We start from the raw sequence: 72089 nt of genomic DNA on the forward strand, positions 1-72089 counted from the left end.
GCTACATTGACAAGAGATTTATATGTACTCCTATTCTCTTCAGTAGTAGGAGTATCCCTAATTTTTCTTGGCCTTTGATTAGCAGGGTCTTGGTTGCTACCAAAAACACATGTAACTAGAGCAAATCTTTCACATAAGCTAGGGTATGCCATGCCTTTTAAGATCTATAGACCAAGTCTACTTTATGATTTGACCATTCTTCACGATGTTCCCATGTGTATTGTTTTCACGCACATGACATTCTTGGGCAATGCACAACTATTGAAGAGATCCTTCACATAAGCTAGGGTATGCCACGCCTTTGAATATCTATAGACTAGGTATGCTTTATGATTTGACGAGTCTCCACAATGTCCCCATGTTTCTTGTCCTGTTCATGCACATAGCATTGTTGGATAATGTCCTTCCACTCACCTATATGCAAAATCCTTAATAGGGTGGGAAATTTAAGCATAGGTTGAATGGACCGTCTCCATCCATCACTAAGGATAGGCTAGCTTTCGTCTTCCTCCATCTTGACAAATCAAGCATACCGTTATGGTCACATGCCTTCAACCTCTTCAAAGTTACTGTTTCACCAATTTGTGTATCCTTGATAAGATTGTGAGTGGTCTCATTAAATGAATAGAATGCCCCTAAGACATGGGGTGGATCAATCGGAGAGAACATCCCTGGACTGCTTGGTTTCTCGAAAGCCTCACGATCCTGACTTGATGGGATTGTGTTTGGGAGGTTATTGTTGTCCTCATTACTTGGGGAGGCATAATTCATGTTCGTGTTATTGTAGTCGGTATAATATTCATGTGAATTGCCATCTGAAGATATGAAGTGCCCCTCTTCTTCTTCTTCTTCAATACCCATTAACTCCATAAAACCTACACAACGTATGAAAAATACCATTATGAAGTCAATGTTCAAAGGTCTGCCTAGTGAAAAGATAGTCCTTTTAGTTTACACAAAGTTCCCAAAAAAAAAACATTCATTTCAGTGTTCATATTTACCCAATGATCACACAAAAGCCAAGAATTTAATGGTTTACACTAAGTTTACACAATGTTAACCCTGATCACACAAAAGCCAGGCATTTAATGGTTTACACCAAGTTTACACAATATTCACACTATGTTTACATCAAGTTCACCAATGATCGTAGTTTACACTATGTTCACAACAAAGCCAATGTTAAATTGGTTTGCACCAAGTTTACATGAAGACCACTCCCCTCTAGGAGCTGCATAATTTACAATAAGTTCTCAAAAAATGAATGTATCTACTATAATCTCCATGCTGGAGCTCACAAGGAATTGCTCTCACCACCCATCCAAGTTGAAATTGAATGGAGGGAAAAGAAAAGAATTCCTCATGAATGCTTGATGAACCCCCTTTTAGTTTACTTGAAGTTCACCCATAGCTCACACCAAGTTCACAACTCGAGCCGATTGTCCTCATTGCATCCGCTCGTGACGCCGCTTTACATCCACTGATCCCCTCTAAAAAAGAGGTGTCAATTAGTGACAAATCCTCTATGACCCTAGCAAACTGGCCTGTTGCAGGCACGTGCGCGTGCACACACACACACACACACACACACACACACACACACACACACACACACACACACACACATATATATATATATATATATATATATATATATATATATAGAGAGAGAGAGAGAGAGAGGCTTGAACATCATGGAATGGGTTGTATCACTCACACAATCACACCCCTACAAAGGCCTTACACTGCTTGCTCTCTCTCTCTCTCTCTCTCTCTCTCTCTCTCTCTCTCTCTGCGCTTTAGCTACCACCCTCAAGACTAAGTAACACGGGGTCTTAGATGAAGACCCCGTGATGGTATAATGGCCTAGAGGTAGGGACACGGGATGCGAGGTAGACTTGGCCATCCAATTTTAAAAGGGACATGTTCGAGTTTACTTTTTTGTCTTGGTTTACTTTTGCCAGGTTTCATAATGGGCCCTAGATGGACATGTTTCCTCCTTAAGATTCAAAATAGAAGTTTTGATAAAATTTTCCAAATTTGCAAGATTTTTGAACTATTTCCTTGTATTTTTTTTCCTACCGGCTATAGGCTAAGCTTAGGCAAACTTTCCCGAACACTACATGATGATCATGGGGCCTTCATTAAAGACCCCGTGTTATTTAGTCCGGTTGCATTGCCTACAAAGGCCTTACACTGCTCTCTCTCTCTCTCTCTCTCTCTCTCTCTCTCTCTCTCTACTCTTTCGCTACCACCCTCAAGACTAAGTTACACGGGGTCTTAGATGAAGACCCCGTGATGGTATAACGGCTAAGAGGTAGGTACACGAGATGCGAGGTAGACTCGGCCGTTCAATTTTAAAAGGGACGTGTTCGAGTTTACTTTTTTTGTCCTAGTTTATTTTTGTCAGGTTTCATAATGGGGCCCTAGATGGACATGTTTCCTCCTCAAGATTCAAATAGAAGTTTTTTGATACTATTTCCTTGTATTTTTTTTACTACCGGCTATAGGCTAAGCTTAGGCAAACCTTTCTTGAACACTGCATGATGATCATAGGGCCTTCATTAAAGACCCCATGTTATTTAGTCCGGTTGCGCTGCCATGACTCTAGAAGAAAGTGCGAAGAAGAAGCGGCACGCCAAAAGCACCTGCTGTAGGATATTAAGGTGATCGCACTGCATCAAAGGCCAAGGCAAGAGGAGCATCGGCCAAAGGGAGCCCCTTGCATGGAGGCACAGCACTAGAACATGATATTCGCGCAGCAGTGTGAAGGTGACGGGCGGCAAAAACTGTAGCATCAAGCGGTTCAGTGACGCTGCTAACATGGAATGGGCAGGAGCAACCAACCTTGGTGGCTGGGAGTGCTGCAGCAGTGGCACAAAACTGACAAAACTATTAAGAGGAGTCCTGCTAGAGGCCACACTATCAAGCTTTGTAGGAAATAAAGGTGGAACCGGAGAGTTACAGTTGCGGAACCCATGCATCTATATATCTGTTTATAGCTCATTGTTAACAAATTCTGCTTGAATCAATGGAAAAATGTCATGTTTGCTCTGGACGACCTTTGCTGATTATTACAGATGAGGAGGCACAACGAAAGATGAGGCTCATCCATCTTTCTTGCTTTCTACTGTTCCTTCCTATTACTGCGATGCCACACAAAGGAATGTGACGGCTCATACAAAGGAGCAAGAAAATTACATGACTGATTTTTGAAAACATGATGAACCATTTACCAGCAGTGAGTCGCACTTGACCGCACCTGCCATGAGATAATAGATAATCTAAAAGGTGAAAATAATCTAGCTTTTCTAGCATGTAAAGCTCTAGTGGCAGCCACAGACTTCTTGTACTCACAATCAATGTGGCACGACAATGCATGTGACAAAATCAGGATGTGTAAAATGCTGCTTCTTATACATAATACGATCAAACTGTTACAATTGTTATGGTTCACAAAAAATGAGTTCCAATGATAGTCATTTTCACAATGGAACCTCGAGTATACATTCATTGATGGATTTTCCATTTTCTGCGGTCAAAAAAAAAACCGTCTTGCTTGGAAAAATGCCATTTCAGCAATTCTAAAATTGTAACCAAGGGAATCAAACTGTTGCCCAATAGACTGAACAAAACTCAAGTTTGAAAAGAAGGGACAGTCATGTATGTATCACTCCCGTCCTTCCCTTCAAAAGAGACAATATAGCAGAAACTTGTAACTATGTAATGTGAATCAATTCAAAAAAACCTTTACATGGATGCATAATTTCCAAATAAGATCTGCTCCTTTTATGGCACTCTTCCAAAAAAATAATTTGGCCCAAACATCGTTCCCACACGACCAGTTGGACTAGAGCCTTGAACATCCCCTCCACCTTTGTTGCATGTCTTTGAAACTGTTCATTAACAGTTCCAAAATATTAAGTCACAAGACAGAACCGCAACCTGACAAGATGCAGCCCCAAGGAGAGAATCAGATGTTTCCAGAAATCTCACGAAGTGTCTCTCCTAATGAATGTAAAATCTTGAGTTTGTCTTGTTCAAACTGTCTTGTGGTTTGCAGTATTTCTTTACCTAAAACAACCAGCTCAGAAACCATGGCGTGTAATGACTCAGGGTCCTCTGTAGAACCTTTACACAAAGCAATTCGCTTCAATCGCTTGCGCGGTTTTCTTACAACAGCCTCTTGCCCATCTGCACCTTCATTGCCATCAAAAGCCTCACTTTTAACAGAAACCATTTCATCTTTTACAAGAAGGCCATAACCGCCAGGAGGCTCACTTACACCATCTGTCCTTTCCCCCATGTAGTACTCTAGAAGATCATAAAATCTGCTTCTTTGAGACGCATCACCTGCAGCATGTAACGTCATCTCATCTCGGTATTCCTTGTAAACTCTCCGCCACTTCTTCCTACAAGCTTCAGAGTCCTTGTCAAATCCAGAGCAGGTCCTTGCCATCTGATTCTTGATAACCTGCCACAAGTCTACCCTTTGCTTCTGAGGACCAGAAAAGGATGACTGCATTCTCCCTCTTACATGAATAAGCTGGGCAACCCATACATCCTTCCACCTCATTATGGCTTGTCTTTCATTTGCTACATCTCCTTCATGAACATCTGTGTCATCTGAAGCTGATTTGAGCCGCTTTCTTACTTTACATTTCTCCAAAGGCATATCCATTTGTCCCAAAGCCAATTTTGTGTTCTCCAAATCTGAATGCATGGCACCATTGTTATTAGCATTGGCAAAAGGATAACCATCTGGCTCAAGTTTGGGAACTACTTCTTTAGGTTTGGGGACAATCGGCCACACGATCTGTCCAGATGCTATCTGCATAGCTATCCGTGATGAATCTAAAACCACTATCTGATCACACTTCTCCACCGGAGATTGAGAGGTCAACGGTAAAAGTGCACCAGGCATGTGAGATATTATCTCCTCATGATGTTGCCCCAACTGAGATAATAATGAGCTGGGATCTTGCTCTGGGCATGGGTAGTCACAGACCTCCATAGTTGTATATAATCACCTGCCAAGAGTCTCTCTCTCTCTCTCTCTCTCTCTCTCTCTCTCTCTCTCTCTCATATACCTAGATGAATCCAATATAAGCCCAAATTCACGCGTAAAGGAAATTGCAAGGTATAGACTCATGGTAATCACCCTCTGTCACCCTTAAAGTGAGGTATATAACACAAATCAGCCCTGAATGTGGGACGCCCTTCTTTTTATAAGCCAAAGGATTTGACAATCGAAAAGCCAAAGGTCGCACAAATGAAAAGCCAAAGGTCGGACAAATATAAAGCCAAAGGTCTAATAAATAACAAGCCAAAGGTTAGACAATCGAAAAAGCCAAAGATCGGACAATTGAAAATCCAAGGGTCAAGGGCACCAAAAGGCTAGGCTAGTACCTATATTAAGACCTCTTGGGGCATTTGTACTCGTCATCACTTTTTAGACGATTTCTCTCTTTGAGCATTTGTGAAGACAACAGAGAGTAAAAGTAATATGGATACTAAGTAATATACTCTCTATTGTGTGCCTAAAGCTTCCTTCGTCATCTCCAAGCTGCGTGGATTTTCTTGCAACCCTAATTCCAACAATTGGTATCAAAGCACGTTGCGTCCTCTCAGGCTTAGTCGCCAGCAGCTCCAGCACACACCTGCTCACTTTCTCCGATTTCTATGAGCTTTGGCGAGCGTCAGCAGGTCGACAAATACTTTAGGTCCGCTCATAGAGCTCGGTCTGCTCAAATTTTTTATTTGGGCTCATTTCGGCCTCCGTTTCCACTACAAGCAGTACTACGCAAGCTAATTCGTCATTTTGTGCAAAAATTCTATCAATGTCGTTTTCTGCATAACAAGTCCCTTACAATCGCTATGAAGCACGTGTTGGTCCCGCCTCGTTTCTCTTCTTTTCGGGCAATTTTCACATCAAGTGCAGGCATTCGCCGTGGCTGACAACAACACAGATGTGTTCAAGATGTTTGCTATTGAGGATAGATTGGATGGGGACAATAACCCTATGTGGACTTACATGATGCAACATGTCCTTGTGTCAAAGGATGTCTGGAATATTGTGCGCGGCATTGATGTACGTCCTGATTCTAAGGATGTAGAGGATGTTGAGGATGTTGCAGGTTTTGGTGGCAGGATTACTGCTGCTAGAGCAGTTTTGCCTACGGCTGAGCAAGCTCGTTGGGATGTAAAAGATACGCAGGATCATGCTTTGATTACGTTGTCTGTGAAGCGCACTATTACTCCTCATATTCGTTCAACAAAATCTGCAAAACAGGCTTGGGATATTCTGGCTAGTCTTTATGCAACTCGCAATGAGACAAAAATTGCATTGCTGCGTAAAGAGCTGGAGTCGAAGATTATGCACAAGGAAGATGAGATGGACACTATCCTTGCTAGTGTCAAGAATATCACTGAGCAACTTATTCAAAGTTGTCAAGTTTGATGCATTATGCACATTGTTGTTGCAAGAGTCACTTTCTAGAAAAAAACAGAACTAGACAGCGTGCAATTGAACACGCCGTTATTGTTGCTCAAAGAAAAGGTGGTAACAGCAATGTAGCCTCTTCTCATGGTTCTTCTGCAAATAGCAAATCACCTGTTTCTAATGCTTCTGCTAGCACCAATTCGTGCTAGCAATTCGTCTGGGAATTCTAGCATTGGGGCAAAAAGAAGATGCGTTGCCATTATTGTAAAGATAATGATGTAACAAACTGCTGACCTGTCAAAGCCTATAGAATGAAGTCAGCTTACAAATGTGGCCGAGGGACCTAAACCCTAATTTCTGCTAGAAACCCTAACTGCTGAAACCCTAATTCTGAAAACCCTAACCCTAAAACCTGCAAATAACCCTAATTCTGGAAACCCTAACCCTAAAACTGCAGAAACCCTAACCCTAACCCTAAGGACAGCAGACAGATTTCCAAAAATTGCGTTGGCTGATGACATGGCAAGCTGTATAGATTTCCGTGATTTACGTTGGCAGCTTTTGGCTTTGCTTTTGGACCAGAAGTTATTAGGCCAAGGGCCTTTAAATATGAGGTTAGGGCTCATTCTCTGGCATGCTTCCTGGCGAAGGTGCAGAGTCTCGAGGAGTGCAACTTCTGGTAGAGTGGGGTATCCTGAAATGCTTGCCATGGAAACCCAAGCAGATTATAACTTGAAATTTCTCGACATCTCTCAGTAGATGTCTCTTCACGAGCAGATGACCTTGGAGGTTCGGTGTGATTGTTATCTCTTGGGACTACCATCGCCGCCAAAGAAACACTGTCTGTCCAAGAGTTGATGGACCATGCTGTGCTCGGCTACGACCTTATGGAATGAACCTAACCCTAATTTTGGTGCAGGTTTAAGGATGGAAAGTCAGTCGACTTTTCGAGCTCGACTGATGTCGAGATTGCTTTTTAAGTTTGAAATCTGTTTGAGAACTTGTTTGGTGATCCTGTTTGGAATTTGTTTGAAATGGATGCTATCTGTTTTGAACCTGTTTTTGGTGCCGATTTGAAATGTTTTGACTCTAGTTTTAATACTGGTTTCATTGATTGGTGATTTTACTCCCGAGTGGAGAAGTGAGAAATATTGTTTTGGTATTGTTTGAACCTCGGAACGACGCAGGCCGATGCCTGGGGAGCGTTCCGTTGTATGCTAGAAAACCTCCGAACGACGCAGGCCGATGTCTGGGAGCGTTTGGTTGTATGCTTGTAAAATAATTGTTGTTGTGACTCCCAGCCCGGACCTGGATGGTTATGCGGGAGGAGTATTAAGAAGTCTGAGCAGTGGTTACTCTCAGCACCTCCAAATGACGCAGGCTGCGGTCTAGGGGGTGTTTGGTTGTAAAAGGCCTCTATATCTCTCGGCCTGGACCTTTTTAGGTTATGCGGGAGGAGTGATGAGGGAGTCGTTGAATATCTCCTAGCCCGGACCTTGCTAGGTTATGCGGGAGGAGTGTTCATCGCTGGTGCTATGTTTCTATGTCTTGTAACTGCATATGTGAGCATTTGTGTTGCATTGTGATGTGCCAACCACTGAATATTCCTAATTGGATGAGATTGCCTAGGTATGTAATTTTAGTGCATCAAGACACCCGTGGAAGATCAGTACAGTCTGGCTGTGATGGCTAATTTTACTACGACGGAATATCAAGAGTTCCGATCTGGAGAAAGGAGAAGCTAACTCCTTGATCAAAACAGCCGAAAGGAGAAGCTAACTCCTTGATCAAAAGAGCCGAAAGGAGAAGCTAACTCCTTAATAAAAAGAGCAAACTGATTGTCCCTCGAATGACCCTCGGAAATTTTTGAACTAACTTGAGTTGTTTTGCAGATATGTTGTAATTGCGGACAATTACTCTCTTTCAAGAAGGGGAGATGTAACAAACTGCTGACGTGTCAAAGCCTAAAGAATGGAGTCAACTTACAGATGTGGCCGAGGGGCCTAGACCCTAATTTCTGCCAGAAACCCTAACTGCTGAAACCCTAATTCTGGAAACCCTAACCCTAAAACTTGCAAACCCTAATTTTGGAAACCCTAACCCTAAAACCTGCAAACCCTAATTCTGGAAACCCTAACCCTAAACTGCAAAAACCCTAACCCTAACCGTAAGGGCAACAGACAGATTTTCAAAAATTGCGCTGGTTGATGACGTGGCAGGCTGTACGGATTTCCGTGATTTACGCTGGCAGCTTTTGGCTTTGCTTTTGGACCAGAAGCTTTTGAGTTTTGAAGGCTTTTCACTGTAATTGCTTTTTAGGCCAAGGGCCTTTAAATATGAGGTTAGGGCTCATTCTCTATCATGCTTCCTGGCGAAGGTGCAGAGTCTCGAGTACCGACTTGTACTGTATTGATGCAATATAAAGAAATACCGAAAGGGGCGCCAAGGTTTGGGGCCAATACTCTCTGGGGTGGAATTTCGTCACTCCGTGTCGCGTATCATCTCTCTCTTTCAGTTCAGTTGTTATTGAAGTGCTAAAAGTTTGTTCTTTTCTATTGGCACGTCACGTGGTGCCCGTCTTGTGACAAATGATCACTTGATCAAATAGTGTCCAAAATTGAAGGCAAAAGAGGCTAAGAAGAAAGAGGTTGGATCGACTACAGGGTCCAATATAAGTGCAGCTATTGTGGAGTCTTGTGTGAAAGGAGATTGTGATGCTAATTCAGTCACTCGTGCCAACAACGCCTCTTATCCGGTTCAGGGAGTTCGAGAGATTGTGCTTACTGTTACAAATGGCAGTTCTTTCACACTTGTTGATGCATTGTATGTACATGGATCAAGAAGAATCTTTTGTCAAGCGGCATCGACTCTCCTCTAGCTTGCATCCGTTCTTGTTTGTGGATGATAGATGTACAATACATGATCTCAGTTTTGGTGATGAAATTGTTGCATCTGGCATTTTATGCCGTGGGCTGTATAAGCTCACTTTGTATGAGAAGTATGGGCAAAATCTCGCAAATGTTGTTGTAGATTCAAAGGCTATTTCAAATGCAAAACTTTGGCATGCTCGTTTTGGACATCTTTTGCCAGTTTGCTACGTTTGCAGAAATCTGATATAGTTGCTTCGTTGCCTCTTGAAGCACCTGTCAAACATGTTTGTGAAGGCTGTATTTTGGGTAGGATGCAGCATTCGAAGTTTCCAAAAGATGGTTCAATTAAGGCTACATGCAGATTACAGCTTGTGCATAGTGATGTTTGCAAACTCCGTCCTTGGGCAATAATTTTTACTTCGTGACTTTCATTGATGATTACTCCAGGCATGCATGGATGCGTCTGCTTAAAGCGAAGTCCGAAGTGTTTCTGAGCTTCAAACAATTTTTGGCTATGGCTGAAAATGTCTCAAAATGTACTATGGGCACCCTCCGTTCTGATCGAGGGGGGGAGTATATGTCTCATGAATTTAATGCATTTCTGGCAAGTCCGAATAAAACACAACGTACAATGCCGTATACATAAAAAAATGGTGTTGCTGAGAAGAAAAACAGGTCTCTCACGGAAATGGCACGATGTATGGTCAAAACTCGAGCTTTACCACATTCATTTTGGCTTGAGGCTATTATGTGTGCCACTTATGTACTTAACAAGTGTCCTACAAAAGCTTTACAATCTATGGCTCCTCGTGAAGCATGGCATGATAGAAATCCTTCTATTGAGCACATGCGTGTTTTTGGATGTTTGGCATATGCTTTGGTGCCACAAACGCAGTGCAGAAAATTAAATGATAAGGTTGTCAAATGTATTTTTGTTGGTTATAGTGTTGAAAGCAAAGGTTACAAGTTGTATCATCCGCAAACAAAGCGTATCTTGGTCTCACGGGATTTGTTTGTGGAAGATTCTGATTAGCCCTTGCTGGCATGTACTAGAGACACTAATGTAAGCTCACAGGACATTTATGACACTTTGTTGCCTCTTTTCAATGGTGGAAGTTCGAACGTAAATTCAAATGCTATCGTATGGTCCTCATGCCTCTCCGGTGGCAATTGTGACGATAATGAATCAGAAAAACAGTCATTAAACTCTCGCAAAAATGTTGACCTTTCTTTATCTAACACATAAATTTGACTAAAAATTATCTGAAACATCACGTGCAAAAATCAAGTACACAAAAAGATGATTCTTAATTACAGAAGTGATAGCCGAAGCAGATATAGGGACAGACTCCCTTTTGAGCTTTACATCCAAAACATTTGTTTTGCCCCTATGTTGAAGGGTGATCTTTTTGTCAAAGACATCCAACACGCCATGTGTTCGGAACATCCACGGAATTCCCAACAACGCATCGCACCCTTCTAATGGCATGATACAAAACTCTTTTGTGTCCACATACGATTGAATATGCACACGCAGCTTTCCAATAATGGGAGTAACAAACTCTTGAGTTGCCAGGACATGCCAACCCTACCTCTGCCGTGTACCCCATCTCTTCAGCTCTGATGCCCAGCTTCATAGCTAACTCTGGTGAGATAAAGTTCGCTTTGGCACCTTGATCAAAGAAAATAAATGCCGTCTGGTCTCTGACTTTACCCCATGCTCTGCATAACTCGCTGGCATCCGTGGTTGGTCTGTCACCCCACCATGTCTGGCATTAAACCTGTCGTGGGTTTGGGCTTCTTTCCTTTCTTGTCCTCTTTATCACCAGAGTCAGCTTGTATTTTCCTTTGAGGACAATCTGTAGCAAAGTGACCAAGTTGCTTGCATATAAAGCATTTATTCTCAGTCATCAAGACTTTCTTTTCCTCGAGCGACTTACGAACAAAAGGCTTCTTTTTTTGTTTCTTTGCCTGTGCTCCAAAAGTCCCGGCTGAGTCCTTGTCCTTGTTGACCTTTTTTGACCCTTGTGACGCTTCAAGAGTCATTTTCACAAAGGGCTTCCTTGCTAAATTTTTCTTTTGTTGCCCCCCTTTCACGTTACCTGGAAACCCATTGTCCTCTCCCTTCAACAAGGCAAGACCAGTGTTGGCAACTTCCATAAGCCGAGTGAGGGTAGCCACTCTGTTCTTTGTTTAGTAATCTTGAAGCCCTTTAGGCAGCCCACTACAATACTTCTCAATTTGCTCTGTGAGTGGCACAAACCTGTAGGAGGTTACTGAGAGCAACGCTTTACAAAACCTCCGATTGTACTCCTATAGGCTCTTGCAAGTAGCTGCAATGAGTTGGTGCCAATCCGTCATGACATCGGCTTCAAATTCATTTGACAGCTACACAGATGCAAACATTTTCTTGAAGTATACCCATGTGGAGGGCGTCTATCCTTGCATCAACAATGTCGTCCACCATGTAAGCGCATTGTCTTTCAAGAAAGTGGCAGCTTTCCTGACCTTAGAGGCCTCTGTAAAATTCCCTTTTGCATAAGCTGTATCAAACTGCTGGAGGAAAGTAAGAGCTCCTGCCTTATCCTCAAAGCCGCTGAAAGTGATGAACTTTACAGCAGCACCACCTTCTTTATAAGCTTTTGGCTTTTCCAGCACCCCTAAATTGTTGGGAGAGTCTCCCCATCAGGATTGTTGTAGCCCTCTCTTGTAGAGGTGGTTGTAGCCCTATGGGCAGTTTCATTAACTAATAGAAGGATCGTTTTCTCGGGCGGGAAAAAAAAAAGATCTCTCTAGAGCTGTCTCTGCACTTCTCATCATACCAACTATTCTGGGGCGTGCTCCCAAATGTCGCCTCCGACCCGGTTGAGTGTGTGGGTATGTTTCTGATGTTGCACCATGTAGTGTCTTAGTCAGTAAAGTGGTACACTCCTCCACAGAGAGGCCACGACCAGCTGTGCATAGACGGCTACAGATCTCCTCTATATACACCGAGTTAGTCTATGGTGTAAATGTATAGCGGGTATGTGCCCTGCCTCCTCATTTCTGTGTTGTACTAAACTGAAATGAAACAGACAATGTCTCATCTGGCTCCCACTATGAAATCCTGAATACAAGGAATAAAGCTCGGTTGTGCCATAACATAGTCCACTGTACTGGCCCCATGTCTGTGTGGAAAGCATGTGAAACCGGTTGCTCCAGAAAATCGTTGTAAGCCATTAAGTATGGCTAACCCATGTGTGGTAGTCATCTCCGTGAGGTATCTTCCATACTCCGTCTGCTCTCTATCATGTGAACATCTTTCAAGCCCCAAGTCACCCACATCCAACTCGCTAAGCATCTTATCTGAAGTGTCGTAGAAGACTGTCTAAGAGTTTCCCGTTCGGGCATTAAAGTCCCTAGGAGGATGATATCACCATCCCTAGAAACTCCCCATATATCATCATCTAGTATAGAGAAAGGCGACTGTCCTCTGGGTGCAGCATGTACTGACGTACAGGGGGAAAGTAACATATGGCAATGTATAGAAACCGGCCTGTGTCAGCTCTCAGTCTCTCACCCACATGTATCTAGCATGATCATCTCTCCGTACATATGTAGTAGTGGTTGTAGCTCCTCCCTAAATAGCACTACTACTCCTCTTGAACCTCTACTTCCATGCTCGGATCTCGCGATTGTCCTGTGGGCTGTCTCCCATCTGTATCCCACTACATGTGGCATAAGTTGTCTACGGGCCTGATGAGTCTCAGAGAAGAAAACAGTCCCTGTCTCTGAAACTGTCCTCAAAGGTACCAACATCCAACCTCATAGATCCATTACAATTCCAAGTAGCCATCTTCAATGTGGTCCCATAGGTCTCACACCGTCATGTAGAGTGCCGCTCTACAATTACCACCCGACCATCTCTATAAAAGGCCATCTTTCCCTTCTCCCTTGCCGCCGTAATCTCTGGCATTACCTCTCTCATGTGAGCAAGCTATGAGAGAGTGAGATCATCACCGAGGAAAATACCTGTCTTCTTGAGAGTAGGCCTCTTTTTGAGGAATTTCTTCTTCTCTTCCAAGGAAAGAAGCGTAGTATGAGAGCTCTCTTTTTTGAAGATTCTCCCAAACCATAACACTTCTTGCCCACTCTCCATGCCTTTGTGTGTGAAGGCTTGTCCACCCCCATCATGGATGTGAGGATTGTGACCTCTTTTTCCACATTGTTTATGTCCTTGAGACAAGTTACCCTCACATGTAGAGCCCGCATCCTTCTCCTTTGTTCCTCTTCAAGGGTCATGTTAATAAGAGTGGGTGTATAAGGAGCTTCCTTACCTTTCCCATTTTTCGGCCTCCTCTACTCTCTTTTGTGTTGCCGAGATGAGCGCGGCCCATGACTTCTTCTCCGCATCCTCCTTGATAACCCATATTTGTTCTCTCATGATATTCAATTCTTCCATCATGGATGGCTGAATTTCGCCTTCTTCAAGCCGCCCAATTTTTGCTACAAGAAGTTCACCTTGGAGAGTTCGGATTGTGGCTTCTTGTGAAGCCGCTTCGATGCGAAAAATCCTTTCGCATAGGTTCTTCTTCTCCTCTTTCCATTCCTCAATCTTTTGAAGAAAGGTTGCCTCCATCTCTTTCTTCCACTCCTTCACTTCAACCGCAAGTGTTGATATTCACTTGTCGGTGATCGAGAACTTCATGTTGAGAGGGAGGCGCGGGCTATAGCCACTGGGGAGGCCATGTGAAAGGGAGTCAATGGGTAGCCCAATGGAGGGCCATGTAATGGGCAGCCTAAAGTACCTAAACCATGGCGTGGAAGCCACGCAGGTGGCCTGAAGGGAAGAACTAGCAGCAACACGAAGAGGGGGTGGGGCTGGCAACAATGCAGAGAGAGAGAGAGAGAGAGAGAGAGAGAGAGAGAGAGAGAGATGTAGCGCTCAGTACAGGCAGCGCGCAGGCAGGCAGACAGCGCTCAAGCTACGCAGCATGCAGACAGGCATGGGCCAAGCAGCACACAAGACAACCAAGAGAGAGAGAGAGAGAGAGAGAGAGAGAGAGAGAGAGAGAGAGAGAGAGAGAGAGAGAGATGAGATGAGATGAGATGAGATGAAATGAAATGAAATGGAGAGAGAGAGAGAGAGAGAGAGGCAGTCCCAAGCTGAATTTTGCACCAATTCTTGGCTGAGGTTGCTTGGTTTGACCTTCTGAGGCTTGTGGTGTTGCCAAGTGTCCACTATGCCTCTTTTGAGTTAATTTCCTAGTACCCACCGACTTATAAGTGTAGCGAGGGGACCTAGATGACTTTAAACTGAGTCGACAATCTCGTGGTGACCTGCCCTTCCCGACTGCGAGTGAAACTCTTGGTCGTCAACCATTTCACACTGGCCATACAATGTCCAACCATTTGCAACTTCAAAAAGAGGGTCCCCAAAAATTAAATAAAAATCATCGGAAAGAAACCAACAACTAAGGTTAGTAATTGCCACATCCTCGTGACAGTGAGGGTTGCTTTGTGGTTGTGCCTGGCCAGTGTGAGGTAAGTTTCTCATGTAGGGTTGGTCTAGCCATATTTAGCTCATGTTTTGGCTCTGTTCCATGGCCATTTGTGCTCCTACACGCTGGGAATATTATTCCTCAGTCTTGTGATATTTTTCTTCCAGTGTCCCTTGGGCATCTGATGCCCTTCCCCATTTTCCCACATTTTTCCTCCTATTTCTAGGTCGTGAGAATTGAGGGCTGGGTCGGGTGTCACAAATTGCTGACGTGTCAAGCCCTGAAGAATGGAGCCAACTTGCAGATCACGGCCGAAGGGCCTAAACCCTAAGAAGAACAAGCAACAACAGAAGAAGAAGTCCTACCAACTTATGGGACTCCATCCGATGGGGCCCAAGTGACAAAGGATTAGAATAAAGGAGGACCCACACACACACAAAGAAGAATTTGCGTAGCAATCAATGATGTGGCAGTTTTTTGGATTTTCCGCTGACAATGCTGATGTGGCAAATTTCCGCAAAACGCTCTGACAATGCTGGACGTCGCAATTGTACCGAATTCCGCAAAATGCACTAGCAGTTTTTTGGCATTGCTTTTGGACCAGATGCTTTTGAGTTTGAAAGCTTTTCATGTAAACTGCTTTTGGGACCTAGGGCCTTTAAATATGAGGCCTGGGCTCATTCTCTGGCATGCTTCCTGGAGAGGGGCAGAGTCTGGGGTACTGGCTTGTACTGTGTTGATGCAATGTAAAGAAATACCGAAAGGGGCGCCAAATATTCTCTAGGGTGGAATTTCGCCACTCCGTGTCGCGTGTCATCTCTTTCTCAGTTCAGTTGTTATAGAAGTGCTAAAGGTTTGTTCAATCCATTCTTTTCTATTGGCACGTGAAACCGGCCTGTTAACTTCAAAAACGGCGGTAGACCTTAGACTTGTTCCTTATTTGCTTTCACCCATTTAATTTGTCGCCCACTTTACCTGTACTTTCAAGACACAACAATGGGGAAAGGGATACAGGCTGCTAAAATGCACCTGTATGAGAAGACCGACACTAGATTGGCCCCTAACTTAGGCGCCCCTTTCGGTATTTCTTTATTGTTTAAAAGAGGGAATAAACGTTGTGCTTCCCTACAAGCTGCCCCGCACAAGCTTGGCTGAATTTCAACTGTTCCGGCCCGATTTCAGCAACATAATTGTACTAGGACCCTTCACAGTCAGTATTCCCACGCATTGAATGACTTTCCCGACGCATACGGGCACTTTGCAAAACCTGGCGAGAATCTGCAGCACGCTGAATTCTCTGTTTTCAGCCCCGAAAATGCGCCAGATCACCTGTACAGCGGTCCCCTTGCGTCCCCGAACCGCCTGGGGGTATTAGGGTCCGTTTAGGGCCAAAACCCTAAACCTGCAAAAATACACAGCAGGCTGTAATTTACTGTTTCGGGCTCCGTTTCGCGTGCCGGTCGCATCCGTAGCAAGTCCTCGAGCTCCCGCACCTGTAGGGCTACTTGCCCTTTGAATCGTACGAGATTTCTGGCGTGAAACCTCTCCGAATTCACCTGTACCTGCGGGGGATTAGCCGCTAGCTAATCCAGTACCTATGCGAGAGGCTCTTGCCTCGGCAATCGCGCATGAACCCACACAACTGTACATTGGTCAATTGAAAAGCCCACTAGAGGGGCATAACATACTGCCATAGGGGAGAGAGAGGGCAGTGCGTAGCGTGCAGGGCATCACTCCTGGCACCGCACTGTACATAAGAGGGAAAGGAAGCACTCCATAGCTCTTAACGTGTGACAAGAACTTGCAAAATGAGGCTCCCAGCTATAAATTCAACGCCACTTCTTCTTGCATGAGGAAAGTGCACAGAAATGTGCCACTTGGCACATTTACAAGCTATTTCCCGTTTCGGGGTTGTCGCCTAAAAATCTCCCGACCGGTTGCCCGGTTGACTTCACTGTAGAGTAATAAAATGTTCCCCTTGTCATTCCGGAGGTAATGACGTGGACACATTTTCAGGTCCCAAAATAGCAGTTCCCTAAATTTTAGGAGATGCTGCCATAGTATCTTTCTAGGTCATCTGACCCCCTTTGTACACTGCAACCACACCCAGAATTGAAATGTAGCCTCTATAGCAAAGGATTCCATTTTGGCTAGTCAATGACCCCACTTTGGCTAACCATAGTCCTTGTCCAACCTTAGTGCTCTCTTGCCCTCAGGCCTGGACTCCCTCTGGACAGTTCCACACTAGCTATGCAATGCAGGGCAGTTAGATTTCCCGAGGGGTGTTTCCAAAAAGTAAAAGTAAATAAGAAATCAACAAAAAGGAAGATAGTAGTCACACGCTGGTGACATACCCCCCCTCTTGAAATCTCAAACGTCCTCGTTTGCATCTATGTCGTACATGCTCACAGTCAACATGATGTATTCAACACCTGTCGACACATGTACGACACATACATTCTCATTGTCAACCCTGGTGTATTCAACACCTCGTCGACACATGTATTGCCTGCGTGTGAACCCTGTCCCAATGACATAGTGGTAGCTTCGCACTCTGCCATTACTTTGAGTCACTAACTTTCCAATGACAAAATGGTAGGCACACATTTTGCCACTGTCTTATAGTACACGTTGGGCCCAGTAACACTTTCGAGCATACCCAAACCGACAGTTTAAGAATGCAGTTACACATGTACCCTTTAATAGAAGCAATTACTGTATCCTTGACAAACTGACAAGAAATACTCACTTCTATAGCACTAACCAAACTTTTGGACATTCCATAAGAGCAATTGCCAAACTGACAATCTGTACAGCTCTAACATTCATGTAAGATGTACTTGATTTGAGCTCACTTTAAATACCATGTACATCATTTGTTTCAAAAGCCATTGTCACACTAACAATCCATGTAGCTTTGAAACTCAAGGGGTCAAGGTAGGTTGCGGCTTCAAGGTAAAGTGATAACACAGTTGGTGACTCTGCAAGTTCACCTTCTTCCATTCACTTAGAATCCATTGGTGGATAGTTTCTGAACTTTACCAAGTAACGCCTAGCAACCTTGCCTTTCACTTTTCTTTCTTTATGTGCCAAAATCTGTTCCGGGACCAAGATCTCGTCAAGTTCCTCGACTTCCGGCTGATCTTTAGCTGGCATATCTTCTGGCACATCACCCACACAAGGTCTGAGAAGACTCACATGAAACGCATTGTGAATCTTCCAACTCTCAGGCAATTTCAGCCTATATGCAACATCATTGATTATGTCGCATACTTGAAAAGGCCCATAGTAACGCATGCTGAGCTTTGGAAACAGTCTTTCTTTGCCCTTCATCTTCTTTAACCTTGCCTTTTCAAAGCGTAGAAGCACCCAATCACCAAGTGAAAATACCACTTCACGACGGTGACGATCAGCTGCTTTCTTTTGCTTTGCCTGAGTCTTTTCCAAGGCCACTTTGACCTTCTTGTACATTTCATCCATGTCCTGAATATACTTATCTGCTTCAAATATCTTGTCCTTTGTATGCAGTATGGGAGGAACTTTCTTGCCACCTTCAACTATCTCAAAAGGTGCCTTGCCAGTTAATGAATTCACTGTATTATTGTATGCATACTCCACCAATGGCAAATACTGCTCCCACTTTCCTTTATGCTCTGACACGTAGCACTTTAGCAAATCTAGGACAGTAGAATTTGCCTCTTCTGATTGCCCATCTGTTTGAGGATGAAATGATGAAGAGAATTTGAGCATGCTGCCCATATTCTCAAACAAGCCTCTCCAGAACAAACTTGTCATGCGTGGATCACGGTCGCTAACAATCGACTGTGGTATGCCATGATACTTGAAAATATTGCTCATAAACAAGCGTGCCATCTGATCTGGCTTTATCTTCTTCCTGACAGGAATAAAATGAGCCTGCTTGCTGAATCTGCAAATGCTGAATCTGCAAATGATGGTCCAAATACCATCGTTTCCTGTCTGCGTTCTCGGAAGATCAAAGATAAAATCCATAGCAATACTTTCCCATGGTTTATCTGGAATAGGTAGTGGTTGCAATAACCCTGGTGCCTTTTGCTTGTCAAACTTGACCTTCTGGCAAATTAGGCATTCTCGCACAAAGGCATCCACATCTCTTCTCAATGTAGGCCAGTAGAAGAATGTCTCAACCACTTTAATTGTAGCATCGATACCACGATGCCCTGCATATGGTGGGACATGACTCTCTTCCATAACTTTGCGTCGCAATGGCTTTGTGACACAATCTGCCATGCATCATCATGAACCCATCTTTGAGAAGATAGTGTTCATGACGTTGTCCATCCATTAGCTACTCGAAGACCCTTGCAAAATCTTCATCATTTGCATATTGTTCCCTCATATCATCAAGTTCATGATGATAAGGAATTGACACAACTGAAATTTGTGGCTTCTTTGACAAGGCATCAGCCACAACGTTCTTCTTGTCTTCCACATGCACAATCTGAAAGTGGAACATGGACAGCCCATCGCATATGCTTCTCAGATAACTTTGCCTGTGTCAAGAAGTATCGCAAGGTCTGATGGTCCGTTTGGACAACAAAGTCTGCACCTAGCAGGTAGTGTTTCCAACTTAAGAGCGCATGAATCACGCGTGGCCTGCAGTTCTTTTTCATAGACTTGCATAGTCTTTTCTGGCCCTTGCAAGATTCTACTCTCATAGGCTACTACCCTGCCATCTTGCATTAGCACTGCACCAATGCTACTACCGCAAGCGTCACACTGGACCACAAATGACTTCCTAAGATCTAGCAACACAATGACTGGATCTAAAGTCATCTTTTCCTTTAAGAGATTAAAAGCTGAAATCTCTTTCTGTGTCCATCTAAAGGTGACTGCCTTCTTTTGAAGAGCATGTAAAGGTGAAGCAATCTCAGCAAAATTTCGGATAAACCTTTTGTAATAGGAGCATAGTCCCAAGAAACTTCGGACATCGTGCACCGTCTTCAAATCTGGCCATGACTTGATCGCTTCAACTTTAGCAGGATCCATTCTGACACCATCCTTTGAGACAATGTGTCCGAGAAAATGAATCTCTTCCAGAAAAAATTCACTTTTCTTTGCATTGATGAGCAACCTATGACTGCGTAGCTCTTTGAACACAATGGCCTCATTCTTTGAGTAGACTATCATGTCATCAAAGAATGTACCAACAAACTGCTGGTGTGGACGGAAAATTCTGTCCATCATCCTATTGAACGTAGCAGGAGCATTTGTGAGACCAAAGGGCATCACTAAAAATTCGTAAAGGCCAAACGTCATTCTAAAAGCAGTCTTGTGCACATCCTCTGACCTAATGCGGATCTGATGGTACCCACTCTTTAGATCTATCTTGCTAAACATAGCTGCTCCTTCTAATTTGTCCAGAATATCATCAATTCTAGGTATAGGGAACCTATTCTTGATGGTATTCTTGTTCAATGGACGGTAGTCGATGCACATACGCCATGAGCCATCGAGCCATCCTTTTTTTGCACCAACAACACTGGAGAACAGAATGGGGATGAACTGGGCTGAATCAGCCCCTTTTCTAACAGCTCCTATACTTGGCCCATTATCTCTTTCTGCTGAGCCGCACTAACCCTGTACGGAGGCTTATTTGGTGGGCTACTGCCTGGCACCGAATCTATCGCATGGTCCTCCGGTCTCTCTGGCAGTAATTGAGACAGTAATGAATCGGAAAAACAGTCACTATACTGTTGTAAAAACATTGACCTTTCTTTATCTAGCACAGATAAATTTGATTCATCACAATTTGACACTTCACGTGCAAAAACCAAGTACGCAGAAAGATGCTTTTTCATTACAGAAGTAATAGCAGAAGCTGATACATTGGGAATAGACTCCCCTTTAAGCTTTACATCCAGAATGTGAGTCTTTCCCCTGCTCTGTACAGTGATCTTTTTGTTGTAGGCATCCATGATTCCCTGTACACGTAATAACTAAGGAATACCTAACAACACATCACATCCGTCCAGTGGTATGATGTAAAATTCTTCAGCATCTACATAGGACTGGATATGTAGGCGCAACTTTCCGATGATGGGTGTCACAACCTCTGTATGGCCAGGACATGCCAAACCTGCCTCTGCTGTATACCCCATCTCTTCGGGTCTGATTCCCAACTTTGAAGCCAATTCTGGGGAAATGAAGTTGGCTTTGGCACCTGGATCAAAGAAGATAAGCACTATTTGATCCCTGACCTTTCCCCATGCTCTGCAAAGCTCACTTGCATCTGAATTTGGCTCGTCGCCCACCATATCTGGCACTAGACCAGCCATGGGCTTCTTTCCTTTCCTCCTCCTTGTCTTCAGAATCAGCTGGCCTTTTCTTTGTAGGACAATTGTAAGCAATGTAGCCAGGCTGCTCACAGATGAAGCATTTGTTCTCTGACCTCAGGACCTTCTTTTGCTCTTCCGACTTGCGAGGAAAACGTCTTTTCCATTTCTTCGCTGGTCCCTTTTCTGATTCAGCCATAGCTTTGTCTTTCCCTGCGTTGGCTGGCTCCTGAATCACTTTAGGAACCTCCTTGGGAACATACTTCTTAGCTGAATTTTTCTTGGCTGATCCTTCCTTGACGCCAGTATTAAATTCACAATCTTCTCCCTTGAGCAAACCATTGCCAGTGTTTGCTACCTCGATGAGCTGCGTCAAAGTAATGACTTTGGTCTTCGTGCAGTACTTTCTCAATCCTTTGGGTAGGCCACAACAGTATTTTTCAATCTGTTCTGTCAATGGCACAAACCTATAGGAAGTTACTGGAAGTAGAGCTTTCCAAAACTTCCGATTGTAGTCATCGAGATTCTTGCAAGTGGCAGCATTAAGCTGGTGCCATTCTGTCATGACATCTGCTTCAAATTCATCAGATAACCATGCTGTTGCAAAAATCTGCTTGAAGTAAATCCATGTGGACGAAGCTTGCCCTTGCAGCAATAAAGTTGTCCACCATTGTCCCGCATTCCCTGTCAAGAAAGTGGCTGCTTTGCGGACCTTTGAAGCCTCTGTAAAGTTTCCCCTTGCATAGGCCTTGTCAAACTGCTGGAGGAATGAGAGAGCCTTTTTCCTGTCATCAAACCTTGTAAAGGTCGTGAATGCACACCTTTGCCACCTTCTTTGTACGGAGTTGGCCTCTCCAGTGGCGTTAAGTTGTCATATGGAAGTGACTGAAACATGGGAACATTGTTAGGGTTCATTTGTGTTCCCTGACCGCAGTTAAGTTGACCTGGAAATGCCATATTTGGCTGCTGATTTGTAATTCCAGCCATACCAAAATTTGCCGGTGGCATCCCAAATTGGCCCTAAGTACTTTGAAACCCTGGTAGCATGCCCGTGACACCATACATGGGGTTAGGCATCATCGTTTGAGCACCCCCGAACACTGTTCCTGGCGTGTAAAACTGATTTCCAGGTGCATGACCAGCCATGCTCTGGAATACCGATCCACCTCCAAAATAGCCAGGGTGTACTGAAGGTGGTGGGAAGACTTGTTGCATAGCCTGTAGGTTACTTCCCTGCCCATTAGAACCAGCTATAGGCTGCTGAAAAGTGGCTGGCTGAACTGGTACAGCTTGAAAGACTGGCATCTTAGCCACCTATTCTTGCACCTTAGGCACAGGTATTGGAAACTGCATGTTCTCCGTTAAGTGTACAGGTGTTTCCATTGACTCTGCAGTATGAATCACCTGTGCTCGAGCCTTAACAGGCTTTTGAATATGATCCAATGACCCAACTTGCTGAGACGGAAGAGAAGGTTGCAGAAAGGCTAAAAACCTCGGGTTCTGCATTACTTGTGTGAACATAGCCACAGCAGTAGCCAATTGGGTCCTGAATATATCATCATCCGTCTATGGTGGTTTTGAAGACTCACCCACTTCATGAATCTGTTGACCCTGTGAAGAGGAAACCTCTTCAGTCACATCATCTGGTCTGTCAGCCATAATTGCAATTCCCTATGTCTGGTCTATGATCCCCTGTGTCTTCAAGCCCAAACTGACCAAGGCTCACTTCTATGGGAAAAAGTGATTTAATCCCGGCGTTAACTTCAAAAAGGGCGGTAGACCTTAGACTTAATCCTTATTTGCTTTCACCCATTTAATTTGTCGCCCACTTTACCTGTACTTTCAAGACACAACAAAGGGGAAAGGGATACACGCTGCTAAAATGCACTTGTATGACAAGACCGACACCAGATTGGCCCTAACTTAGGCACCCCTTTTGGTATTTCTTTATTGTTTAAAAGAGGGAATAAACGTTGTGGTTCCCTACAAGCTGCCCCGCACAAGTTTGGCTGAACTTCAACTGTTCCGGCCCGATTTCGGCAACATAACTGTACTAGGACCTTTCACAGTCAGTATTCCCACGCATTGAATGACTTTCCCGACGCATACGGGCACTTTGCAAAACCTGGCGAGAATCTGCAGCACGCTGAATTCTCTATTTTCAGCCCCGAAAATGCACCAGATCACCTGTACAACGGTCCCTTCGCGTCCCCGAACCTCCTGGGGGTATTAGGGTCTGTTTAGGGCCAAAACCCTAAACCTGCAAAAATACACAGCAGGCTGTAATTTACTGTTTCGGGCTACGTTTCGCGTGCCGGTCGCATCCGTAGCAAGTCCTCGAGCTCCCGCACCTGTAGGGCTACTTGCCCGTTGAATCGAACGAGATTTCTGGCGTGAAACCTCTCCGAATTCACCTGTACCTACGGGGGATTAGCCGTTAGCTAATCCAATACCTGTGCAAGAGACTCTTGCCTCGGCAATCGCGCATGAACCCACACAACTGTACATTGGTCAATTGAAAAGCCCACTAGAGGGGCATAACATACTGCCATAGGGGAGAGAGAGGGCAGTGGGTAGCGTGCAAGGCATCACTCCTGGCACCGCACTGTACATAAGAGGGAAAGGAAGCGCTCCATAGCTCTTAACTCTTAACCTGTGGTGACAGGAACTTGCAAAATGAGGCTCCCAGCTATAAATTCAGCGCCACTTCTTCTTGCATGAGGAAAGTGCACAGAAATGTGCCACTTGGCACATTTACAAGCTATTTCCCGTTTCGGAGTTGCCGCCTAAAAATCTACCGACCGGTTGTCCGGTTGACTTCACTGCAGAGTAATAAAATGTTCCCCTTGTCAATCCGGAGGTAATGACGCGGACACATTTTCAGGTCCCAAAATAGCAGTTCCCTAAATTTTAGGAGATGTTCCCATAGTATCTTTCTAGGTCATCTGACCCCCTTTGTACACTGCAGCCACACCCAGAATTGAAATGTAGCCTCTGTAGCAAAGGATTCCACTCTGGCTAGTCAATGACCCCACTTTGGCTAACCATAGTCCTTGTCCAACCTTAGTGCTCTCTTGCCCTCAGGCCTGGACTCCCTCTGGACAGTTCCACACTAGCTATGCAATGCAGGGCAGTTAGATTTCCCGAGGGGTGTTTCCAAAAAGTGAAAGTAATAAATAATAAGAAAGAAATCAACAAAAAGGATAGATAGTAGTCACACGCTGGTGACAGCACGTGGTGCCCGTCTTGTGATAGTGGTATTAGTGTCACAAACTGCTATGGAGCCAACTTACAGATGCGGGCCAAGGGGCCTAAACCCTGAGAAGAACAAGTAACAGAAGAAGTCCTACCAACTTATGGGGACCCCGTCCGATGGGGCCCCAAGTGACATAAAGGAAATAAAGCAGGACCCACACACACACACACACAAATTGCGTAGCTGCTGATGACCAGTGGCAGATTTCCGAAAAATACGTTGGCTGATGACGTGGGAAACTGTACGGATTTCCGCGTTTTGCGTTGATTGCTAATGCGGCAGCTATACGGATTTCCATAATTACACTGACAGCTTTTTGGCATTGCTTTTGAACCAGGAGCTTTTGAGTTTGAAGGCTTTTCATGTAAACTGCTTTTCATAGGCCAAGGGCCTTTAAATATGTGCTAAGGGCTCATTCTCTGGCATGCTTCTTGGAGAAGGTGCAGAGTTTGGAGTACCGGCTTGTATCGTGTTGATGCTATATAAAGAAATACCGAAAGGGGCGCCATGGTTTGGGGCCAATACTCTCTGGGGTGGAATTCCACCACTCCATGTCGCGTGTCGTCTCTCTCTCTCAATTCAGTTGTTATTGAAGTGCTAAAAGTTTGTTCAGTCTGTTCTTTTCTATTGGCACGTGGTGCCCGTCTTGTGACAGTGGTATTAGAGCATCAAGCATGTGCTTTTCTGAAAGCATATCGATCCTACAAAAGAGCAGACAGAACTAGTGGAATTTTATTTGAAGTATTTTCGGCCTCCGCTCACGGGCTTATTAGCCACTCCTACCCTTACTTCATCGCGCATCGGGCGCGCTTCCGTCTTCACCGCTCGTCTTATAGGGCATAAGCCATAAAGATCACTTGCAAGAGAAGGATCCAAGATTTGTTTCGAGTCACTGTTTTTCTCAAAAGCAGTGTCATGCAAATGTTGATGTCTATAGCTACCAAGCAACACACTCAAAGGACTTAACAAGCTTTCAAGAAAATTTTTGCCCGAAGTTATATATGGTTTCTGACATCTTCTTTCGGAGTGCAACTTCTAGTAGAGTGGGGTATCCTGAAATGCTCGCCATGGAAACCCTAGCAGATTATAACTTGAAATTTCTCGACATCTCTCAGTAGATGTCTCTTCACGAGCACATGACCTTGGAGGTCTAGTGCGATTGCTATCTTGGGACTACCATCGCCGCCAAAGAAACACTGTCTGTCCAAGAGCTCATGTACCATGCTGTGCTCGGCTACGACCTTATGCAATGAACCTAACCCTAATTTTTGGTGCAGGTTTCAGGATGGAAAGTCAGTCGAGCTCGAATGATGTCAAGACTGCTTTTTAAGTTTGAAATCTTTTTGAGAACTTGTTTGGTGATCTTGTTTGGAATTTGTTTGAAATGGATGGTATCTGTTTTGAACATGTTTTGGTGCCGATTTGAAATGTTTGACTCAGGTTTTAATATTGGTTTCATTGATTGGTGATTTTACTCTCGGGTGGAGTAGTGACAAATGATGTTTGAGAATGCTTGCTCATTCATACTTTTCATACTCATGGCCCGGACCCTTGTGGTTATTTGCGGGGGGGTGTATTGAATGATTTAAAAGTGTTTTTTTTACGCATGGCCCGGACCTTTGTGGTTATTTACGAGGGGAGTATTGTTGTTGTTTACTCATAGCCCGGACCTGCATGGTTATTTACGGGGAGCCAAACGATGTAGACTGCGGTCTGGGGGCGTGTGGTTGTAAAAGGCCTCTATTTTTCATGGCCCAGACCTTTTTAGGTTATTTGCGGGAGGAGTGATAAGGGAGTCGTTGAACAGCGCATGGCCTGGACCTGGATGGTTATTTGCGGGGGGGGTGTTCATCGGCGGCTTTATGTTTCTATGCCTTGTAGCATGCACATGTGAGCATTTGTGTTGCATTGTGATGTGCCAACTACTGAATATTCTTAACTGGATGAGATTGCCTGGGTATGTAATTTTAGTGCATCAAGACACCCGTGGAAGATCAGTATGATCTCAGTGTGATGGCTAATTTTACTACGCCAGCATATCAAGAGTTCCGAACTAAACGAAAGGAGAAGCCAACTCCTTGATCAAAAGAGCCGAAAGGAGAAGCCAACTCCTTGATCAAAAGAGCAAAAAGGAGAAGCCAACTCCTTAACAAAAAAACATAGCAAACTAATTGTCCCTCGGAATGACCCTCCGAAATTTTTGAGCTAACTTGAGTTGTTTTGCAGATATGCTGTAATCGTGGACAATTACTTTCTTTCAAGAAGGGGGGGATGTCACAAATTGTTGACGTGTCAAGCCCTGAAGAATGAAGCCAACTTTGCAGATCACGGTTTAAACCCTAAGAAGAACAAGCAACAACAATCCTACCAGCTTATGGGACCGCGTTCGATGGGGCCCAAGTGACATAAAGGATTAAAATAAAGCAGGACCCACACACACACAAACAAGGATTTGCGTAGCAGCTGATGACGTGGCAGTTTTTTGGATTTTCCACTGACAATGTTGACGTGGCAGTTGTACGGAATTCCACAAGAGCGTTGGCAGTTTTTTGGCATTGCTTTTGGACCAGATGCTTTTGAGTTTAAACTTTGAAAGCTTTTCATGTAAAGTGCTTCTGGGGCCTAGGGCCTTTAAATATGAGGCCATGGGCTCATTCTCTGGCATGCTTCCTGGAGAAGGTGCAGAGTGTGAAGTACCGGCTTGTACTGTATTGATGCAATATAAAGAAATACCGAAAGGAGCACCGAGGTTTGGGGCCAATACTCTTTGGGGTGGAATTCCGCCACTCCGTGTCGCGTGTCGTCTCTCTCTTTCAGTTCGGTTGTTATTGAAGTGATAAAGGTCTGTTCAGTCTGTTCTTTTCTATTGGCACGTGGTGCCGGTCTTGTGACATCGGGCAGCTGGTGGATGTTCCTATATATGGACATGGGGGGAGGTACTCTCAGACATAGCATTCAGCCCAGCAGGGGGGCGCATGCCAGCATTTTTCTATCTTCTGGCAACCCTTGCGCTTTTGGTAGAGCAACGCAGCTTGCATTTTTGTCAAAGCAGGGCAGCTTGCGTTTTTTGTCACCAGCAGTTTTTTCCTCCATTCTTCCTTCCTCAAGGCAGCCCAGTCGACGGGCGCACGGTGCAGAGGCAGAGCACTACTCTTGGTGCAGGCCTAGGAGAACAGAGACCTACATATGTCCCTCTCTTTTTCTCCATTTCCCTATTGTTGCCAAGAGGGGGATTAGTCCAGGAGAGATAGCCCATGTGGAGACCGAGCCTGTGGTCTCGTGTGCACGAGCAATTGGCAGTGTCAGTAGCAGTCGCAATTGTGTGTACCTCGGGTCTATCTATTGGGTATGTCAGTTCTATGCCAGACCACCCTTGGTCACTTGTATAAGCAAATTGTTATCAGCATGGAGAGCCTTTCCCAGATCTCTCTCTCTCTCTCTCTCTCTCTCTCTCTCTCTCTCTCTCTCTCTCTCTCTCTCTCTCTCTCGAAAAGTCAGGATTGTATATTACTGAGTACAATATAATCCCCAGCGGATGCCAAAATAGCCTCACGTGGGGTGTATAAGCTGAATGTAAGGATGAGAGCCACTATAGTGACAACTCGACTAGAACAATCTCATGGTGGTCGGTGTGATGAGTGGAGGAGAAACAACCGAGGGGGGGCATAATGCCATGTAATCTGGCCGCTTGTAAGTGTGAAGAAGAGTGGGGATCGGGCCCAACGCCGAAGGAAGGCAAATCGACGAGCCTCGGCTGCTCGAGATGTACCTGAGGAAGAATCCCACTGCCAAATCAGGGTGTGAATGATGTCCAACCAAATGGCAATGAGGGTATCCTGGAGGAGCTATGGAGCCACACTGAGAATGTGAAGACAACGAGCTCTCCAAACATTCCATAGTGTAATGCTAGTGATGACTGAAAAAACTTACTTCATCACGTGTCTGATGATCCCCTTGCCAAGCAATCTGTGGTAACATAGCCAAAGTCCCTCGCCGATAACCAGTCGAGGTAAGCATAAGAGCTAGATCTGTGTCTGAGCCCTCGTAGAAAAGATGCGGTCCGGGCATCGGCATCAACCATGAGACAGATCCCCAAGTGAGGAATCCATGCTGAACACCCGCTCTGCTAAGTAAAAAGCAAACTGCTAGCCACACTACATGAGAAGGTGAGCATGACCAAAGACAGTGTGCAGGTGACTCAAGTAGTTGCAAAGGACAGCGAGTTCTCTCTCTCTCTCTCTCTCTCTCTCTCTCTCTCTCTCTCTCTCTCTCTCTCTCTCTCTCTCTCTCTCTCTCTCTCTCTTTCTCTCTCTCTCTCTCAGATATCCTATCGCTTTCTACCTCAGTGATCTCTCTTCTCTACAAGTGTGCCTTGTTCATGTGTTTGGCATTACAAGTGTTCTAGATCGGACTTGAGGTGCCCACCAGATTACGAGCCAGTTCTTGTCTTCACTTCATCTTTCGTTGTCACCTTTGACATGGTATCAGAGCCCTATGGTGATACGACCACCTGGATGCGGATGTGGCTGATCCGGTGCAGTTTTGGACATGATTGAGAGAGAAGAAGCTTGCTGTTTTTTTTTTTTTCCTCCAAATTTAGAGCAGATTTTGGTATGTGGAGGCCTTGGATCCTCGTCTACGACTTCAAGTTCTCGGTCTTTACTCTTGATTAACCCGACCTCTCCTCATCGAGGGGAACCCGATGGAAGCTGGTTTCTTCTTCAAAGAGAAGTGTTTGGACAGCAGTAGAATCTTCTTCATAACTTTTGGAGGAGTTTTCTATTTGTGTTTTCTTTGAGAAGATGGATTGGCAGATTTTCTATGCCTTTTGCAAATGCACATCTTTCTTGGAATTGTCGATGGAGCTACATATCCGATGGGTAGCAGGTTGATGATTCAACTACACTTTTGTACCAAATTGTGGATTATGGATGACAGAGGGGGATCACTTCCCTTCTTGAAGCAGAGGATGCTTTTTGATTTTCCCTTGTCAATCTAAGAATGAAAGTTCCAATTCCGTCTTCAAGTTACTCTTGCTCATCCGGTATGCAGCAATTTAGGTGCATGTTACAGTGCATGTGTTGGAGTTGGCTTTTGACACGCAGAGGGAACTTCTTGTTTGATCATCCGACTTCCTTGGATGAGGTTTAGAGGTGGAGCATGTGGTGCGAGACCCTTAGCCAACAATGACAACACTTCGAGGAGGTCTTGATGAAGTGTGGACTTCTCCTATCTCCAGATTTTCCCCTTCCCCAGTGGTAGTGTGGCCCTACAGAGTTGGTCACTTCTTTGCCCTCTTGTGAGCTAGTCTACATCAGTTTTAGGTCAGGTTTGCAACCTTCTATGGGCAGTTTTCTTGATGATCGACGGCAGATTTGTAGAGATCCTTTGGATGACAGGTTTGCACATAGTGTCGACAGTTGGTGGGGACATCCAGTTCCTAATCCCGCAGTCAGCAACACTTGGATGCTTCTTCCATACATCCCTTCGGAGAGCTCCAACCTTGGGTTGCCCCTTTTTGGGTGCAGATTTGGCCACGACTGACTAGTATACAGGTTCTTCGCTTGCAGTCTTTTGCCTAGTTTTCTTCCCTTACAAATCAGCCCGAGTGTTCTTCACGGGCTTGTTTCCCGAGCCGGCTCCTTTACTCTCCTTGAGTATTGGAGTCATGTTGTGTATTGAATATTGATTGCACGGTTCAACTGTGGGTATGTTCTCTTTAGCACAAGTGCAAAGGACGGTTCTGTTGCAGATTTTAAGGAAGCAAGTTACAACGGTGAGAGTATATGTGCTCTGCCAAGTCTATATGCAGTTTGGCATTTTGTATTGGATTGTACCAACAGGTTTGATCTTGGCAGATGCAAAGAGGTGACAGACATTTGGTTTGATCTTAGAAAGTTTTGCTTAAGTAGCTCACTTCTTATTGGACCGCGATGGCTTCTCTGGCAACATGATCCTCAGGTGACGGCCTTTCAGATCTTCCTATTCTTAGGAGTCCGAGTTTACCGATGGTGGGATTCTCCTTGAGTCTCGACTTTCATGAGATTCACGCTTTGCTATTCAGTTACAAAGGAAGCAGTTTACTCCAAGTTGTCTCAAATTTCTTTTTGGTGGCCAAGAGAAGAATGCACACTGCACATGTTGAGTGCTAATAAACAAAGGCAATACCCAACTCCTCTGTCTAAGGTTCAGAGTTTGTGAAGAGAAACGTAATTGGCAAAGGACTCCTTCGGCTCCCTAATTGTAAGGTGCAGCGGAATGAATGTTGTATTTTCTCAAGATTAGTGATCTATATTTGCTCAAGGATCCTTTTAGTTCTTAGGGAAGGAGAGAGCCTTCCGTCTTTATGGAGAGTGCTATGATCACGAACAAAGTGAGTGGATATTGTGCGTGCAAGTGTATGAGACTGAGAGAAAGAGAGAAGAGAGATACGACACCCGAGAATTTGTAAAACCCTCCTCCGAAGGCCCCACTCTCGTCGGCGAGAGTGGTCTACTTTTGATTGCACAAAGGTGTACAATGATGATGCATGGGCTGATGCAAACGGGGACTATGCCGATGATGACTTTAAGGTTGAATTCGATGCTCTTCTATCTGCTGTCCACAAAGGGGTAATGGCTGATAATCTGGACCACTTTGGGGAGCTGAAAATGACTGGTTTGCTGCTGTTTTTATGGCTGAAAATCCCTGGTTTTGTCGAGGCTCATATGGTGATAAAAACGCTGAGGATCTGGCTTGATCAAGCTGCGTTTTAGGGCTTCTGTCGTAGGCTGAAAACGCTGAAGGTTTGCAGGTATTAGGCTGCGTTTCCAGTGCTGAAAAACGCTGTCTCTTGCAGGTTTGCTAGGGTTAGTAAAATGCTGAAGTTGGGCTGCCTGTGGTAGGGAAAAACGCCAAGATGGAGAGCTTGTGGGCGATGGTTTGTTGGGGGAGAAAACGCCAACGATGGAGGCTTGCTGGCGATGCTAAAACGCTGGGGATGATGGTGGAGGTCTCACCAAGGCATGCTTGACGAGGTTCTTGTTGAGAGAGGGAGGGAGTACCTGTTGCCTGGAAAGCCTGCTGTGCTCCTTGCTCATCTGCCCAATTGTGCTAACTTGGGTTTGCTTATATATTAACTTACCCAATTTGCCCTACTTAGTTCCCAACAAAAGTCACTTAATAAATAAGTGAAAAATGTTAAAAATAGAGAAAAATAGGATAAAGCCACTTGAAAAATCCCCAAACTGACTCTGATGGAATCTGATGGAAATGCTTATGCTTATGCGGTGTGCAACCAGAGGATATGCATCTACACTAAGTGACTGGGCATGCACGGTCTACGAATAGACTCACAAAAGTGCCAGATCACTTCTAATCTAGACCGACTGGACTGACGGGAACCCTGTATGGTGTAGCTTGTCCACAGACACGTAGGGTTGGATGTGTCACGTGACACTAATAGTGTTTGTCCCTTCCACAAATGGCAGATGCACAATGAGGGGACAAAGGGAATCTCCACTATACTTTTCCCAAGTGAAATGCCATGATAGGCTACAATGGCTCTGGACACTAGATGTGGCTAAGGGGGAAGGAGAAGGTGAATGATGGGGTGGATGGAGTGCCTATCATCATGGGAAAGTACATGAGCTGTAAATAAAATAAAATAAATCATAATTACAGGGGACGGGGCCTAGGGCCACCTAACGGCCGAAACCAGGCCAGGGACGGAGGGGAACGGTAGGAAATTCATCCGACCGGGGGGGTCGCAAGGGGACGGACGGGGACTGCCGAGAACAGGCAGAAAATTCAAAATTGAAAAAAAGGACCGTTTTTAACGGTTGCTTGCAACCAACGTTCAGTTTTTTGGGGGGCTTTGGCCCTTGGGAGGCTATAAAAGCACCCTTGGGCCTCATCTTCTCTCAAGCCTCTCCTCTCTATGCGGTACGGTCTACCGTCTACTCTCTAGTCTATACACTCTACGCCATCTACGGTCTACCTACAACTTACAAGCGCTCAAGCTCTACCTGTCACGTGACACATCCAACCTTATGTGTCCGTGGACAAGCTACAACACGACAAGGGTTCAGTCAGTCAATTTAGTCTAGAATAGGAAGTGATCTGGAACTTTTGTGAGTCTGTTCGCAGACCGTGAATGCCCAAGCACTTAGTGTAGATGCATATCCTCCGGCTGCACACAGCATGATCATAAGCATTCCCATCAGAATCTATCAGAATCCTTCAGGGAAATTTTCCAATGCATTTAGCCTATTTTACCTATTTTTGACATTTTTCACTTATTATTTTTAAGTGATTTTTGTTGGAAAGTAGGTAGGGCAAATTGAGTAAGTTTGTATATAAGCAAACCTAGACTAGCACTATTTGGCAGAAAAGGCAGCAGGAGCTCCACCGCTCAACAGGCAACTTCTCAAGCAAGAACCCCTTGGGGGTGATTTTCCCTCCAAGCAAAGATCCCCCATGCTAGCGTTTTCCCTCCACATCAGCCCTAGCGTTTTCATCCTAGCCTCATCGCCAAGAAGTTCCCATCATATAGCGTTTTCCAAAATTGCAGCCCTAGCGTTTTTGGAGCCAGATCGCCCTCCCTTGTGCATGGCGTTTTCAACATTAGCATCAGCAGATAAGAACCATCAGATTTCAGCCCAAATACTCGCAGGTTTTCACCCATAAAGACCAGCAAGGGCAGCGTTTTCCATAGCTTTTTCAGCCGCAGCAAAATTCAGCCATTAGCATTTTTGGACAAGAGTAGAAGGACAACAGATTTCAGTCATAGCGTCGGTCTCGCCATCCCCGACATAGCCTAGGCTTGCATCAGTCACATGCATTCCCATTGTACCAGTTTGTGCAATCAATAGTAGACCACTCTCGCCGACGAGAGTGGGGCCTTCGGAGGAGGGTTTTACAACGTCTCTAGTATCGTATTTCTCTTCTCTCTCTATCTCTCAGTCTCATACACTTGCACGCACAGTGTCCATTCACTTTGTTTGTGATCATAGCACTCTCATTAAGAACGGAAGGCTCTCCCTTCCATAAGAACAAAAGGAACCTTGAGCACAATTCGGAGCACTCATCTTGAGCAAAATTCAAACATTCATTCCGTTGCACCTAACATTGGTATCAGAGCTTTGGTAGTGTTCTGTATCACTCAAGGAAAGAACCACAAGAATCACAAGATTTTTTTTTGCTTGTTGCGGTCGCACGAACCCCAGTTCACTTGGGCGTGTCGATTCCTAATCGTGTTTTTGAAGAGTGACAGGAATCCCAGGAAAGAAGGGCTTGTCCAGCCTCTCCTTGTGCCTCTTTTCACTCATTGAGAGTGGACCGTGCACTTAGCGGCCTGCATTCCGTTGCACCTAACATTGGTATCAGAGCTTTGGTAGTGTTCTATATCACTCAAGGAAAGAACCACAAGAATCACAAGATTTTTTTTTGCTTGTTGCGGTCGCACGAACCCCAGTTTGCTTGGGCGTGTCGATTCCTAATCGTGTTTTTGAAGAGTGACAGGAATCCCAGGAAAGAAGGGCTTGTCCAGCCTCTCCTTGTGCCTCTTTTCACTCATTGAGAGTGGACCGTGCACTTAGCGGCCGGCCAATCGACGTGAGGTGGGAAAAAGAAACCTTGGTGTGAGCGCAAGGCCGCCAAGGGGTGCGCCCGCGGAAAAGAGTAGAACTCGGGTGAAGAGAAGATCCTTCTAAAACACAGATTGCAAGCAAAAGAAAACCCTCAAGAACCTCAAGACCCTCGAGAATCCAAGTTCCTCGTGAACTTCAGAACCAAAGATCATAGTGCATGGTCATCACCCGAAGCAGAATGGATACTTCGCATACAAGTGATGAGCATAAGAGAGGCGACGAAGAGTTCTCTCCACCAAGAGATTTTTCCGACCCTTCCCCTCCTCCATCTACGCCACGAGTTGTACCAACTTCCATGGATGCGATGGTCAAGTCAATGTTGGACACGATGACCCCGAATCGCGAAGCGACTCGCCTTGCGCTGGCACAACAAGAAGCGAATCGAATTGCACTGGCACAACAAGAAGTGACTCGCATTGCTTTGGAACGCAAGCGCGAAGAACGAAATGAAAGAAATGCAATACAACAAGAAGCGACTCGCATTGCTTTAGAACGCGAGCACGATGAACGAAACGAAAGAAAAGCACAAAGAAAGGAGGAACGAAGCTCAAAAAGCGGCCTTGGAGGCCGAGCGTGAAGCTCAAAAAGACCTCCGCACTCAAGAATTGGTTCGATAAGTACTTGCCTCGAAGTACGAACCAGCCAAAGATCGTGGGAGTTCATCAAGTGACGCAAGCCACGATGCCGATTCCAACAACCCAGTCACAGAAAAGTTGACTTTCAATAAGTATGATGGTAAGATGGATGCCACAGTGATTCATTCTTGGTTGCATCAATTTAATGCTTATTTTGCGACAACTAAGAAGACAGGGAATAGCAAGGTTTTGATGGCAGCTATGTACCTTGCCAGTGATGCCATCAATTGGTACCACACATGGCAAGAGGCACAGTTAGCCGCGCACCTAGAGGAAGCCGACAAATTCACGCCCCTTTCCTTCAATTGGGTTCATTTCCAAGAAAAGCTCAAGACGCGGTTTATGCCACCTCAGTACCTCGCACGATTAAAGGACGATTGGCGCGCTCTCAAGCAAAATGGTATGCCGGTTATGTCTTTCTCTGATCGTGTTTTGCAGCTAGGTACCCAATTACACAAGTCAGATGATGAACGCAAAGAGGCATTCCTTTTTGGATTAGACGACTATATCAAGTTTGATGTAGAAGTCTTCGACCCAATCGATCTCAACAAGGCGGTAGCGATTGCTCTCGCACAGGAGATGAAGCACAACAAGGGAAAGCCTAAGGAGAACAAGACTTCCACAAGTACCTCTCAGACTTCTCAAAACCCTCAGAACGGTAAGAACGGTAAGAATGGTAAGAACGGTAACTCTTCTAACCAATCTTCCAACAGTCTCTCAGAAAAGAATTCTTCCAATGAACCTAAGGGTAAGGCTAACACAATTGCTAAACCTAAGCTCACTCCAGATAAAAAAGTAGCACAAGGAATTTTAGGAGGATACATCACATCGGAAGAGCAAAGCACTTATTCTAAGGAAGGTCGTTGTTTTCATTGTCACATTAAGGGTCACATAAAAAGAGCATGTCCTAAGCTTGAATCGAATGAATCTAAAGAATCCACAGAACCCACTTCCTTTGTCAATGCAATTACTGATAACACGAGGGTGCCCCAAGTTTCTCCTGACCCTCCCATTGATGATTCTCTCATTAAATGTTATGGTCATATGACGGGGCAGCGTTTTGTCATATTGTTTGACCCAGGTAGTATGCATGATGTGATCAGTCCCTCTCTTGATGAGAGAGCCCACCTAGAGGTTAGTCAAAAATATCCTCTCGAGGTCTCTGGCTTTGTTCCCGGTATGGACTCTCATCACGCAAGAGTGTCTTGGTGTGTTGTTTACAATTCCACAAACTACTTTCCGTAGAAGATTTTTTGTCTCTCCTCTCTCAGGATGTGATATGATTTTTGGGCATTCGATGGTTTCGGGAGCTTAACCCTCTCATTGATTGGGAGGCTAACACTTTCACTCTACATGCCAAAAGTGACTCTTCCATTGTCATTCGTGGAGAGGAAGTTGTTCATTCTCCCACTCTCATTGCTAATGTACAGGCGAAGATTGAACGGATTTAGGAGAAGGAGACTCTTTCAGTCTCTTCTTCTCCAAAGCATGACACACAGGATTTGCATGATTATGAAAAAGCATGATGAATTGAATGACAATGATTTGCATGATGATTTAGTTGACAATGACAAGCATGATGATTTCCATGATGATCAAGATGTGATTTATCACAAGCATGAGGATTTTCATGAAGATGATGTGATTGTTCACAAGGATGATGTGTTAGTGGATGCTTTTCCTAGTGGATAATGTGATTGTTCACAAGGATGATGTGTTAGTGGATGCTTTTCCTAGCGAAGCTAACCTCGTTGCAGATATCTTCATGAACCCGGTCACGAGGTGAAGTCTAGCCCTCGAGTATCTCTCGAGAAGAGGTTGGAGCTTCTTGAGAAGCTCACGGTGTATGAGGTCGCGGAAGCGGCCAAGAGGGGCCGTTTTGTTGCCATTGATCCCTCCACCACGGTGACACCGCGAGAGCAAAGGGAAGCCAACCTTGACGACACCTCTCAAGCGTTCAAGACAAATGCATCTACACCGTCCTCTTCCATTGCGCATCACCAAAGCACCCTCAACAAAATTGGAATCCTAAATTGAAGGAAGAGGTGGATAGGTCGGTTGCCCGATTCTTCTTCCACGACCACATTGCCTTCCATGCTTCACGGTGAGTTTCCCTTGGCATATGCACATTGCAATCTCCCATTTTATATTCATTATGGGGTCTCGACTCTCGACTCTCCATACTCACACAACACGCTCTATTTTGTGTGGATAGGTCTCCATACTTTCGAACAATGGTTACGAAAATAGGGGAATATGGCTCCTCTTATGTGTCACCTTCATCGGAGAGGCTTCGCACCACCCTCCTTGACAAAGAGAAGCTTGTCGTGGAGCAAGCGGCCCAAGCAACGAAGGATTTGTGGGAGACCAATGGCGTCTCTCTCCTTGTAGATGGATGGAGCGACACCCGCAAGCGGTCCATCCACGGAGTGGTGGCCTACTCTCGGGGGGAGATGTACTTTGTGGAGTCACATGATGCATCCAACAGTGGCAAGGCCACGGAGATACTTGCTGCGGAGTGGACAAGCACCATAGAGATCACCGGCCCGGAGAATGTCCTTTCTATGATTGCATATGGAGAAGCGTCAAATAGGTGTCACGTGCATAGTTCATAGTTACATGGGACGGTGGGTCGGGGTCGAGAACGGGGACAGGACGGCAAAAGTCAGAAAACGGGGACGGGGTCGGAACGGCCAAAAGAAAGAGTTTTTTTGTCATTTTTTGACCTACACACATAGAGCATCACTTTGACCATAAATTTACACTAAATAGACCAAAGAACACGAGTCATATAGGCGGAAATGTGCTAATAAAACATCGATGATCGATGGATACAAAATGAGAAGTGCATGCCACAAGGGCTCAAGAGTCAAAAAGCCTAAAGGACTTAGGACAAGCCTGAGGCCTCAAGGATAACAAAAAGTACAAAGGGCTATGTAGTAGGTAGAGTCATAGACTCAAGAGTCTAGACTCGAGAGTCGAGTGATCAATGATCATCAAACTCAAGAAGTGCTCGCCTGCTGAATCTCCATATCGTCGTCGTAGTCGAGGTCGTCAGCGACGTATGAGGGCTCGGGAGGCTCGCATTGAGGCTCGAAGTCCTCCTCTAGCTCCTCCAAAAGAGTATCGGCCATAGATGGATTCTCCTGTGCCATCTCCCACTCAGTGAAGGGATCTGCCTTGTGTGTGACGCTCTTGGCAAGCATGCGCAAGTTAGCGCTCACAAACACCAAATCCTTGGCCCTCTGAACCCCAAGGCGATTCCTCTTCTTAGAGGCAATGTGGCTGTACACACTCCATAGTTACTCCAAGCAACTAGTGGTACATGCTTGGCTAAGGACACGAACAGCCAAGCGCTGCAAATGTGGGCCATCTCCTCCATAGTCCTCCCACCGCAAAACCGAGCCAATCTTGTTGCGATCAAGCTGTGCATCTACACATCCATAGGAGCCCTTCTTTTGCCTGTAGTTGAGTAGCATGTCTCTAATCTTGCGCCTAATGTCACTGCTAGGCTCAAGGCGCTCCAATGCAAGCCGCCATCCTTCGCTCACCTCCTTGTAGGTCTCTTGACGCCTTCCCTGAAACTCAGGGTCAAGCACATAAGCTACCGCATGAAGTGGAGAGTTGTAACCGGCCTGTTAAATCCAAAAAAGGGTGGTAGACTTTACTTCAAACCTTGATTTAGCTTTCACCCATTATTAGTCGTCTATTCTACCTGTGCTATAATGACACAAGAGAGGGGAATGGGATATAGATGCTAGAATGCATCTATATGTGAGTCAGACACCAGACTGGCCCCTAAATTAGGCACCCCTTTCGGTATTTCTTTATTCTTTAACAGAGGGAATAAAAGCTGTGGTTCCCTACAAGCTGCCCCGCACAATCTTGGCTGAATTTCAACTGTTCTGGCCTGATTTCGGTAGCATAACTGTACTAGGACCCTTCACAGTCAGTATTCCCACGCATTGGCTGACTTTCCTGACGCATACGGACACTTTGCAAAACCTGGCGAGAATCTGCAGCACGCTGAATTCTCTGTTTCTGGCCCGAAAATGCGCCAGATCACCTGTACAGCGGTCCCCTTGCATCCCCGAACCTCCTGGGGGTATTAGGGTCCATTTAGGGCCAAAACCCTAAACCTGCAAAAACACACAGCAGACTGTAATTCACTATTTCGGGCTCCATTTCGCGTGCCGGTCGCATTCGTAGCAAGTCCTCGAGCTCCCGCACCTGTAGGGCTACTTGCCCTTTGAATCGGACGAGATTTCGCACGTGAAACCTCTCCGAATCACCTGTACCTGCGGGGGATTAGCCGCTAGCTAATCCAGTACCTGTGCAAGAGGCTCTTGCCTCGGCAATCGCCCATGAACCCACACAATTGTACATTGGTCAATTGAAAAGCCCACGAGTGGGGCATAGCATACTGCCATAGGGGAGAGAGAGAGCTGAGAGGTGTGTAGGTCATGACATCCTGCACCTCACTGTACATAGAGGGTAAGCCAGCACTCCATTGAAGCTCTCCCACCTTTGACAGCACTCAAAAACGAGCTCACAGCTGAAAATCACGTTTTTGCCTTCTCTTTAAGTAGTAAATTGGTCTCAGAGTGCCAAGTGTCACTCATTTGTGCATTTTCCCGCTTTATACCCTTGAGTCTAAAAATATCTCACCTGCAGCCTCTGTTGACTTGGCCACAGAGTAACAAAATGATCCCCATGTCAAACTGCACGTAATGACGCGAAGACATTTTGCCGTCCAAAAATAGCAGTCCCTAAAATTTAGGAGTTTCTGCCATAACATTCTTCTAGGTCATCTGACCCTCTTTGTACACTGCAGCCACACCCAGAACTGAAATGTAGCCTATGTAGCAAAGGATTCCGCTTTGGCTAGCCAATGACCCCACTTTGGCTAACCATAGTCCTTGTCCAACCTTAGTGCTCTTTAGCCCTCAGGCCTGGACTCTCTCTGAACAGTTCCACATTGGCTATGCAATGCAGGGCAGTTAGATTTCCAGAGGGTATTTCCAAAAGGTAAGACAAACGAAATTCCCCAAAGAAAGAGAAAATAAACAAAAATGGAATTGCCACTGGCTGGTGACATACCCCCTCCTTGAAATCTCAAACATCCTCGTTTGCACCTATGTCGTACATGCTTACAGTCAGCACTCGGGTGTATTCAACACCTGTCGACACATGTACGACACATACATGCTCATTGTCAACCCTGGTGTATTCAACACCTCGTCGACACATGTATTACCTGCGTGTGAACCCTGTCCCAATGACATAGTGGAAGCGTCACACTCTGCCATTGCTTTGAGTCCATAACTTTCCAATGACAAAATGGAAGCGTCACATTTTGCCACTGTCTTTTAGTACACGTTGGATCGAGTAACACTTTCGAGTATACCCAAACCGACAGTTTAAGAATGCAGTTACACATGTACCCTTTAATAGAAGCAATTACTGTATCCTTGACAAACTGACAAGAAATACTCACTTCTATAGCACTAAGCACACTTTTGGACATTCCGTAAGAGCAATTGCCAAACTGACAATCTGTATAGCTTTAACATTCATGTAACATGTACTTCATTTAAGCTCACTGTAAGTAACATGTACATCATTTCTTTCAGAAGCCATTGTCACACTGACAATCCATGCAACTCTAAATCTCAAGGGGTCAAGGTAGGTTGCAAACCAAGGTTTAAGTTCCCATACTTTTAGTGACTCTGTAAGTTCACTTTTTTTTCCATCCACTTGACATCCAGAGGTGAATAGCTTTTTGAACTTTACCAAACAACACCTTGCAACCTTGCCTTTTCTTTTCTTTCTTTATGTGCCAAAATATGTTCCGGGACCAAGATTTCGTCAAGTTCCTCGACTTCTGGCTGATCTTCAGCTCGCATATCTTCTTGCACATCACCCACATAGGGTCTGAGAAGACTCACGTGAAACGCATTGTGAATCTTCCAACTCTCAGGCAATTTCAGCCTTTATGCAATATCATTGATTTGCATACTGAGCATCGAAAACAATCTTTCTCTGCTCTTCTTGATCTTTGGAGATTAACCTGTGATCTACCCTTATGCTGTCACTTTTATTGGGCTGAGAATTCTCTTTTTGACTCAATTTTGGCAACATAACTGTAGTAGAAACCTTCACAACCAAAAATCCACATATCCAAGTGATTATCCACACATAATAGAGAACTTTGGCAAGCCTTCCTGGAAATTCAGCACGCTGAATTCTCTACTTTTAGCTCCTAAAATGCTCCAGATCACTTGTATTACTGTCCTCTAGCTTCCCCGAAGCTCTTGGGACAAAAAGGCATCAAATAGGGTCAAAACCCTAAATCTGCAGAAAAATACAGCAAGCTGTATTTTCTTCTTTTGGGCTCTGTTTTGCGTGCCAATCGCACCAATTCGTAGCCTTTGATCTTCTGCATCAGTAGGACTACTTGCCCTTTGTTTTACACGAGATTTCTCGCAAGAAATCTTGTTAAATCATCCTGTACTTGTTTTGAATTAGCATTTAGCTAATTCGGTACCTGTATGAAAGTGGAAGGAGTCTGTCCTTGTAACAACAATGTATTCCACCACTGACTTGCATTTTTTTTCAGAAAAGTGGCAACTTTCCTAACTTTAAATGCTCCTTCCAACAATTGCTTTGTCAAACTGTTCGAGGAAAGAGAAAACCTTTGTCCTCTCATCAAAGCCATTGAATGTGTCAATGGACTCACTGATCATCTTCTTTGTATGGCTTTAGCTTATCCATTGACTCCAAATTGTCAAAAGAGACGGTTTGCATAATGGGTACACCTGTGGGAGCCATCTGTACTCCCTGGCCAGTAACATGTTGATGTCCAAGTGTCATATTCACTGATGGGATTGAAAAACCAGCCATACCCAAGTTGCCTTGTGACACCCCAAACTGACCTTGTGTGCCCTGAAATCCTGGGTGCAAACCAATGTTTGCATACATGGGTTGGGCACCATGCCTTGCATACCCCTAAACACTGTTCCTGGCATGTCAAAACTACCTTGAACTTGATGTGCTATTGATGAAGATTGTATGAACTCCATAAATCTTGGATTCTCCATCAATTGCTTGAACATGGTCACAGCAGTAACAACCTACAAAGCTTTCTCTGCTTGGCCTGAACTCTCGCCAATTTCATGTGCAGTTGGAATAGGCTGTCTATCCTCCGAAGAGGAACCCTCTTCCTCGTTGCCATCCATCCTGTATCCAAAGAAAGACTCGTAGCCTTTCTCACCTGTATCCAAAGAAAGACTCTCATAGCCTTTCTCACCTGTAAATCCAAAGAAAGACTCGTAGCCTTTCTCACCTGTATCCAAAGAAAGACTCTCGTAGCCTTTCTCACCTGTAAATCCACTCGATCTACTTTCAAACTCTCTGTGTTTTCAAGGTCATCCCAAACTCTCTGTGTCTTTAACCCAAACTGACCAAGGCTCGCTTTTTGAGGAAAAAGTGATTTAATCCCGTCGATGGAACCATGTAACCGGCCTGTTAAATGCAAAAAAGGGTGGTAGACTTTACTTCAAACCTTGATTTAGCTTTCACCCATTATTAGTCGTCTATTCTACCTGTGCTATAATGACACAAGAGAGGGGAATGGGATACAGATGCTAGAATGCATCTGTATGTGAGTCAGACACCAGACTGGCCCCTAAATTAGGCGCCCCTTTCGGTATTTCTTTATTCTTTAACAGAGGGAATAAAAGTTGTGGTTCCCTACAAGCTGCCCCGCACAATCTTGGCTGAATTTCAACTGTTCTGGCCTGATTTCGACAGCATAACCGGACTAGGACCCTTCACAGTCAGTATTCCCACGCATTGGCTGACTTTCCCGACGCATACGGACACTTTGCAAAACCTGGCGAGAATCTGCAGCACGCTGAATTCTCTGTTTTCTGCCCCGAAAATGCGCCAGATCACCTGTACAGCGGTCCCCTTGCGTCCCCGAACCTCCTGGGGGTATTAGGGTCCGTTTAGGGCCAAAACCCTAAACCTGCAAAAATACACAGCAGGCTGTAATTCACTATTTCGGGCTCCGTTTCGCGTGTCAGTCGCATCCGTAGCAAGTCCTCGAGCTCCCGCACCTGTAAGGCTACTTGCCCTTTGAATCGGACGAGATTTCGCACATGAAACTTCTCCGAATCACCTGTACCTATGGGGGATTAGCCGCTAGCTAATCCAATACCTGTGCAAGAGGCTCTTGCCTCGGCAATCGCCCATGAACCCACACAACTGTACATTGGTCAATTGAAAAGCCCACTAGTGGGGCATAACATACTGCCATAGGGGAGAGAGAGAGCAGTGAGAGATGTGCAGGTCATGACATCCTGCACCTCAGTGTACATAGAGGGTAAGCCAGCACTCCATTGAAGCTCTCCCACCTGTGATAGCACTCAAAAACGAGCTCACAACTGAAAATCACGTTTTTGCCTTCTCTTTAAGTAGTAAACTAGTCTCAGAGTGCCAAGTGTCACTCATATGTGCATTTTCCCGCTTTATACCCTTGGGTCTAAAAATATCTCACCTGCAGCCTCTGTTGACTTGGCCACAGAGTAACAAAATGATCCCCATGTCAAACTGCACGTAATGACGCGAAGACATTTTGCCGTCCAAAAATAGCAGTCCCTAAAATTTAGGAGTTTCTCCAATAACATTCTTCTAGGTCATCTGACCCTCTTGTACACTGCAGCCACACCCAGAACTGAAATGTAGCCTATGTAGCAAAGGATTCCGCTTTGGCTGGCCAATGACCCCACTTTGGCTAACAATAGTCCTTGTCCAACCTTAGTGCTCTTTAGCCCTCACGCCTGGACTCTCTCTGAACAGTTCCACACTGGCTATGCAATGCAGGGCAGTTAGATTTCCAGAGGGGTGTTTCCAAAAGGTAAGACAAACGAAATTCCCCAAAGAAAGAGAAAATAAACAAAAATGGAATTGCCACTGGCTGGTGACAAGAGTAGTATCCATTCCACCTCGACTCACACAAGCCATGAATCTCCGCATACTGAACAGGGTCAGGCACAAGCTTCTCAAGTGCCTCTATCATCCGATCCATGGCTTCGTAGACTTTGCAAATGCATGGCTGCAAGCCATCCACCACTCGAAGTAGGTGTAGAATAGTCTTGACCATGGCATCAAGAGTCTTCACCTCCTCCCACCAAGCGGCATCGTCGGCCCATTCTCAGCATTTCAATCCTGTTTGCTGATGTAGACTCTAGCATGGCCTGGAACTCATCACTGAGAAAGAGGCCCCTTAAGGCTCCGCCACATATAGACAAGCGGCCTAGCATAAGCCAATTGAATGCAAATCTTGTCTCTGAATATTTGAGCAAGGACAAGTGGCCCCTCTTTGAGAATTCATGGCGCACTTTTTGATGGTTAAGCACAAAGGAGACAATTCGAGAGGCGTCACCAATGGTGGGTGAAATCCATGAAAAGTTCCCTATGTCCTTGAGGAGGTTATTGAGGCAATGCGCCATGCAAAATGTGACATGCATGCTGGGATACATGCCCTCAATGATAGCTCCGGCTGCCCTATTTGACGCCTCTCCATCTGCAACCATACAAAGGACATTCTCTGGGCCGGTGATCTCTATGGTGCTTGTCCACTCCGCACCAAGCATCTCGGCGGCCTTGCCACTATCGGATGCATCATGTGACTCCACAAAGTACATCTCCCCCCGAGAGTAGGCCACCACCCCATGGATGGACCGCTTGCGGGTGTCGCTCCATCCATCTACAAGGAGAGAGACGCCATTGGTCTCCCACAAATCCTTTGTTGCTTGGGCCGCTTGCTCCACGGCAAGCTTCTCTTTGTCAAGGAGGGTGGTGCCAAGCCTCTCCAATGAAGGTGGCACATAAGAGGAGCCATATTTCTCTATTTTCATAACCATGGTTCGAAAGTATGGAGACCTATCCACACAAAATAGAGCATGTTGTGTTAGTATGGAGAGTCGAGAGTCGAGAAGTTATAACCCATTATGAATACAAAATGGAAGATTGCAATGTGCATATGCCAAGGGAAACTCACCGCGAAGCATGGAAGGCAATGTGGTCGTGGAAGAAGAATCGGGCAACCGACCTATCCACCTCTTCCTTCAATTTAGGATTCCAATTTTCGTTGAGAGTGCTTTGGCGATGCGGAACAGAAGAGGACGGTGTAGATGCATGGCTCTTGAAGCTTCGAGAGATGTCGTCAAGGTTGGCTTCCCTTTGCTCTCGCGGTGTCGCCGTGGTAGAGGGATCAACAGCAACAAAACGGCCCCTCTTGGCCGCTTCCGCAACCTCATACACCGTGAGCTTCTCAAGAAGATCCAACCTCTTCTCGGGAGCTACATGAGGGCAAAACTTCACCTCGTGACCGGGTTCATAAAGAAGATGGGCTCGCACTTTGTTTGCACCACCCGTTCTCTTGTATGGGCATAGCTTGCATGTCCATGGTCTTGCACCACCACCTTTGCCACGCGTGCTAAAGTCCACTTCATCCCACCACGACCACGTTTGCACGGCGGGCCTCCTTCGAGAAGAACCGGCTTGAGAAGTGGAGTTGGCTTGAGATGACATGATGGTGGAGAGACTCGAGAGAGTAGAGCTTAGAAGTTAGAGGAGTTAGAGGAGAGCTTGTGTGGAGAGAGAGTAGAGGAGTGCGTCAAAGTGGGTAGAAGAGGGAGAGGAGAGCTTCAAAGTGGGTAGAAGAGGGAGAGAGTGGAGACTCAAGCGTTCAGTGTAGAGCGTACGGGCCACGGCTTAGTCATGCTTGAGCCTTGAGCAACGAGGCTATGAGTACAGAGGAGAGCTTGAGCCTTGAGGGAATAAGACTTGAGTATTAAGAGACCCAAGGGGGCTTTTATAGCCTCCCAAGGGCCAAGCCTCCCCAAAATATGGCAGTTTGGCTGCAAATAGCCATTTAAAACGGTCAAAAACAGTCCCAAACGGCTATTTTTTTTGCCCTGAAAACTGTCGTTCCGAGTCGTTCCATCCGTCCCCGGTCCGTCCCCCCCTGCGACCCGCCCGTCCGGCACCTCTTCCGACCGTCCCAAGGCGTCCCCGGCCCGGTTACGACCGTCCCCTGGCCCTAGGGCCCGTCCCCCCCGTCCCCTGTAACTATAGTCACGTGACACATCCAACCCTATGTGTCCGTGGACAAGCTACACCATGACCAGGGTTCGGTTCAGTCAAGTCAGTCAAGTAATCTGGCACTTTTGTGAGTGTTCGCAGACGTGCATGTCCAGACACTTAAGAGTAGATGCATATCCTCTGGTTGCACACAAAATGATCATCAGATTTCCATCAGAACCCATCAGGAGCATTTTTACAGTGCATAGACCTACTTTCCCTATTTTTGACATTTTTCACTTATTATTTTTAAGTGACTTTTGTTGGAAACTAGGTAGGGCAAATTTACTAAGTTTGTATATATAGAAACCTAGCGCTAGCACTTTCTGGTAGAAGAGGCAGCAGGAACTTCACATTCAACAGGCACCTTCTCAACAAGACCCCCCACCGGCGGTAAACCTTGCGTTTTCAGCCACAGACCCAAGATCAACCCAGCATTTTTCATCAAGGACAGCCTGGAGTTAGCAGAGACAGTAGATCAGCCCAGGGCGTTAGCAGTTTGCAAAACCAGGAGGCTAGCGTTTTGCAGCAGAACACAATTTCAGCCTAGCGTTTTTTGATCAGCATAGCAATTCAGCGTTTTGCAGTTCCATCACGACAAGATCCACAATAGCATCAGCGTTTTTAGTTTTCAGCAGTCAAACATCGCAGAACAAGTCCCGAACCTCGCAGATCTCACCTTCCCACAATAGATCCTCGCCGCACGGTTAAATTCCGCGAAGTTTGCAGATTCAACCCGGAAAACGCAGATTTCAGCATCTGCGTTTTCAACGCGTCATCGTCGCATCGTTGCCATTGACATCGTCGTCGACATAAAGTCGGAATTCAGCAGATAAAGATTTGCAGATTTCAGCCCTTAGCATTCTCAGATTACAGCCCGTCTCATCGTCATCCTCATCGTCGTTGACATCATCGGCAAGTCCAAAGCATTGTAGAGATTTGTGCAATCATAAGTAGACCGCTCTCCCCATAGAGAGTGGGCCCTTCGGGGGAGGGTTTTGACAACATTCTGGTGTCGTATTCTTCTCTCTCTATCTCTCAGTCTCATGTACCTTCATTCACAGTGTCCATTGCACTTTGTTTGTGTCCATTGCACTCTCTCACTAAAGGAACGGAAGGCTCTCCCTTCCGTAAGTAAAAGGAACCCTTGAGCACAGTTCGGAGCACTCATCTTGAGCAAAGTTCAACATTCATTCCGCTACACCTTACATTGGTATCAGAGCTTTGGCAATGTTCTGTATCACTCAAGGAACAGAAATTTTTTTTGCTTGTTGAGGTCACACAAACCCAAGTTCACTTGGGCGTGTCGATTCCTAATCGTGTTTTTGAAGAGTGACAGGAAACCCAAGAAACAAGGGCTTGTCCAGCCACCCCTTGTGCCTCTTTTCACTCATTAAGAGCGGACCGTGCACTTAGCGGCCGGCCAATCGACGTGAGGTGGGAAAAAGCAACCTTGGTGTGAGCGCAAGGCCGCCAAGGGGTGCGCCCGCAAAAAGAAGCACAACTCAGGTGAAAAGACGATCCTTCTCTAACACAGATTGCAAGCGAAAGAAGAACCGCAAGAACCTCAAGAACCTCAAGACCCTCAAGAACCCAAGAACCAAGACCCACAAGAACCCAAGTTCCTCGTGAACTTAAGAACCCAAGACCACAAGAACCCAAGACTTCAGTGGATGGTCATCACTCGAAGCGGAATGGATACTTCGCTTGGAGGTGATGAGCATGAGAGAGGCGAAGAAGAATTTTCCCCACCAGGAGGTTTTTCTGACCCTCCCCCTTCCCCATCTACGACAAGGATTTCCCTAACTCCTATGGAGGCTTTCGACAAGAGGATGATAGGAAGGAGTTCGCAGAAAGAATGGCAGCCATAGATCATGAATCCGCAGACAGAAGGGCAGCCATAGATCGTGAATACAAAGAAAGAATGGCAATCATAGAGCGTGAGCACGAGCGCGAGAACAAAGAAAGACAAGCAAGATTTGATCGCGAAAACAAAGCATGAATGCAAGAGATGTTGCGACTCTTTTCTCAAGTTCAGACACAGATGCAAGAGATTCGGGAAAAGGAGACTCTCTCAGTCTCTTCTTCTTCAAAGCAAGACTCACATGATTTGCATGATGAATTGCATGATAATGATGAGCATGATGATTTGAATGATAATGACAAGCATGATGATTTGCATGAAGATAACGTGATTGTTCACAAGGATGATGGTTTAGTTGATGCTTTTTCTAGCAAAGCTAACCTCGTTGCAGATTCGATCAATCACGAAGCACCGATCTTGGCTTTTGAGTCGAGGTTCGATCAATCATGAAGAACCGATCTTGGCTCTCGAGCTTAGGTCCAAAGAACCCCCACAGGAAGTACTATGTGTTCGAATGATTAGTCAGTACGCATTGTTCGAGTGTTTCATTTGTGATGCTTTCGTGTATTTTAGTCACCGTCCTTATGTGATCCCTTTTCATAGGCATGACATATTGTACGTTGAGCACGATTCACTCATGAATCAGCACGGATGTATGCGGATCTCTCATGAAAAGTATGCATTCAAGGAAGTCACATTCCATATCTCTTCCTTGGCATGACACAATCTTAGAAAAAGCACAAGAAGGATTGAGCATCAAGCATAGGCATTTCCATTGTGTTTTGCCACAATTGATTGATTTAGATCGAAAAGTCACGATTCGACCCCATTGTTTGCGTGTGTTTGATGAACGGTTTGGCACTCTGTCTATATGTTCATCTACATTGCATGCACAGTCTTTAGAGAAGCCTAGAATTTTTCCAGTCACTTTACATGGAATGGGTATGTTCATGTTTTTGTGTTGGAAGTGGTTTCAGGAATTTTCAGCCTCAGAGATTCTTGACGAAGGTAGCATGATGGACAAAGATGAAGCATTGAAGGAGCCACAGATGACTTTGTGTCACTTTCAGCGCGGCCCAAAGAAGAAGACTTTGCAGACCTTTATGAAGTTTAAGTATCGCGTGACCCACACATCAGAGTGGACCGGCGAAGAGTTCTTTCCAGGATTCCAGATGTTGGTGGTGATCTCCCTCGACGCCATACAGGTCAATACCAGTACCTCACTTTGAAAAGAAGGGGATGTCACGTGACACATCCAACCCTATGTGTCCGTGGACAAGCTACACCGTGACCACGGTTCAGTTCAATCAAGTCAATCAAGTGATCTGGCACTTTTGTGAGTGTTCGCAGACCGTGCATGTCCAGGCACTTAGAGTAGATGCATATCCTCTAGTTGCACACAAAATGATCATCAGATTTCCATCAGGAGCATTTTTACATTGCATAGACCTAGTTTTGTTACCATATACATGTGGTAGTGATGTGTGTGAACACACTAGGACCGCCGGGGCATTTTTTCCCTCTTTAGGAGTTTTTTTCCCCCGTGCATTGTATATACGCCCATCACTCTAGGGCTATCTATCACACAAAGTAATACTCTCTATTGTGTGCCTTGAGCTTCCTTCGTCTTCTCCAAGCTGTGTGCGTTTCTCTGCAACCCTAATTCCAACAATTGGTATCAGAGCAGGTTGCATCCTCCCGGGCTTAGTCGCAAGCTGCTCCAGTACATGCCTGCTCACTTTCTCCGATTTCAGTGAGCTTTGGTGAGCGTTCGCAGGTCGACAAATATTTCGGGACAGCTCGTAGAGCTTGGTCTGCTCAGATTTTTTATTTGGGCTCATTTCGGCCTCCGTTTCCACTACAGACAGTACTGCACAGGCTATTTCGTCATTTTGTGCAGAATTTCTGTCAATGCCGTTTTCTACATAACAAGTGCCTTACAGTCTTCTACGGTTTGTGCTATACAGCACGTGTTGTTCCCGCTCCGTTTCTCCTATTTTCGGACAGTTTTCACATCAGGTGCAGCATTTACCATGGCTGACAACAACAACACAGATGTGTTCAAGATGTTTGCTGCTGAGGACAGGTTGGATGGGGACAACTACCCTATGTGGGCTTATATGATGCAACATGTTCTTGTGTCAAAGGGCGTCTGGAACATTGTGCAGGGCATTGATGTACGTCTTGGTTCTGGCGATGTTGAGGATATTGCAGGTCTTGCTGCAAGGATTGCTGCTGTAAGAGTTGTTTTGCCTACGGTAGAACAAGCTCGTGGGGATGTTAAGGATGCGCAGGCTCATGCATTGATTGCGTTGTCTGTGAAGCGCACCATTGTTCCTCACATCCGTTCAACGAAATCTGCAAAACAGGCTTGGGATATTCTAGCTGGTCTTTATGCGAGTCGCAATGAGGCTAAAATTGCTTTGCTGCGTAAAGAGCTGGAGTCGAAGATTATGCATGAGGAAGATGATATGGACAATTTCCTTGCTAGTGTCAAGGATATCAATGAGCAGCTTATCTCTGCAGGTGAAGTCATTTTAGACAGTTCCCTTGTGCAGACTGTTCTTAATGCCTTACCAGATTCCTACCAGACTTTTGCTAGTACTTGGAGACTTATGATCCAAGGAAATCCAGAAGTTGTCAAGTTTGATGCATTATGCACATTGTTGTTGCAAGAGTCACTTTCCAAAAAAAACAGGACTAGACAGCGTGCAGTTGAACAGGCTTTTATTACTTCTCAAAGAAAGGGTGGTAACAGTAATGCAGCCACTTCTTATTGTTCTGCTGCGAGTGGCAAAAATTCTGTTCCTAATGCTTCTGCTGGCAACACTTCGTCTGGCAATTCTGGTGATAAGGGCAAAAAGAAGATGCGTTGCCATTATTGTGAAGCTAATGATCACTTGATCAAGACGTGTCCTAAGTTGAAGGCCAAAGAGGCTAAGAAGAAAGAGGATGGTTCCACTGCAAATGGTGGTTCCACTACAAATGCAACCATTGTTGAGTCTTCTGTGAAAGGAGACTGTGATGCTGATGTTGATGCAGAATGGCGCAGAGTGCACTTACAATCCTGTTGTCCATGATGCATGCTTGTCAGTTGCTGCAGATTCGCATGTGTGGTATTTTGACAGTGGTGCTACAAAGCACATTACCTCACATCATGAATTGTTTACCTCTCTCGAGTCTGTCCCTCATGGGAATTCTGTCACTTGTGCCAAGAATGCCTCTTATCCAGTTCAGGGAGTTCGAAAGATTGTGCTTACTGCTGCAAATGGCAGTTCCTTCACACTTGTTGATGCACTTTATGTACCTGGGATCAAGAAGAATCTCTTGTCTATATCCGCACTTGCTAGACTTGGACTTGTAGTCAAATTTGTGGATGACAGATGTACAGTTCATGATCTCAGTTTTGGTGATGAAATTGTTGCATCTGGCCTTTTGTGCCGTGGGCTGTATAAGCTCACTTTGTATGACAAGTGTGGACAAAATTTTACAAATGCTGTTGCAGATTCAAGGGCTATTTCAGATGCAAAACTTTGGCATGCACGTTTTGGTCATCTGAATTTTATCAGTTTGCTACGTTTGCAAAAATCTGATATGGTTGCTTCTTTGCCGCCTCTTGAAGCACCTGTCAAACATGTTTGTGAAGGCTGTATTTTGGGTAAGATGCAGCGTTCTAAGTTTCCAAAGGATGGTTCAGTTCGGGCCACATGCAAGTTGCAGCTTGTGCATAGTGATGTTTGTGGGCCCATGCAAACTCCGTCCTTGGGCAATTACCTGTACTTTGTGACTTTCATTAATGATTACTCCAGGCATGGATGAGTATTTCCGCTTAAAGCGAAGTCCGAAGTTTTTATGTGCTTCAAACAATTTCTGGTTATGGCTGAAAATGTCTCGAAATGTACTATGGGCACCCTCCGTTCCGATCGAGGGGGGGAGTATATGTCTCATGAATTTAATGCATTTCTAGCTAGTCGTGAGATAAAACACCAATGTACAGTGCCTTATACACCTCAGCAAAATGGTGTTGCTGAGAGGAAAAACAGGTCACTTACGGAAATGGCACAATGTATGGTCAAAAGTCAAGCTTTGCCGCATTCTTTTTGGCTTGAGGCCATCATGTGTGCCACTTATGTACTTAACAGGTGTCCTACGAAAGCTTTGCAGTCTATTACTCCATATGAAGCATGGCATGATAGAAAGCCTTCTATTGAGCTCATGCGTGTTTTCGGTTGTTTTGCATATGCTTTGATGCCACAAGTGCAGCGCAGAAAATTGGATGTTAAGGCTGTCAAATGTATTTTTGTTGGTTATAGTGCTGAAAGCAAAGGTTACAGGTTGTATCATCCGCAAACAAAACATATTTTGGTTTCAAGGGATGTAGTGTTTGTGGAAGATTCTGTTCAGCCCTTGCTGTCATGTACTAGAGACAGTAATGTAAGCTCACAGGACATTTATGACACTTTGTTGCCTCTTTTCAGTGGTGGAAATACGAATGTATGTTCCAATGAGGCAAATGTACAGCCTATGGGGGTTTCTGAAAATGTTTTAGATCAGTCTATTACTGATGCAGATGTACATGATGTACTTCATGAGGAAAGGGCTGAAAATGAGCAGGCTAGAGGTATGTCAAAATGCCTGGTGCACACTTTGCGTGACAGTAAATTGGATGCACCTTTGTCTAGTCGTACTCATTCAGGCTCTCGCCATGCATCTTATGCATCTGATTGTTATGCTTTGGCTGTGTCTAGCTTACATGATGTTGAGGAGCCTCTATCTTTTGATGAAGCACAGAATTCAGAAAATTGGATGGCTGCCATGCAATCAGAATATGATGCACTTATAGAAAATGACACATAGACTTTATGTGATTTGCCTCTTGGCAAAAAGGCCATTGGTACTTATAGAAAATGACACATGGACTTTATGTGGTTTGCCTCCTGGCAAAAAGGCCATTGGTACGAAGTGGGTTTACAAGTTGAAACGCAAGCCGGATGGTGAGATCGATCGCCATAAAGCTCGACGTGTTGCAAAGGGTTATGCACAGCAAAAGGGCATTGATTATGAAGAAACTTTTGCTCCCACTTGTCATATGACTACTGTGCGTTTTCTATGTGCATTGGCAGCTCATTTTGGTTGGGATGTACATCAATCAGACATTGTTATTTCTTTCTTGAATGGTGACATATTTGAGGAAGTTTATGTAACGCAGCCTCGCGGTTTTGTCATAAAAGGACAAGAGGACAAAGTGTGCAGATGTAAGAAAGCTTTGTATGGGTTGAAGCAATCTCCTCGTGCTTGGTATGAGAAAGCTAACACTCATTTGGTTAAACGAGGCTTTCGTAACAGTCCAACAGAAAGCACATTGTATGTAAAGCGTGAGGATGATGTACTTCTCATTGTGGTTCTTTATGTCGATGATTTGCTAATCACTGGACCAAATGAGAGACATATTGCTGAATTTAAGGCTGATTTGAATGCTACTTTCAAGATGAAAGATTTGGGGCTGTTGCATCATTACTTGGGTATACAGTTTAAGCAATGTGATGGTGGTATTGCCTTGTGTCAGAAAAGTTACATAGAGATGTAAGTTTGGACTTGAGGATTGCAAACCTATTGCCACTCCCATGGAAACAGGTTTGAAGTTGAGTCTACATGATGCTGGCGATCCTGCTGATGTCACTCTTTACCAAACTGTTGTTGGCTGCCTCATTTATGTATGCAACACGAGGCCGGATATTCAGTTTGCAGTCTCACAGGTCAGCAGATTTATGCATAGCCCAGGGTCTAAGCATTGGCAGGCTGTCAAGAGGATTTTCCGCTACCTTACTGGCACTTTACATCTTGGCTTGTTTTATCCCAAAGGGGGATCATTGCCACCAAACTTACATGCTTTTTCGGACTCAGATTGGGCTGGTTGTTTTGACACGCGAGTGTCCACAAGTGGTTTTTGTTTCATGCTTGGCAGTTCAAGTATATCATGGTCGAGCAAGAAGCAACCTACTGTGGCCACTTCGAGTTGTGAGGCTGAGTACAAGGCAGTCTTCATAGCTACGGTTGAGTGTGTATGGCTCAGACGCCTTATGGCTGATTTGGGTGTTGGACAGGACACTGCCAACACTATCTACACTGACAGTCAGAGAGCATTGGCAGTTACGAGGAACCCAGTTTTTCATGCTCGTACAAAGCAGCATTACCACTATGTTAGGGAGAGGCTCTCAGCAAGAGAGATCAGCTTGGCTTATGTGCCAACACGGGACAACCTTGCAGATCTTTTCACAAAGGCATTGTCTCATGAGAAGCTTGAAGCTTTCCACAAAGCTTTGGGCTTACTCCCCTTTGTGGATTGATCCTGTCCTCAGGGCATGGCACTTCCTTTTACTCATGTGCCAGCTCTCGTTCACCGCATCACTCCAAGGGGGATTTGTTACCATATACATGTGGTAGTGATGTGTGTGAACACACTAGGACCGCCGGGGCATTTTTTCCCTCTTTAGGAGTTTTTTTCCCCCGTGCATTGTATATACGCCCATCACTCTAGGGCTATCTATCTTTCCATTGCACACAAAGTAATACACTCTCTATTGTGTGCCTTGAGCTTCCTTCATCTTCTCCAAGCTATGTGCATTTCTCTGCAACCCTAATTCCAACAACTTTCCCTATTTTTGACATTTTTCACTTATTATTTTAAGTGACTTTTGTTGGAAACTAGGTAGGGCAAATTGACTATGTTTGTACATATAGAAACCTAGCGCTAGTACTTTCTGGCAAAAGAGGCGGCAGGAACTTCGCTTTCAACCGGCACCTTCTCAACAAGCCCCCCCACCGGCGGTAAACCTTGCGTTTTCAGCCACAAACCCAAGATCAGCCCAACATTTTTCATCAAGGACAGCCTGGAGTTAGCAGAGACAACAGATCAGCCCTAGTGTTAGCAGTTTGCAACAACAGGAGGCTAGCGTTTTGCAACATAACACAGTTTCAGCCTAGCGTTTTTGGATCAGCATAGCAATTCAGCGTTTTGCAGTTCATCGCGACAAGATTCACAGTAGCATCAGCGTTTTTAGTTTTCAGCAGTCAGACATTGCGGAACAAGTCCCGAACCTCGCAGATCTCACCTTCCCGCAGCAGATCCTCGCCGCACGGTTAGATTCCGCGAAGTTTGCAGATTCAGCTTGGAAAACGCAGATTTCAGCATCTGTGTTTTGAGCGCGTCGTTGTCGCATCGTCGCCATCGACATCATAACCGACATAGAGTCAGAATTCAGCATATAAATATTTGCAAATTTCAGCCCTTAGCATTCTCAGATTTCAGCCCGTCTCGTCGTCGTCCTCATCGTCGTTGACATCATCGGCAAGTCCAAAGCATTGTAGAGATTTGTGCAATCATAAGTAGACCGCTCTCACCATAGAGAGTGGGTCCTTCGGGAGAGGGTTTGGACAACATTCTGGTGTCGTATTCTTCTCTCTCTATCTCTCAGTCTCATGTACCTTCATTCACAGTGTCCATTGCACTTTGTTTGTGTCCATTGCACTCTCTCACTAAAGAAACTCCCTTCCATAAGTAAAAGGAACCCTTGAGCACAGTTCGGAGCACTTACCTTGAGCAGAGTTCAACATTCATTCCGCTGCACCTTACAATAGGGCAATCGGGGCTATCATTGAGGGCATGTATCACAACATCCATGTCACATTTTGCATGGCGCATTGCCTCAATAACCTCCTCAAGGACATAGGGAGCTTGTCATGGATTTCACCCACCATTCGTGACACCTCTCAAATTGTCTCCTTTGTGCTCAACCATTGAAAAGTGCGCCATGAGTTCTTAAAGAGGAGCCACTTGTCCTTGCTCAAATATTCAGAGACAAGATTTGCATTCAATTGGCTTATGCTAGGCTGCTTGTCTACATGTGGCGGAGCCTTAAGGGGCCTCTTTCTCAGTCATGAGTTCCAGGCCATGCCGGAGTCTACATCAACAACAGAATTGAAATGCCGAGAATGGGCTGACGACGCCGCTTTGTGGGAGGAGGTGAAGACTCTTGACGCCATGGTCAAGCCTATTCTACACCTACTTCGAATTGTGGATGGCTTGCAGCCATGTATCGGCAAAGTCTATGAAGCCATGGATCGGATGATAGAGACACTTGAGAAGCTTGTGCCTGACCCTGTTCAGTATGCAGAGATTCATGGCTTGTGTGAGTCGAGGTGGAATGGATACTACTCTCCACTTCATGTGGCAACTTATGTGCTTGACCCTGAGTTTCAGGGAAGGCGTCGAGAGACCAACAAGGAGGGTGAGCAAAGGATGGCGTCTTGCATTGGAGCGCCTTGAGCCTAGCAGTGACACTAGGCGCAAGATTAAAGACGAGCTGCTCAACTACAGGCAAAAGAATGTCTCCTATGGATGTGTAGATGCACAGGTTGATCGCAACAAGATTGGCTCGGTTTTGTGGTGGGATGACTATGGAGGAGATAGCTCACATTTGCAACGCTTGGCTGTTCGTGTCCTTAGCCAAGCATGTACCACTAGTTGCTTGGAGCAACTATGGAGTGTGTACAGCCACATTGCCTATAAGAAGAGGAATCGCCTTGGGGTCCACAGGGCCAATGGTTTGGTGTTTGTGAGCGCTAACTTGTGCATGCTTGCCAAGAGCGTCACACACAAGGCAGATCCCTTCACTGAGTGGGAGATGGCACAAGAGAATCCATCTATGGCCGAGACACTTTTGGAGGAGCTAGAGGAGGACTTAGACCCTCAATGCGAGCCTCGCGAGGCCTCATATGTCGCTGACGACCTCGACTACGATGAAAATATGAAGATTCAGCAAGCGAGCACTTCTTGAGTTTGATGATCATTGATCACTCTCGAGTCTAGAGTCTACTCCTGTAGAGTCTACCTACTACCTAGCCCTTTGTACTTTTTGTTATCCTTGAGGCTTGTCCTAAATCCTTTTTGAACCCTTGTGGCGTGCACTTTTCATTTCGTATCCATCGATGTTTTATTAGCACATTTGCGGCTATATGACTCATGCTCTTTGGTCTATTTAGTGTAAATTGTAGTCAAAGTGATGCTCTATGTGTGTGGCATGTGTGTAGGTCAAAAAATGCCAAAAAAAACTCTCTTTTTTTTTGCCGTTCCGACCCCGTCCCCGTTTCTTGACTTTTGCCGTCCCGTCCCCGTCCTCGACCCACTGACCCATGTAACTATGAAATAAATAGATGTACATCAAATTGGTATCTGAAATGAATGAAGGATAACCCATAGAGAGGGACATAGTGCCATGTAAGCCTACCTTGTGCAAGGGTGAAGAACACGGGGGTGTGTGACTTAAAAGGAATGGCAACGCTCTTTTGCTGTCCTAGAAGATCCAATTGATGCGTCCTAGCAACAGGCATTCGACACCATCTACAAGTTCATGCAGCGCGGTGGAGAATACAAGCTCAAATCGTATCTGGAAGCATGTCTACAGTGCCTTAGCTTCTGCAAGTATAAGAGCCCAATCCCAAGCCGCCCCTTCAAAAATCATATGACAACCAGGGAAAAATAATAGCCATGAGACTACACCCAAGTCACCAAAACCTTGATGAAGGCCCAAAAAAGATAGGAGAACCCAGACTGGCTGTTGTCTACCTTTGCGAGAGACGGGGTACTCAGTTTGCCACTAATCTTCTGCTGCCATTTTTACATAGCAATCACATTCTACTGACAGTTCAGCAACCTGATAATGCTTCATCAATGTTGACGTTTCTAGCTCCGGGACATCCATAGTCATGACAAAGAATGTACATGAGCATGCGTCTGATATGTGTCAACTCATAATGGTCCATCAGACAAAGAATGTACATGAGTATGCCACCATGTAAGGTAAGACGGACACAACAAGGTATGGAGGGACATATTTGAAGTGTTATTTCTCAAAGTAACAGTTGAAGAGCCTCTATGGCCAAAAACTCCTATTTATTGCTCTGTGTCTCCACAAAATAGCAATAACACGGTTGTAGCCTCTGTCTGCCCCTCCCTCTCTCCCTCTCTCTCTCTCACACACACACAAATTCTCCTCTTCTTCTTTCTTCTTCTCCTTCTCCTTCTCCTTCTCCTCCTGTGTAAGGAAAGAAACGCACCTTGAGAGGGCTACGTCATCCGCGATGACGTTGAACAAGAACAGATGAACTGTGCGCTTGGATTTTGCTTCAACGCCAATTGATCCAAGGAGTTCTGAAAGTATGATGTAAAAACGCAAGGTAGAATTACAACAATAATAATTAGGAGGATGAGTTCCAGCACTGGAACTCACCGAGCAAACCTAGGAGAAGATTTGCATCCCTTGTCTTTCAAACCCATTTTTAGAGGTTGTGCATCTACCTTTGCATTTAAACCTCATAGCATGCATGTTTAGAGGTCTGTCTTTCTCTTTCTCTTGTGCGTGATTCCGCGAACGCCTCCTTCCCTGCAGAAAGCCTCACAAATGGAAGCGCATGTCAACGAGTTGTGAACGCAAGGTGAACGCTTTAGTTTTCCAGGCCTGACTATAAAAGTGAATATGTAAACGTCGTCATAGTACCTATTATAAAAGGTGGAGGGATTCCGGCTCCTTCCCCTCAAAACACGTGACAGAAGCTCCTACCTCTGGCGAGTGCATTCTGTAGAAGTCGGACGACACAAAGAGAGAGAGAGAGAGAGAGAGAGAGAGAGAGAGAGAGGTGCTCCTAGTGCACGTAGGCTGCGGCTCTACCCTCTAATCTAATTATCTGACCTCTGTTTCAATGCAGTAAGTAACTACAGTCTACCTACCACTGCTTTTCTCGCGGGTTGCGACATAGGAGAAGAGTCCATAAATGAAGGCGGCTTGAATTCAAGGCCTCTTCAGCTAATGTGACCGAACAAGCGAAGGAAAAGCACAGTCGTTGGCAAGGGCCTACTGAGAGCATCCCGTCGAGCAATGAAGAGTTTAGAAGAAGCGATGGCAGTTGATGAAGCAACCCAGCAGTGCTACCAACGGAAGACGCGGCATCCCTCCTAGAGTGGAGTGCTATGTCGGCACGACGAGAGAAAAGGGAGGAGAGGAGAGAAGAATAAGATGACGCTAAGTGCAATCTCCCCCCGTGCAAGAGTGAGCATTTTTTTCTTGCACGTATTTATTTATAGATTTTTTGAATGCTCAAAATGAGTACAAATTGACCGGTCGGACATAAATGGCCAAAGCTCATAAAGAGCACTTGAATAATCAAACATACATAAAATGTACTATCCTTCTGCATAATCCATTATCTCCTAATACTTTTTCCACCTGTCAGTTATAATAAATGAGTAAATATCAATTCCATACCATACCTCTCCGTTAGAAAGCAATTATCCTCAGTTGCAAAGATGAGAAATCTGCAAACGATACTTGTTAAAAACAGTGATTAGAAATCTATGTCAAAAAAAATACCATATAGTAAAAACAATGAAACTAAACAACATTGCTTATGCATGCCGTCATCCACATACTACCTATTCTAGTGTCCCATACCAGTAGAATAAACAGTATATGTCATACCCTGATGAACCGGGATATCATTGGTCACACTCATTATTCAATAATCTATTCTCATCAATCTCAAGTTCACTTTCATAAATACTGTCACCATAGAAAACTCTCCAAGCGTCAATTAGCGAAGCAGGATTCGAGTTGTCATCATACTTGCCGCCTTTTCTGCCTACAACCTTTTCTTCCCAGTTTGGCCAGATCGGGTGTGAGCTGAGCTCTGCTGGAAATGTGTTTGTGTGTGTGTATTTTTGTTCATCGTTCATCTCTCTCTTCATCATCAGCTCATGGTTTTGCACTCATTTTTCTTCTCCCTTTGTTGATGCTACATACGTATATTATGTACTCGTGATACTCCCTCTCATCACTCTCATCTACTTTACACGTGAGGAACTCATTTGAGATTTAGTCCTTCCATTGTTTCTGTCTTCTTGATCTGCTTCCATTATTTCTTATGCTGATGCGCTCCTCTATATCCATTATTCTCTCTCTCTCTCTCTCTCTCTCTCTCTCTCTCTCTCTCTCTCTCTCTCTATTTTTGTGCTTGCATACAATCCTCTTGTTGCGCTGGTTATGGCTATAGTATGTGGAGGCCGAAAGCAAGGGTGATGATAAACAAGATTGAAATACGTAGAGTCGGATGCTTACAAGAATGAGAAGAGAGCAAGGCCCAATAGCCATTGTACTAAGTTTCTTCAAACTTTTCACATATGCAGCTGCCTACGTCTATGTGCTGATGACATTGGGGAGATTGGGAGCATTTGGACAAGGCCTCACCTTCCTAGTGTTCTTCCTTTTCTTTGGCAAGCTAGTTAATAGTTTTATTTCTACCCGAGCTACTCTCGAGAAAGACTGCACAAGCAGTAGGCAAACATCTGTTAGATTTGGTCTACCTCAAACTCGTCATTTTTGGCTCTCCATGGGCAAAGGCGGCTTATTGGATGCATATTGGCCAAAGAAAAACTATCAAGATCGATCAAACCATTCTCAGCCAAGAGGAGGGTTTCCTTGACGTGAATGCTTTCTTTGGCATGCTAGTCAATAGCATTGCCAAGGGAAAAATGTTGCTGTAAGAGGCTATGAGTGAAAAGGGCCCTCTGTCCTCTCGGCTATAAATGACAACCGAAAGAGCTGTATCTAGGTTTCCCCACTTGAGGGTGAACGGTTGTAATTTCAAATCTCATGTCTCTTTCTTACGTGACTTGAGCTCAACACCCGTTATCACCATCCTCAGGCAGATTCCAATTGAGGTTCCTATGATGTCATTTTGGTTTTGAAAGTATACCTTGTATATATATTGTAACTTTCCCACACTCTCTTTCTATATCTCTCTCTTGCATGCTTGAGTAATGGACTCACAATCATCGTATCTCCTCAAGCTCATAACCAACACTAAGATTTGTAGCTAGCAACAACCGTTGTGGGTCACTAGCACGGCTCAAGTTGTTAGGAGCGATTGAATGTCTCTACGAGCTTCTACTCTTGAGAATCAAGTATTGTCAAAACGGGTTAAATTACCTCCTTCAATCTCATAATTACTCAACAAAGATATATGTTTGATAAGGATCACACCTCCTCTACTTCAAAGAGATTGGCCGAGCTCCCTACTCCTTGGCACTCTTCAGATTGTCTTTTCTTTAAACACTGAGGAGAGTGCAATTGCAAAGGGTCCTACCATTTTAGTCCAAGTATGTAGCACTCAAATCTGGCAAACATAGGTCTAAAGTTATATTGACAACACCTAATATTGTAATTCTGATAATAATATTTTGTTCTTACATTTATGACATGCTTGATGAGGTCGGTATCTCACTAGGGCCTACCACTACGGAGATAAAAGGTCTAGCTGTCGGAATGACTATACCAATATAAATAGTTTTTCGCATTTTGGCAAGGTTAACCTTCTCTATTTTCAACTCCAACTTTACATAAATTTTATCGTTAACAACTTTTAAAGTTAATACATCTAGTGTACTATTAAACTAGTCTTGACTCTAACCACAATATATATATATATATATATATATATTACTTTTATGCTTTGTCTTTGAGAAATACTTTTGCAAATAAAACCAACTACAATGCTATCTTATCAGAGAACCTCGAGATATTTTCACATCCCTATACCCAAGCACCTTCGCAACAAGCAACAATGCCATCATACACTTTTATATGCTAAGTCACACTACTATTCTTTTTACGTATTGTAATTGACATGTTTTAATTAACCTTAAACAGGATGGCACGTCCTTTTATTTCATGCTCAATTATTTACACAAACTTAACACATTTTGGAAATGTTTACTATACTTTGGTGCGAGATTGATAATTGCATGTCTCTCCTACTTGTACCTCTCTGCCCACGCACCCACTGGTATATATATTTTCAAAAGAAGTACATCGTCGAGGTATGTACATCTAATACCTCCTTGTTTTTTTTTTTTTTTTTCATGTTATCTTTTGAGCTACTAATCTAGACACCTCTCATATTATGGCTTCACCTCTCATATTATGGCTTGAGCGTTGAACTAAATGGAGTTTTTATTGAGAGCATTTGCTATTAAGTTATCTAGATACTCACAAGAGCTGAGCTACTTTGCATTAACCAACAACAGTTTGTAAGTACTTTGATATACTCCAAAGTGGTATCTAACACATAGTATATTTTTTTCTCCTTTATGTCTTGTCTAGTCCATTGGTCACAAGCACACAGATTCACCGATTTAGGCAATGTGTACACGCTCATCCTGGTGTAGATTCATCGATTTAGGCAACACCAATTGTCTGTGCAGATCCACCAATTTAAGCAGGACACCGATAAAATACAAATTCATTATTTTAAACAAATCTAAATGCAAATCTGCCGATTTAGGCAGCATTAGTACAAATTCGCAGATTTAGACAGTACGTCATATTGGTGTAGACTCGCCGATCTAGGCAACACCGATCACAAAATCATGCTGCAGTGGCTAGCCACCACTGTAACTGGTATAATTTTGTTACCCGGGTATACAAAATGAAGGATATTTGGATTTTTGGATTTGAAATGGGTATATGTTGGCAGATACTTGGATTTGGATTTGAACTTGGATTGGGAATTGGTATATGATGGAGAAGGGTTACTGGACGGTCCCTGTAGTGAGAGGGGGAGAGAGAGTCAAGCAGTCGATTTCTAGAGAGAGAGAGAGAGAGATTTGGAGCCTCTTGTGTGGATTTCGTGATTTGCAGCTCCATAAACAAGAGGCGACCCACTAATGGTTAGGTTATGAGAAAAAGACCGCTCCATGAGTGGTCACATGGATTCATGATGTAGGGGCATCCCAGGCAAAGAGGCAACAAAAGAGGCATAGACAATCGTGACTGCTCCTCTGTTTCCCTTATAATAAAACCAGGAGTCACCTTTGTCAAAAAGGGTAATTAATCTCTTGGAGATGGTGCCTATTGCAAGAGTTAGAAGAAAGAAAAATCATATTGTACCTCTCCCTATTCAGCAATTCCACTTCTCCATCTACTTCTAATAATCTCTTTAAAGCTTCTCTTCTCTAGCTAAACTCTCTAGATAGAAATCATGTATTATAATGTTCTATATCTATGCTAGTAACTTGGAGACGTTTACTACTGTGGGTAGATGAAAAAGTGAGACTTTTTTTTTAATTCTCCTTCCTCCTTCTTCTATAATTTTGTTCTTCATTATATGCTAATTTATCTTTATTAAACCCTTGAAAAGCTTAAACTTATTGTAATTGAATTACATAACAATTCTATAAACTATAAAAATAAATAAAAATCAAATCAAGCATCATTAATAAGTAATGCAGACTTAGCTGTGGAGTTTGATTGATTAGGAATGTCATTGTTGCTACATTTCCAACACTACCAGGAATGTTTTTGTTGGCTCTGATATCATTGCTACCAATGGAAGATGCGGCGTCCCTCCTACAGCGGAGTGCTACGCCAGCATGGCGAAAGAGAAGGGAGGAGAGGAGAGAAGAATAAGACGACGCTGGGTGCAATCTCCCCCCGTGCAAGAGTGAGCATTTTCCTCTTGCGCGTAATTATTTATAGATTTCTTGAATGCCCAAAAATGAGTACAAATTGGCCGACCGGACATAAATGGCCAAAGCTCATAAAGAGCACTTGAATAATCAGATATACATAAAATGTACTATCCTTCTGCATAATCCATTATTAGCTGATGCTTTTGCCACCTGTCAGCTATCAGCTGTAATAAATGGGTAAATATCAATTCCATAAACAAGCAGTGTTTTGAGGAGGAGGTAGCCCTCTGCAAAGGAAAGGGAGGGCCGGCTTGCAGAGGAACTAACAAGAGTTGGGACCAGACCGAGAAGGATTGCAGAGTTGATGGACTCATCTGTTGTAATGGTGCTACAAACGGAAGCACGGAGAGCCCTGCAAAATAGCAAAAACAACATACTGTAAGCCATAATCGACAAAACTGTATACCTGACAAAAAACTTGTGCACCATAATCGTTGTCATACACGAGTAGAGAGGGAAAGAGAGCATAATCGTTGTCATACACGAGCAGAGAGGGAAAGAGAGCCGGAGAGAGAGTAAGAGAGCACGTGCATACGCACCTCCTAGAGCATAGAGCTACACCCGACACGGCGAGAGAGAGAAGAGGAGAGGAGAAGAATAACACAAACGCTGGGTGCAATCTCCCCCTGTGCAAGAGTGACCATTTTCCTCTTGCACGTATTTGATTTTTAAATTTCTTGAATGGTCAAAGTGAGTACAAACTGGTTGGCTGGTCATAAATGGCCAAAGCTCATAAAAGAGCACTTGAATAATAAAATGTACATATAATATATATCCGTTGCATACGCCTAGATCGATCAAGTCTTTTCCACATGTTAGTTGCACTAGATAATAAAATATCAATCCCATTACATACCTCTTGTAATGGGAATGGCCTATAAACTTTGAAAGTAGTGGAATCAAGAAATTAGATAAAGCACTTTTATGAGATGACTTTGTGAGCATAGCGGGTGAACTTAATTGATGGTAGCAACATAAACGTGGTACTTAGTTAACTTTGCATGAACAATACTTTTGCAAGAGAGAGAGTTTAGAGAACATGACAACAATTGAGGACCGGATTCATACGGAGCCGATCCCCCCTCCAATAGGCATTTGTATTATAGTTTCTCCCATCAAGAGAGACTTGGTACAATACAATCTTTGTGCTCCTTGTGACCTAGGTGATGCAATGAAGATGGAAAGCTTCATGCATCACAAGCATAACATAAACTTTGTAGAAAGCGTTAACTATCCCAAGCCTCAGTCCCAAGACCTCAAACACCTTCGAAGGTGGAGAGAGCTAGCGGGGAATGAGGGTAGGGAATAGGAAGAAGAAACATTCCATAGGAGAAAGAAATAGTTCCTGACTTATCATCACTCTTCTTGCTAGCATACATAATAGCATAGTAATGAAGATGGAGAAGATGGCAAGCTTAAGCATTGAAGCATGGCTCTTGGTTGGATTTGCATTCCATAGCCAAGAGTGTTGGTGTAGGCTCTCACTTCTCACTAGCTTGGAGAAGGAGGTGGAGTTTCTCAACTTTCACCCAGTGAGAATCATCCACAAAATGAGTGTGTGTGTGTGTGGTGTATACCCCCCCAACACCCCCCTTGCTTGCTTGGGGCGAGTTCTAGCTTTTACACATGTTTCAAGCTCATTGGACCCCTCTCCCCCCTAGCCAATCACATGCAACATGCATTCAAGTACATGGGTAGTCTTTGGACAAGCATCCTCCTTACCCCTTAGAGAGAGAGAGCTTGAAAATATCTAGATACTTGTTGGATTGAACTAGAAGCTCATTGGACCCCTCTTTAGCCCAACCAATAGCATTCAAGCACACCATGTGGTTAAGTATAGGAAGAGTCTGACATGTGTCCATGGGCCCTTTGAGAAAAGGGGTGCCCTTTGGCTGAGTGGAAGGTTAAGTCAAAGATTCCCCTAACTTTGGGACTTTCATGCATAGGAAGCTTCTCAAGCACCTTCCTCATTAAGTTTGTAGAGTCTCTTTTTGACTCAAGCACCTTACCCCCCCATGCATGGGAATCTTCTCAATCACCTTCCTCATTAAGTTTGTAGGGTCTCTTTTTGACTCAAGCACCTTACCTCCCATGCATGGGAATCTTCTCAATCACCTTCCTCATTAAGTTTGTAGGGTCTCTTTTTGACTCAAGCACCTTACCTCCCATGCATGGGAAGCTTCTCAAGCACCTTCCTCATTAAGTATGACAAGCACCTCAAGTACCTTAGTCATCAAGCATGACAAGCATCTCAAGCACCTTAGTCATCAAGCACCTCAAGCACCTTAGTCATCAAGCATGACAAGCACCTCAAGTTTAGGTCGAATTCCCACCTCAAGCTCAACCCTAGCTTGCCTAAGGTCAAAGGACTTTTAACACTAACCATTGGAGGTCTTTAATGAAGCTAACCCTAAGTTCTTTTGAGCTCCATTAGATGCACGTTGCTCTTTGATAGACTACCTCCTTTTGGACCCGTATTGAGATGCAACCATCTCTCCTTTTGGTCCCCTACTGAGATAAGTCTAGAAGCACTTATTGCACATTGCTCTTGGGTAGACCATCTCCTTTTGGACCCGTATTGAGATGCAACCATCTCTCCTTTTGGTCCCCTGTTGAGATAGGTCTAGAAGCACATGTCTCTATTCTAACTCTTGTTCCCATTTATCCTCCCACATAAAATGATCAGTTTAATATGAGAAAATCATTTGGGTAAGCTAGATATTAGGTTTTATAACATTGCCTCTCTCTTGAAATCATAGTCTTCCTCGACTATGAGGTAGAGAAGATAAAGCCTAGTCATTAGTCCATGTTTCTTAGTGGATAGAGGATCCCTTTTTACCCTACGACATCATTCCAAGATGGATGACTAATCCATTTGGTGCTTGGGAGACGGAGCTTCTGCAAGCATGTCTGCTCTAGTCCATATCATACTTCCAAAGTAGAGTGACAAGTTCTACTTGGTGTTTGGGAGACGTTGTCGTGCAGCTTCACTGCCATGAAGAGAAAAAGAGCAAAGAAATGCAAGCTAAGCTTCTTTGAAGGCTACACAGTTAATGGTCAGTGACCAGGGCTTGTTAACAGGCCAAGTTTAATGGTTAATGTATGTCAACAGATGCGGCTTAAAAGGGCCAACAGATGTCTTAATGATGCCAAAAATGAGAATGCTTGAAGTGAGCATAGATGGAAGATTATGATCTAGAACTGCATTGCTTGAAGTGCTCTACTAGACTGTCTTTACGGCTCGTCGATTGGAGCTACGGTGAAGAAGTTATGGCATATTGAAATATGAGTCGATTGCAGATCCATACAAGATTGGGCAACTGCAGCTGAGGTGACAGAAATGAAATGAATGCACGGGCCTGAAGTGCTCACTTTGTGGAGCATGTCGGTCTTTTCAGTTCAGCGATTGGAGTTCCGGTTGCCAAGATATTAGCCGTTAAAGATTCACCGAGGGTCGGTTCCGTGCCAGTCTATTCGGCTCAGCCGGAGTGCCATCTGGGAATTTTTGAGCTTTATTCAGGTTTTGATATGCGGGAGTAGCAAGTGCTTTAGGAGCCATCAAGGCTAAGAAACGAGCGAAGCCCACCTTGCGTGGAAGGAGGATCGGGTAAAAGCAGATTGAAGTACGGAGGGACAACTGAAGACCTTCGAGCTCTTTTCGACATTATCAAGTCTTGTAGTAAACAAAAGGACCTACAGATGTGCACCAAAATACATGCTGACATTCTTGATAGGGGGTTGCTTGAAGAGGAAATTTCGCTTGGAAATGCATTACTTACCATGTATGCAAAATGTGGTGCCCTCACAAAATCCAGAAAATTGTTTGATGAGCTCCCAGCAAGGAATGTTGTCACACGGAATGCACTTATTGGTGCATATGCTCAGAGTGGGCTTGGTCATGAAGCATTGAGCTATTTTGGATGGATGCAAAAAGAGGGGATTTCTACCTACGTTTGCATCCTAAAAGCCTGTGGGAGCATTGGAGCAGTTGAGAAAGGTGAAGAGATACATGCAGAGATTGGGAGAAGTGGACTATTACAAGAAGATATCGTTCTTGGGACGGCTTTAGTGGACATGTATGCTAAGTGTGGTGCCCAAGGGCCAATGACCGCCCAAGCCAACTTAAGTGGCCGCCCACATGAGGTTCAATGGCCACCCTATTTTAAAAGGGTGGTGTGAACAAAATAATGGGAGGCCATGGTGTTCAGCAGAAAGCGAGGACGAGCGCAGTCAAAGAAAAAATAGCCCGCGTCGGATCTCAGAAGCCTCGGATGAGCGTGTCCAAGGAACGAAATTTGCTTAGAATCTCCTTGCGCAGAGGTTCGGCACCAGTTGCATCGGATTTCGCGCTGGTCAAATTCGAAACTTGCCATGTCACAGCTCTTGCTCCCATGCCACGTCAGTCACAGCACCGTGACTGCGTGGTGGGGCAAGAAACTTGGAGTTTTTTTTTTTTTGAGAACGATAGAGGGTAACAAGCGAGGAACCAGAAAGTAACGAAGGAAGGAAAAGGGAATGAGAGGAGAGGGGAGAGCATAAGGGTTTTGGAAGGGAGCTCGACAAGAGAAAGGAAGCAAAGATTTCTCTTCCTCTCTCGTCCTCGACAAGACAAAGGAATGCTCTCTCTTCCTCTTCCTCTCTCGTCCTCAAAGCAAGCAAAGCAAGGCGAGCTCTCTCGATCTCCAATCCAATCAAGGAGTTTCCTCTCCCTCTCTTGGCCAGAAGCAGCAGGGCCACACGAATCAACGAGTGGAGGAGGCCATAAACAAGGAGAACTTGAATCGGGGGAAAGGAGAGCAAGCAAGTGCTTGAGAAGCAAGAGCAAGAGGGGATTCCAAGTGAGGCTAGAGCAAGCCAAAGAGGAGAAGGTAGATCGAGGTCGAGGCTTGAGAAGGTAAAGGCAAGAAGAAGGGATTTACAAGAAAATGGGAAGCTTGAAGTAAGCAAGCAGGCTTGAGATGGCGATCTGGGTCTTGAACCAAAGCAAGAGAAGAAAGCAACAGAAGGTATGCACGGCAAACGAAGCAAGGAAAGAAGTAGGAGGAAGTTCAAACTAGAGAATGGTAATCAAGCCGGTCCAAAGCATTGATGATCGAGGCAATGAACTAAATTGAAGACTACAGAATCCACAAGCAATCGAAGCAGATGAAGCGACATGAGGGAGTTACCATCATCGTCATCGACTAAAGATTGATTAAATAATTGTTAAGCCTCGTTGTCGTTAATGGCCCGGTTAATTCTGTAAAGCTGGAGCTTAAACTCCTAGTTAGCAGATGATCCAAGTGACGACGCTGTTAACAGTCCGCCTTGGCTAAGGAATAAATTATACTCAAAGTAATATTCAATTAATTGATGATTGCGGTGATTGGCAGAGTTGTTAGTGTCTCTTGTTCTCTCTCTTTAACACCTCCCACAGCCAGAGGCCTGGCGTCTGCCCGGCTCACGTAGCGAACACATATCCCCCGACAACATCGTCACCACAAACATGATCCTAAGCATGCATACTTCTTAAATTTGTGCACAATAAAAAGAGAACTAGTCCTATAAGACAAAAACATTGTTCATTTAAAATGCATTTTCATATGCTTACTCTAGTGCAACATTGTAAGCATTGACAAGGTTCATATTATGCTTAAGCTAGGTTTTTTGCATCCATCTAGCATCTATAAAATTAATAATTCTTAAACTTAGTAAGACATCGTCAGATAATCTTACCATTTCTTAATACCTTGTCTTCATGTCATAGGATGAACTGAGATTGAAGTACTTCTTCTTGATCTTTGATTTTTTTCTGGAGGATCTGCACAACAACTATTGCTTCTTTTGGTGGCGCTCCTTTGTCAGGCTTATGTAGGTTCTCATGGAAAACATTGTGCATGAGCCAATGGTTGGGAGAATTTGATTGATAAGCCATCTCATTGATTGGCTTAAGAACTTAAAAAGGACCATAGTATCTTTTTGCTAGTTTAGCATAATACTCTTGGTGGTCCGTAGGACTCTTGCCCATAGTATGCCTTAGATGAGCCTTGAGAAACTTTAGCAAGACTCAATCATTTTTCTTAAAGACTAAGGCTCTCCTATGCGTATTAGCAGTAGCCCTTTTTGCATTTGCTTTGAGATGGATATAACCTCTTTAATCTTTGGAAAAGATTCTTGTGAGTCTCGGCTATATTCATTAGCAGTGAAGATCTTCCCATGTAATTTAAGTAGTAAGGGACTTTTGGATCTTCCCTCGTTAACCTCAAAAGGTGCTTTCCCCATAGAAGTATGTACAATGTCATTGTACGCATATACCATAAGAGGTAGGTACTTCTCTCATTGAGAACGTTGATCCACTTCCATGACATAGGCTTTTAGTAGATCAAGAATCGTTAGATTAGTTATCTCACTTTGGTTATCCGTTTGTGGATGATAGGCCAAAAGAGAAATTTAATCTACTTCCTAGATTCCAAAAGAGACCCTTCTAGAAATTACTGGCCATTCTGGGATCTTTGTCTGACACTATGGATGTTGGAAATCCATGATGTTTGAAAATTTGAGATCTGAAGAGGGTTGCCATTTGATGTTCCTTAATAGTCTTTTTGACAGGCATAGAGTGTGTTTTCTTGTTAAGCTTGTCGACTGAAACAATCCAAGTTGCTTCCCTCGATCAAATCTCAACTTTTGGTATACCACGCATTTTGAAACATACACTTGTATGTTTACTTTTCATGACAGACCAGTAGAAATACATTTCTACTCCTCGAAGAGCAGACTATGGAATCCCTCTTTGCCCTGCATAAGGAAAAGAATGGGATTCATACATGACATTCTTATTGTATGGGTGATTAGCACATAGATTATTGCCATTTGGAAGATAACCATCCTTCAAGGTGAATGGTTCTCTTTTCTTCCCTATTGCAAAGGCTATAATTATGTACTTAAGTTCTTGGTTAGTAGCAGACTCATCTATCATAAAAGATAGATGAGTTAGTAGCAAACTCATTTATCATAAAAGATAGGCTATAATTACGTACTTAAAGTCTTGGTCAGTAGCAGACTCATCTATCATAAAAAATAGATGATTGTGAGTTGCCATAGACACCACATTTACCCTTGGTCGTTGTGAAAGTGCATCGACCACTTGATTGTGCTTCCCAACAAGGTGAGCAATATGAAATTTAAATTGCAAAAGGAGTTTGGCTACCTCATTTGTTTGTCGGAGAGCTTGGTTTGCATTATGAAGTTCTTGAGGCTTTGTGATCCATTCGTAGGATGAATGGAGTCCCCAAGAGATAGTGTTTCCACATGTTTAGGGCATATAGAATAGCTAGTAGCTCTTTTTCGTATTTGCCCAATACTCACTTATTGAAGTTGAGTCTTTAACTCTCATATGCTATGGCATGCCCTTCTTGAAGAAAAATAGCTCCAGGGCAATCACCACAAACATCACATTGGACCTCAAATGGCTTTGAGAGATCTAGTAGTGTGAGCACACGTTGAGAAATAAGATTCTCCTTAAGCTTCTTCGAAAGCTTCTTGCACTTTTGCAGTCCATGAATACTTAACGTTCTTTTTTGTTAAGCCATGTAATGGGCTTGCTATTAGTGATAATTTTTTTTAATGAAGCATCTATAGTATGCACACATACCTATGAAGCTTCGTATCTCCTGTAGATTCCTTGGATTAGGCCATCCTTTTATTATCTCTAATTTTGTTGCATCCATATGGGTGCCATGTTTAGCGATAATGTGACCTAAATATTGAATCTCTTGTAGGAAAAATTCTCTTTTCTTTTGATTAATGAAAAGATTATTCTCTCTCACAACTTGAAAGATTAACTGGAGGTGTCGCTTATAGTCCTCAAGAGAATTTGAATGGCCTAAAGACTTTTGTCCATCATGAGTTTGAATGTGTCTGGAGCATGTGTCAGGCCAAAACTTGTAACTTATCAAATAGATCTTCTACCCGCATTACGAGAAATCTATTTTTGATGGTGATCTTATTTAGTGCTCTATAGTCGACACACATGTGATATGTGTCGTATTTCTTTTGCACTAAACGTAATGGTGAAAAAAATGGATAAGAGCTAGACCTCACCGTCCCTTTTTCTACCAATTCATGCACTTGTCTCATGATCTCCTCTTGTTGAGCTTGTGAAACACAATAAGGAGGCTTGTTAGGCGGTGAGCTTCCTGGTAGGAGCTCAATTGCATGGTCATCATCCCTCATTTTAGAGGTAGCTCACTAGGGGTGTCATCAATGAAAACATCTTGGAATCCATTTAGGAAATTAGACAATTCTAATTCCTCTTGATCCCCTTTATTACAGGGATATGGTGTTCCCCGACTCATGAGCATCTATGTACATGCTCTTTTCCTTGCAGGTAAAGTAGATTCTCCTTTCAAGGAAATTCATGTTGGAAGCCATGCGGTTAAACCATGGTGCCCCAACGATAACATTCTCATGTTTGAGAGGGGAGATGAAGAAATCCTTTTTGGCCACATAGATTTGGACATGAAGCCTTAATTTTCCAATTAAGGAAGTAACTCAGACGTCTTGTCCCTTGATAGCTCCATTGGCTTTCAATGCATCTCCCATCTGGTGGGCTTGTATGCCTAGCTTGGTGGTCAACTCCGTGGATATGAAGTTGTGAGTTGAACTAGGGTCAAACAAAATAAAGGAATCATGCTCTTGCATCTTTCCCCAAGCATAGGAAATGAGAAATCCTTGGCAGTGAGCATCCTCTTTTGGAGCTTCAAACATAGAGGCTCTAGGAGTCTCATTGGGGGCAATTCTCTTGGGGCAAGGGCGATAACCATGGCCTTGCTCCCCACACTTAAAACATTTGTGGTCCTTACGAAAAACTTCAAGCCCTTTAGGAGAGAG

General features: G+C 44.4%; 1 protein-coding gene across 1 annotated transcript; it reads right to left on the reverse strand.

The window, feature by feature from the left end:
- Nucleotides 1–3703: 3703 nt before the first annotated feature.
- LOC147424117 (uncharacterized) lies at nucleotides 3704–57948 on the reverse strand. The gene is made up of 2 exons (XM_086501884.1): nucleotides 57758–57948; nucleotides 3704–5030 (listed from the first exon to the last, which is right to left on the reverse strand). The coding sequence occupies exon 2, from the start codon at nucleotides 5012–5014 to the stop codon at nucleotides 3974–3976; it is 1041 nt and encodes a 346-aa protein (XP_086358010.1). The 5' UTR covers nucleotides 5015–5030; nucleotides 57758–57948; the 3' UTR covers nucleotides 3704–3973.
- Nucleotides 57949–72089: the final 14141 nt, after the last annotated feature.

The sequence above is a fragment of the Adiantum capillus-veneris genome, chromosome 26 (genome assembly GCF_014529385.1).
Source record: "Adiantum capillus-veneris isolate H3 chromosome 26, ASM1452938v2, whole genome shotgun sequence".
In the NCBI taxonomy this organism is placed as follows: Eukaryota; Viridiplantae; Streptophyta; class Polypodiopsida; order Polypodiales; family Pteridaceae; genus Adiantum; species Adiantum capillus-veneris.

What these genes read in the sequence shown, in the direction of transcription:
- LOC147424117 (XM_086501884.1), bottom strand. Translation starts at nt 5,014, where the DNA reads ATGGAGGTCTGTGACTACCCATGCCCAGAGCAAGATCCCAGCTCATTA.